General features: G+C 38.2%; 1 pseudogene; it reads right to left on the reverse strand.

Annotated features, from left to right (window-relative positions):
• Positions 1-52,350: 52,350 nt before the first annotated feature.
• Positions 52,351-52,447, reverse strand: LOC122098656 (annotated as a pseudogene).
• Between the last annotated feature and the right edge of the window lie 19,642 nt (positions 52,448-72,089).

Raw genomic sequence — 72,089 nt, forward strand, 5'->3', positions numbered from 1 at the left:
ATCAAACGACATGCCACATTAGAAATAGAATCAAATAACATAAAGGGCAAACACAACGTGTCTATGATATCAGAATGACAATGTAGGGTTACATTGCTATGATGTCATTGTAGTTTTAAATGTCAAAATGAGCTGATGTTGTCATAATGGCAACATGATTTCACAATTATGATGATGTCAGAAAGGATTTTTTTATGTTTCAATGGTATGTCTGATGTCAGTTGTCATTAGTTCCCCATGAGGATATAGATACAAAAAATGTTCTGTCATGTCACCGAGGCCATGTGTGTTTTCAAAGGCGGTAAGAGGTCATAATAGCTTTGGAATGGCACAATGTGATTCATAATATCACAATGGAAATGAGATGTCCCATTGGGTTTTTGATGAGGTCACAATGTTTTTGAGATTTCACAGTTTGTAATATCAAAATGATCTATCCAATTTCAATTACTCATAATTCAATATGAGGATACCAGGTGATAGAAGAAGCTTCATAGTATGAGGTCATACTATGTGAAAACCCAGTAGGACACTGATCTCACAATGACAATGTGATGTCTCAACATCATGTTACAATAATGTTTTGAAGTCCCAATTGGTGACGCGATACTGATGAGGAAGTCGCAATAGATTTTAGATGGCCCAAAGAGTTGGTGATGTCACAATGGCATGTGGGATCTCAACTGTCATTAACTCACCATGAGTATATGAGTTTGGGAAGGGATTCTGATGTCCCCAAAGTATATGTAGTCAAAAAGTTGAAGAACTAACAGGTCTGAGATGTCACAAAGTGACACAACGGTTATGATGTCCAGTGGTGTGATATCATGATGTTACACTTGATTTTAGATAACTCGTCATATATGACATATGAGGTCAAACAAATTTTCAACTCACAAAGGGCCTAAAATATCACAATGGCATGTCACAAAAGTTATGAAGGCAGCAAAGGTATTGTCACAGTGGGTTAGTGATATAACAAAGGCATTGTGCTGTGACAAAGAGATTTTGATGTAACAAAGGTAATGAGTTCACAATGGTTTTCTGATATCAACCCACATGGCACATTTGAAATAGAATGAAATCAAAGGATAGTCCTTCAAAATGGGTCTATGACATCAAAGTGACAATCTGATGTCAAAGCAGCAATGTTTGATAGGATATGTACTCATTACCTTACTCATGTAACTGTAATCCTTCTGTACACTATATTTACAATAGAAAACGTACAGAAGAAAAAAAAGAAAAAATGGTATGGTGTCATTGGGGTTTGGTGTTGTCACAATGAAATGATGGTGTCATGATGGCAATGTGATTTCACAGTTGTAATTATTGCACAAAGTATTTGTGATGATACAATGCTATGTGTGATCACAATTTTCATTAGTTCACTATGAGAATATGGGTACAGAAAGGGTCTGTGAGGCCAAAGAAGTCATGTGTTTTTTAAAGGTGCTAAGAGTTCACAATTGCTTTCTGATGTCACAATTTGATTGTGAAGGCACAACAACAATGTGATGTCACAATGAGTTTGTGATGTCACTATGAGTTTGTATTATGACAATAACATGTCCAATTTCAATTTCTACTAGTTCATAATGAGGATACAATTTCAAAGAAAGAATCTTAAGCTCCAAAGACTGAGTTTTTAGTCATAACTTCTGTGATATACTGCCATTAGGATATTTTAGGCCTTTAGTAAGCTTGTATTCTGTTTTCAATAATTCAGGTTTGACATATGATATCAGAAATTGACTCTGACATTTTAAATATTGTGACATCACATTGATAGACATCAAGACTATGGTGTCACATTGTGAACTCACAAATCTGTTAGGATTTCATCACATTTGTGTGATGACACACATTTGTGTGATGACACATATTTGTGTGATGACACACATTTGTGTGGAGACAACGCAGTCCCTTTGTGAACTCATATCTTCATTGTGAATTAATAACATTTGAGAATCGGCATGCCATTGTGACATTTCCAACCAATTGTGACAGCACAAACCTATTATAGTAGAAACACATTGTGATCTAATAGCCATTGTGGTAGCACAATCCCTTTGTGACCCCACATTTCCATAGTAATATCACTAATCCACTGTGAAACTCCAATCCATTCTTACCCAATCCAGGTATGAAATGTGATACCCGAATCCAGTGTGACATCTAGATCAGGGTGACATCACACTGATAGATGATATGAGCATTTTGTCACATTCTGACAACACACACCTGTTAGGACTTCATCACTTTTGAGACAACGCATGCCTTTGGAGACATCACAGTCCCTTTGTGAGCTCATATACTCATTGTGAGTTGACAATTGAGATCACATGTGTCATTGTGATGTCACCAACGCATTGTGATATCACACACCTCTTGTAAACTCATAACTAGTGTGGCATCACCAATTGTGGTATCAATACATTGCTAAGTCATCATATTGCAACCTCACATTGCCATAGTGATATCACTGTTCCATTGTGTTTTCAAAAACAAAGTATGTCTTCATCGCATTTTAGAAAATTCATGGCCTTTTATATTTGTCTTCTTCTGTGAACACTTATCCTCATTGTGAACTAGGAGCAACTGAAATTGGGTATGTGATTATGAGATGTGACTTCAAAAAACTTTAATTTCGTCACCAGTGTGATATCACAAACCCATTGTGAGCTTCCATAGATATTCGACATCACTATCACAGTGTGACATCCCAAACTTATTAGGACCTCTTAGCAACTTTGAAAAAACATGGCCTTTGTGACATCACAGTCCCTTTGTGTAACTATACCCTCATTATGAACTGACAATTGATATCAGACATGCCATTGTAACATCATGAACCGTTTGTGACAGCACCAGTGTGACATAACATTCTCATTATGACAGCATCAACTACTTTTGACATCACAAAACTACGACAAGATAGTATTATGAGATCACATTGTCATTGTGATGTTATAGACAGATTGTGAATGCCTGTTTTTAATCTTTTTGTTGTTGTAATTGGTCATGGGGCTTGAAATTTGGGCTTGGTTGCTGTCCCTGCTCTACAGCTCTAGGCGACCACACTATCACTTGAGCCACAGCACCACTTCTGGTTTTCTAGTAGTTTTTATTGGAAATAAGAATCTCATGGACTTTCCAGCCTTAGGTGGCTTTGAACTGCAATCCTCAGATCTCAGCCTCCTGAGTAGCTGGGATTACAGACATGAGCCACCGGTGCCAGGCTTTTTCATTCTATTTTAAATTTGACATGTGTGTTGATATCAGAAACATAATGTGACCTCATAACCATTGTAAGATCATAAATCAGCAGTGACACCAAATTGTCATTATGACACCATCAGCTCATTGTGACATCATCAAATGACAATGGCATCATAGCATGATAAATCACAGCACATTGTTACGTCATAGACATAACGGTGAAGGCCTATTCTGTGAATTCATTCTATTTCAGAAACCCATTTGACCATTTAACCATTGTGATATCACAATCCTTTGTGACATCACATTGCCATTGTGACATCATTAATCTGCTGTGCCATCACAAACCAGTCTTTATAAGTTTTATGACATGGTTCCATTGTCATATATTAGGCCCTTTGTGAGCTCGTAAGCTGTTTTCAATCTCATATTTCTGGTATGACATGTGATATCAGAAATCCCCTGTGAAATCATACTGCCAGATATCATGACCATTATGTCACATTGTGGCATCACAAACCTGTTAGAATGGCATCACATTTGTGAGAACACATGCCTTTGGAGACATTACAGTCCCTTTTTTTTATTTTTTTATTTTTTGGTTGGCCGTGGGGCTTGAACTCTGGGCTTGGGCGCTGTCCCTCAGCTCTTCAGCTCAAGGTGAGTGCTCTACCACTTGAGCTACAGCGCCACTTACAGTTTTCTGGTGTTTTTGTTTTTGTTTTTTTCTATTGGAGATAGGAGTCTCACGGTCTCTCCTGCCCAGGCTGGCTTTGAACTGCGATCCTCAGATCTCAGCCTCCTGAGTAGCTAGGATTACAGGCGTGAGCCACCAGCGCCCGGCTACAGTCCCTTTTTGAACTCATATATTCATTCCCAATTAATGACAATTGAGATCTGCCATGCCACTTCGACATCATCTCTGAGCTCATAAATTGTTTAACTCATAATACATCAGGTATTACATGTGATATCCGAAATCCACTGTGACATCACGACCACTGTGACATGACACTGCCAGATGTCATGAGCACTGAGTCACATTGTGATATCACAAACCTGTTAAGACTCATTACACTTGTGCCAAAATATGCCTTTGGATACATCATTATCCCTTGTGAACTTATATATTCATTGTCAATTAGAGACCTAGCATGAGATTGTGACATCAACATCCCAGTGTGAAATCACAAATCTATGTGACCTCATCACCTATAAGGCATTACCAACTATTTGTGACTTCAAAACAATACCATCTCATGTAATGGCAACATTATATTACCAATGGGATATCTCTGTCCCATCGCATTTCCACCAATCTATCATGTCCTCATAATATTTTACAAAATTCATGGCCTTTCTGACTTCTAGCTCCTTATGTGAACTCGTATCTTCATTGTGATCTAGTAATATCACCATTACATGGTAATATTACAAATTCACAGTGACATCACTATCCAAGTGTGATCTTATTCACATTGTGACATCACAAATCCATTGTGACATCATATTTCCACAGTGATATGACGATCACCTTGTGACATCCCAAACCTGTTGTGAATTCTTAACACCTTTGAAAAAGCACATGGTGTTTGTGACATCACAGTCCCTTTGGATAATTATATCTTCATTGTGAACAAAGGACAACTGATATCAGACATGCCATTGTACCATTCCAAATGCTTTGTGACATTATCTCCAGAGCTAGATCACATTGTTGTTAGGATAACATCAGCCCATTGTGACATCCCAAAATGACAATGACATCATAGCATTATGACATCACATTTTCATTGTGAGGTCATAGAGACAATGTGATTGCCTATTCTGTGATTTCATTCTATCTCAAATGTGGCATATAGGTTGATTTCAGAAACCCGTTGTGACCACATCACCATTGTGACATTACAATCCCTTTGTGACCTCATATTGACATTGTGATATAATTAATGCAATGTAACATCACAAACCTATCTTGTCCTCATAAATTTTGTAACAAGCGACTACCTTGACCTGGGCTGGATGTCCAGAGCTAAATGCAGCCTCAACCATGAACCCTCAGAACTCCAATGAGAAGCCCAGCCATTTGTTAACTGGTCTGCAAACAACCATCCCCCAAAATAATGATCTCCAAAACTCCACACTTCAAAGGTCAAGGCTTTTTCCTTTCTCTTCATCCTCCTCTCCAGACCTGTCCTACCTTTCAGGTCTTTTCATTTTTTCCTTCTACCATTCCCTTCTTCTCTTCAGGCTGTTCTACTCTTGACAGTCCTGACCTGACCTATTCAGGTGGCCAGCTGCCATCCTTCACCTCCTGCTCTCCCTCAATTTCCTCTCGTCCCAGGTCTTTACCTTCCTGCAGTCTCATCACTTCTTTCTTTCCAGGCCTTTCCCCTTTTTCTCTCCCCTTCTGTTGCTCTGAACATGCAGCCTATATATAGGCTGTACCCTTCCCCCACTGCAATATGTTTCCTGCATAACAGTTTTCAATCATCACTTCCCAAATGTTCATGCCCAATCACTTTTTGGCAGCTCACCAAGTGGGGCTTGACATCCTATCTCCTTCAGCAGCATGTCCTGCCCCCTCCAGTGGCATGCAATCCCCCTCTATTGTGGCCCAGACCAAGAGGCCATGATGACTATCTGTTCCCGTGGATTATAGGGGCACTGTTGGTTTTTACAGTGTCCTCATGGTGGTTTAGTAGCAATTGAAATTGGACAAATAATTGTGATATTACAAACTCGTGATATAACTAATCCATTATGACCTCATCACCAATGTGACACCACAAAACCATTGTGACATCACATTGCTGTTTTGACACCAGGATCACATTGTGACATCCCAAATCTATTATGACCTCTTATATCCTTTGAAAAAATATATAGCTTTGTGACATCACATTACCTTTGTGTACTCAAATCCCCACTGAGAAATATTGACAATTGAGAATCAGACATGACATTTTAACATCAAAAACAGTTTATGAGTTCATCACAATTGTGACATCACATTGTCATTTTGACAACATCTGCTCATTGTGAAATCATAAAACTAAAATGATATGATAGATTTATAACTTCACATTGTCCTTGTGACATCATAGACACATTATGAATGCCTTTTCTGTGATTTCGTTCTATTTAAAATATGGCCTGTAGGTTGATATCATAAACAAATCATGAACTCATTACCATTGTGACATTACAATCCCTTTGTATATCACGTTGCCACTGTGATATCACAATAACCCACATATCACAATATCACATAACCCACCATGACACCACAAATCTATCCTGTCATCCTAACTTTTGTGGCATGCTGAAATTCTAATATCTTAGGCCTTTTTGTCCTCATAATCTCTTGTCGACCTCATTAAATTTCACATATGCCATTTGATATCACAAATTCTCAGCGACATTATGACAATGGTGATATCACACTGCCAGATTCCATAACCATTGTGTCAAATTCTGACATCACAAACCTTTTAGGATTTCAATATATTTGTGACAACACATACTTTTGGAGAAACCAAAGTCCCTTTGTGAACTCATATACTCATTTAAGTTAAAGACAATTGAGGCCCATCATGTCATTGTGACATGCCCAACACACTGACATCACTAATCTTTTGTGACCTCATCACCAATGTAGCATCATCAACTAATTGTGACACCAAAACCATATTTTGACATGATGTAGTGAGTTTACTTTGCCATGGGCATATCACTGTCCCATTGTGTATTCACAAACCTAATATGACCTCATAACATTAAAAAATCATGTCCATTAAGACTTCAAGCTCCTTCTGTGAACATGTATGCACATTGTGAAATACTAGCAGTTGAAATTGGACATGTGTTTGAGATATTACAAAATCATTATGGCATCAAAGACCCGTTGTGACCTCATCACAACTGTTTATCATAAAGCTATCATGACCCCTTAGTACCTTTGAAAACACATATGGTACTTGTGACATCACAGTCCCTTTGTGTACCCATATCCTCATTGTGAACACCTGACAATTGAATTCATATATGCCATTGTAACATTACAAACCCTTTGTGACCCAATCACCAGTGTGACAACACATATTCATTATGACACCATTACCTCCTTGCAACATCACCAATTTACAATAACCTCATAGCATTATGGCATTAAATTGTCATTGTGATGTTATAGACACATTGCAAATGCCTATTCTCTTAGTTCATCCTATTTCAAATGTGGCATTTGGGTTGATATCAGAAAACCATTGTGATCTCAAATATATGGCATCACAATTACTTTGTGACATCACAATGCCATAGTCATATCACTTACACACTGTGACATCACAAACCTGCCCTGTTCTGTCGGGTCTTTGTCCCTCCCACGAAAGCTGGATAGGGTCCGAGGAAAGGTAAGTGTGGCCGCTCATCCATTCCCCAGCCTCCCTTAGCCCTAGAGACAATCAGATGCGGGGAGTTAAGTCAAGCAGGAACTCGTTTATTAACACAGAGCAAGCCCTTTTTAAAGCTAAAGACTGCGTGGGAGGAGAGGAAATGGAACCAACCATTCACTGTAAAGGTCACACCTTATCATGCACCTAAGCTTCCACAAGCTGTTTACACACTGAATGCAAAACAAATCAGGGTCTGCTCACTCCTCTTCCTCTCAGGACCATCTTTGCTGCCTGTGTGCCCCACAGATTCCTCCTTTTTGTTTTAATGGCAGATACACCTCCCAGTTAGTTATCCTTTTCCTCTCCTCTGTAAAGGTTATTTTAACAGGATTACATTGGTAAGAATAACATTGCCCAAGCAGGGGGTTTGAGGCAAGTCTGGGAGACAAGATTCGCCACACAATGATAGGGCCTTTGTGCTTGACACCAGAGCCCATCCCAGTTACCTCACATTCCCACCCAGCACAGTAATAAACATCAGCCCCACCACACTTAGAAATGTCCGAAACAGTTCTATTAATTTTGGGACATATGTAACATTCATTATCTCATCCTCTTCAGAAAATGGGAGCAGGCTGGGTATTTGGAATTCCACACATGCAGCATGGTGAATCCTCGTGGGCCCCCACACTCAAGCCGTTCTACTATAGTCCTGAAAAACAAGGAAAATTTAAAACAAACTCTGCAGGCATAGCAAAGCAATCCCGGGTACCTGGTGTCTTTCAAGTAAGCCAGTTCTTTTTATGTGCCTTCAAGAGATTACAGGGGTCAAGATGACCTGTGAGCTTTACTATTGGCTCCCAACACCCCGTCTTCGTTTAAAGAAGCAAACCCGCCTGCCTTAGGTTGGGTGGATCGCCTTGTCTGTTTTACCCTTCATCTGGATCTTCTTCAGAGCAAAGCTGAAGGCCCTGTCTTAGGTTGATCAGATTGGCACCCTCTCTTACCCATCTCTGGCTGTGGTTCCTCACGGGGGAAATTTATAACTGGCTGGCTAAACTCATAAGAGTTTTTCAGTGCACATATAATGCAAGGAAGGCATAGAAAAACCATCAGCAAAAGCATTCCCAGGCCAAGCAATGCCATTAGCAATCCTTTAACAGTTAGTGATGGGATATCAGTCTTTGCCACTTCAGAGTCCAGAGGTGAGGCTTGTAAAAGAAATATTAGAGCAAGTAGCATTAAAATAACTAGCTTCTACAGAAATATTAAATGTTCCATACATAATGACATAGGGTGGGGATCAAAATGAAGGTCAGGCCACCAGGTCAAATGGACACGTTCTCTTGTGGAGCTATGTCTGCATTGCCAGTACTGATCACTGCCCAGGTCACTCGTTGAGGTTGATGTGGATTCTGTAGCCATTGCCGGGCCTGGGAGGGCCAGAACAACCAACAGCTGGAGTATCGCCATCTGCAATTGTTAGAAAACACAAGAGCTTCTCAAGGGCTGATTGCCCTTGGGAATGGTTAGTTATCTTTCTTGCTTTCCCTCCTTTAAACATAAGCCTCTGACACCATAGCCATTTTTATTTCCTTGTTGGTTAGTTTACACTTGGGCTTCCTCCTTTATAGAGGAAATAGGTAAAACCTTAAGATTCCTGTCAGGGATCAGGATAGAGGCTGTCACTTCTATGGGAAAAACACATCCAAATCCCCTGCCCATGGTAACTAGCAGGTTAGGTCCTCTCCATTGTTTGTGTCAGGGGGTCCTTACACTTGACTTTTATTTGGGACTTAGGGTCCCCAGTGCTTCTGAAATCTGGATTCAGTTGCCCCTTTGGGAAAATTTAAAATGTTAACGGTAAACAAAGCTATCTGTAACTTTATATTGGGGTAACTCCCACTTTTTGTTTTTATAATTGCTCCTTAAGGCATTGGTGATTTCTTTCTATAATTTCTTGGCCTTGGGGATTATAGAGAAATCCTGTAGAATGATTAATGTGCCATTTGTCAAAAAACTCTGACATTGCTTTCCTAACAAAACAGGGTCCATTATGGGTTTTAACTTGTGCTGGTAGAGCCAAGGTGGCAAAACATGAAGAAAATGTGCTTGTAAAGTTTACTTTTTTCTCCTGTATGTGCTGTGGCCCAGCATGCTCCTGAGTAGGTATCTATAGAGACAAAGATATATTTAAACCTACCAAAGGCTAGGAAATGAGTAACTTCCGTTTGTCAGGTTTAAGGCCTCTGGGATTTACCGCTGGTGGTTGTAACAGGGGGTACTTTTAAGAAGGGCTGGCATGTTTTGCAGGTATGTACTATCCTTTTGAGGTCCTTTACAGGAATCTGAGGAAATCTGTGTTGAAGACCCCTCCAGTTAATGTGGGTTAAATCATGCAAACAGGTAGCCTCTTGTAATGCTAATACTTGTGGGCCAGTAGCTAACTGGTCTGCCCAATTATTGCCTAGGGATAAAAACCCAGGAAGTTTTGAATGCCCTCTCAAATGTTGAATATGAATAAGGGCTCCCCACCCTTCTAATAGACCCTTAAGGGTAACCATAAGAGGGGAAATAGTGTTTTATCCAGCTTAATATTAAAGGGTTTTTGAATGTCCTGAAGGGCCATAATTATGGCCAGCATTTCTTTATATTGTGCTGACCCTTGACAAGGTTGAAATCTTTGTTGGCTCGGGGTCTTTTTTTGCTCTTCAAAGACTGCATACACAGAGCCTGCTTTACCTCTGTCAGAAAACACATGGAGGGCACCAGGAATAGTCGGAGGAGAAAATAGAGAAGGCATTTTGAGGGGAAGTCGCCATAACATGACAGTCCATTTGGATGGCCCATAATGGCAGTCAATTTGGCCTAGGAACCCCTCCACGGAGAGAGCAAGATGAGCATTGGCTGGAGTGACCCACTCAACGTCTGCCATCTGAAAAGCAAAAACAATGGAGTGAGGGTCGAGGCCATAATGCCTTTGGGCTTGGGTCCTTCCCTTGACAATAGTATCTGCAAGTTGGCCTGCCTGAGAATACACCCAAGGTGTACCCTCCCAGGGAGGTGTGAACTCACTCTAATGGCTGCCCCCTTTGAGTTAAAAGTGCAAAAATCAATCTAACACCTGCAAACAAACAAAGGAAAGTAGGCTCAAATATATGATACCCCTTCAGGTAAACTTCATCTGGGGCTTTTTAGAACTGCAAAAATATTGCCCAATGGCTTTCTCAATTTTTAATAACTTCTTGGGGCATTCTGTCATTTAGTAGGGCAAATAAGGCACAAGACTATCTTTAGGGAGAAGAACACATAGCAAGAGGCAATTGATTTCCCCTAAAAGGCTCTGAGGTTAGGTTAAGGTTAGAGAGGCTGGAATGTCCAGCAAAGGCTTAAGGGAGCTGGTCTGAGTCAAGGTAAGGTGGGACACAAGCACCTTAAAGTAGGTAACTTTTGAATTTTATTGAGGGCTATGGAAAACCCCCTTTATAATATGGAGAGAACCTGGGCCAGAAGGCCCTCCAAGAGGCCTGGGTCTTGGTGCCCCAGAATTATATCATCCATGTAGGCATAGGCAAGGGAAGTATCTGAACCCAGCACAGGCCCTAAAAGTGTGGCCAAGTATTGTTGGCAAAAGGCCGGCTATTGGCCATTCTGTGTAGCAGCACCAGTCATTCAAACCTCTGATCAGAATGAGTTACGGGAAGATGGCGGAGGAAAAGCTGGAGGTTAAACAAGCTCTCGCGTAGAAAGCAGTCTTAGAGTTCCAGTAAACAGTCCTAAGCCAGAAAATCACACCAAGTGTGCAAACATAGGACACAGAGTTAGCCCAGAGAGGGAAAATCCAGGCAAGGAGACAGATCTGAGCTCTTGCCAGAAGCCACTGCTGTCGCCACGGCAGCAGTGGCACCAGTGGCCGAAACCTCCATACCTGAATCCCAGAGAGTCTGGGATGAAGAAGCCAGACGCAGCAGGCGAGCCGATTCTACTCAACACCAGCAAGAACTGACAATGAGCAGACTTCTTCATCCTGCAGTTCACAGACCACAGATGACCCAGGAACCAAGACTCGGTGTGAGTAGAAGACTAAAGTCCTCACTCCTCAGGGAGCAGAGGAGGGAAGGCCATCCCTCCCCCCCAGTACCGGAGATCTTCATCTTTGATACTGACAAAGCTCAGCGGAGCTGCTAGCTCCAACTCAGGCCTTGGAAGAAAACTAGAGTCATTGAGCATGTCACAAAAACCTAACTGACATGCCAGACTCAGCTCCATCCAGGGAAAAGTCACCCAGCTCGGACGCCAGTCCCAGGAGTGGCTTTCTTCACTGGGTAATCAGAGCCAGAGGATGCCCCTCTCTTTAGCACCCTTGACAATCAATTGAAATTCAGTAAACATAAACACTGAGAGTGGCTCCTGGCTGGGCTCTGTGAGTTTCTCACAAGCTAGCCCCCAGGAAAAGCTACTGTTTGCTGAAAGCCCTCAACTTACCCAGAATCTAGCCTCATCACAGCATCTCCAAACTTGAGGAAAAAGCCATCTCCCTCTTTTGTGATACTCAAAGCAGATCTCCCTCCCATTGAACTAACCTGGGAGGAGGATCCCAAAATCCTGGGTAAAGCAGAGCATTTTTTTGCCTGTTCAAACAAACTGACTTAAGGAAAGAACCAAGCCACAAGACCACAAGCAGACCAGAGACTCGAACAAGAGGCTGGTTAAGGACACAAGGGAGATAAAGGGTTTTTCCGACCCCTCTCAAAAAAATCAAAGAACTCTTTTTTCTTATTCTTTTATTTTTGTACCTTTTATAAAATTTTTTTTCTTTTCTAAAACTTTTTTAAATTTTTAATGTTTACTGTTTTTGAAAAAAAATTGTTTTCTAATAACATTTTTTTCTTCTTATAATTTTTATTTTAGGGGTCCATGTGTATGTGCATTTTTCTTTCCTTTTTTAAAAAATTCTTTTTGTTTTTTGTTTAGCTCTACTGAACTTCTGATCTTTTTTTCTTTCTTTCTTATCCTTTTCACCTTTTCTTCTCTTTTGTTCTTCTTTATGTGACTTAATTGCTGTTCTGCACATCCTCAGATAAAGCCGTACTTGACTATTAGACCCTACCCCACATTGTGTACACACTTAATCCACAAATTTATGACTCAATTCAAAACCTCTGAGACTTAAATTCCTTAATAGCGGTACTACCTCTTTCTACCTATTTAATATTTTAAGTATTTTTATTTTTAATTTTTTCATATCTCCTTTATATTCCTCCCCTTCTCTCATTATATTCACGTTCTTCTCTGAATAGCTTGTTTTCGACCCGCATAATACGTTTAATTTTACTTTTACTTTTCTATTTTTTCTGCTCTCTTTTTCTCCCTTTCTCTTTCTTCTTTTTTGCTTTCTCTCTACTTTCATCCTATCCAACCTGTTTCCTGCTTTGAGATTAGGACATAGTTAAGTTAACTCTCCCTGTGCCTTTCCACATCACTCTATTCCTATTTTTTTCTCACATCACTCACTAACACTAAGGAAAAACCCAGTTTTCAAAGCCCAAAGAAGGTGGATAATATGGCAGGAACTACCAAACACCTCTCAATTCTATCTCTCAACATTAACAGACTGAACTCTCTAATTAAGTGACATAGACTGTCTAGTTGGATTAAAAAACAAGATCCTTCTATCTGCTGCCTTCAGGAGTCACATCTTGCCCTTAAAAACAAATACATATTCAATATTAAGGGCTGGAACAAAAATCTACCAAGCAAACAGCCTCCATAAACAGGCAGGAGTTGCAATCCTAATATCAGATAAAAGAGACTTCAAATTCAAATTTGTGAGAAGAGATAAAGAAGGTCGGACATACTAATTAAGGGATCTCTCCTTCAGGAGGATATTACAATTGTAAATATCTATTCACCCAACAGCGGACCACCCAAATTTATCCAAGAAACAACACTTTCTCTCAAATCCCACATAAATCCAAAGACATTAATTGTAGGGGATTTTATCACACCACTCTCCCCACTAGATACACTAACTCAGCAAAAACTCAACAGAGAAACTGCAGATATAAATAACTGCATAGATCAACTAGATTTAACAGACATCTATCGAATATTTCACCAAGGAGCATCAGAATACAAGTTTTTCTCAGCAGCACATTGAACATTTTCTAAAACAGACCACATTTTAGGACACAAAGCAAACTTGTCCAAATTCAGAAACATTGAGGTTATACCTTGCATTCTCTCTGACCACAAGTGAATAAAATTAGAACTCAACACCAAAAGCCACCAAAGAAAGTCCGGTAACACATGGAGGTTGAACAACACTCTGCTGAATCAGGAGTGGGTCATGGAAGAGATTAGGAAGGAAATTCAAATGTTCATGCTATTCCACAAAAATGAACACACAAATAACCAGCTCCTCTGGGACACAGCAAAGGCAGTACTCAGAGGCAAGTTTATAGCTCTGAGCTCCTACATCAACCAATTGAACAGATCTGAAACCAACAATTTAATGAGACATCTGAACCTCCTTGAAAAAGAACAGCAAGATAAACCCCAATAGACTAGATAGAAAGAAATAATTAAAATTAAATCAGAATTAAATGAATTAGATTCCAAAAAAACTATCGAAACAATCACCAGAACAAAGAGTTTGTTCTTCGAAAAAATTACCAAAATTGAGAGACCCTTAGCAAATCTTAACAGAAAAAGAAGAGAACACACCGAAATAAATGAACTCAGAGATGAGAATGGAAACATCACCACGGAAACAGCCAGGATTCAGGGAATACTTCACAAAACTTTATGCTAATAAGTTTGAGAACTTGGCAAAAATGGACCTTTTCCTAGCAAATATTGACATGCCAAAACTAAACCAAGATAAGTTAAACCACCTTAACATGCCCATATCAAGCATTGAAATAGAAAAAGCAATAAGAGATCTCCTTGCTAAGAAAAGTCCAGGACCAGATGGTTTTAAAACAGAATTCTACAAGGTCTTCAAAGCAGAGCTCACACCAATACTCCTCCAACTCTTCAATGAAATTGAAAGAGAAAGTTCAGTACCGAACACATTCTATGAAGCCATCATAACCCTCATCCCAAAACCAGTCAGGGACTCATCAAAGAAAGAGAACTATAGACCTATTTCTTTGATGAACATTGGTGCAAAACTTCTCAACAAAATTTTGGCCAATCGACTTCAACAATTCATCCAAAATATCATACACCACGATCAAACAGGATTCATTTAAAGATGCAAAGCTGGTTCAATAGAGGCAAATCAATTAGCATAATTCATCACATCAACAGGAGGAAGAATAAGAACCACATGGTTATCTCAATAGATGCAGAAAAAGCATTCGACAAGATCCAACACCCCTTTATGATGAAGGTTTTGGAAAAATTAGGAATCCATGGAACATTCCTCAAAACAATAAAGGCTGTACATGACAAACCTACAGCCAGCATTATACTCAATGGTGAAAAACTAAAGCCATTTCCTCTTAACTCAGGAACAAGACAAGGATGTCCACTCTCTCCACTTCTCTTAAACCTATTATTACAATGCCTAGCTACAGCAATAAGACAAGATGCAGACATGAAGGGAATCCAAATAGGGAAAGAAGAAATAAAACTCTCCCTCTTTGCAGACGACATGATCTTGTATTTAAAGAATCCCATAGACTCCACTCCCAAATTACTCAAGCTGATTCAAAACTTTGGCAAAGTAGCAGGGTATAAAATTAACCCCCCAAAATCAATGGCTTTTCTGTATGCCAACAATGAGAAAAGTGTGCCTGAAATTAGGAAAGCAACTCCATTTGTAATAGCCCCACAAAAAATAAAATACCTAGGAATTAACTTAACCACAGAAGTGGAGGACGTGTATGATGAAAAATTTAAAATCTTGAAAAAGGAAATCAAAACAGAACTTAGAAAATGGCAAAACCTCCCATGCTCCTGGATGGGAAAGATTAACATCGTGAAAATGGCAATACTTCCCAAGTCTATCTACAAATTCAATGAGATACCTACCAAAATTCCAAAGTCATTCTTCAAGGAAAGAGAAGAGGCAATCCAAAAACTCATATGAAACAATAAAAGACCCCGAATAGCAAAAACGCTCCTCAAAGGAAAGAACGCTGCTGGAGGAATATCAATACCAAATGTCAAACTCTACTATAAAGCCATAGTAATCATAACAGCTTGATACTGGCACAAGAACAGACCTCAGGACCAATGGATTAGAATTGAAAACCTAGAAACGAACCTGTAGACCTATAACCATCTAATCTTAAGTAGGGGAGCTAAAACAATAGAATGGAAGGAAGACAGCCTCTTCCGTAAATGGCGCTGGCAAAATTGGTTAATTACTTGTGTAAAACTGAAGCTAGATCCTTATATATCAGCCTGTATCAGAATCAACTCCAAATGGATCAAAGACCTCGCAGTCAAAGCAGACACTCTGCAAACATTACAGGACTGAATGGGGATTGCATGAAGTTGCAGAGCTTCTGCATGGGAAAGGACATAGCTAGCAAGACCAATAGAAAGCTTATGGAGTAGTAGAAGGCATTCACTAGCCATACAAAAGACAAGGATCTCATATCTAAAGTATACTTGGAACTCAAAAAATTATATTCCCCAACAACAAATCCTCAAAGAAACCACTGCCCAATAAATAAGTGGGCCAAAGACTTAAAGAGAAACTTCTCTGATGAAGAAAGAAGGATGACCAATAGACTCATGAAGAAATGCTCAACCTCCCAACCCATAAAAGAAATACAAATCAAAACAACATTGAGATACCACCTCACTCCAGTTAGAATGGCAAAAATCAAGAACTCTAATAACAACAGATGCTGGAGGGGATGTGGACAGAAGGGAACCTTATTTCATTGTTGGTGGAAGTGTAAACTTGTTCAACCACTTTGGAAAATAGTATGGAGGTTCCTCAAAAGACACCACATAGAGCTCCCCTATGACCCAGCAATCCCACTTTTGGGCATTTACCCAAATGTTTACAAACCAGACCACACTGAAGCTACCAGTACCATTATGTTTATTGCAGCATTATTTACCATATCTAAGATCTGGAACCAACCCAGATGCCCCTCAGTAGATGAATGGATCAAGAAAATGTGGTATGTATACACAATGGAATTCTATGCCTCCATCAGAAAGAATGGCATTGCCCCATTTGTTAGGAAATGGAGAGACTTGGAAAAAATTATATTAAGTGAAGTAAGCCAAGCCCAAAGAAACATAGGTCCCATGGTTTCCGTTATTTGCAATATCTAGCATATGTATGAGTCAAGCAGAAAAGATCAGATAAGGTGATGTTAGGAAAATGAACCCTAAGATATGTATTTAAATGTTTTTTTTTCTTTCATGCATTTGTTTATAATGCATTTATAAGATTATTTCTTTGTTGCATTGTATGTCCCTCCCCCACAGTATAACCCCTGCTTTCACTGTATTTGATGTCGGTATAATTTGTGGAGGGGAAGGGGAAAAACAAGTCGTTTAAATAAGTACACAGGTGGACCCGTTGCAGCAATGAGAAGTACAAATTTTCATGTCGATAACGAAATTTACAACTTTGGTGGAGGTGCGGGGGAGGATTGAGTGCGGGGCAGGGGGCGGCTGGGAAGGGATGTGAAGGGTAAACAAAGGAGCAGGCTACAATTCTTGATAGGAAATGTACTCATTATCTTGCCCATGTAATTGTAACCCCTCTGTACAGTATGTTAACATTTAAAAAAAAAACCTCCAATCAGGCTGGGAAAAATTAAGAGAAAGGATGGAGAAAGCAAACTTCTCGCAGTCATCTGGATACAAGGGATAGAAAAAAAGTCTTTAATATCAATTACAACCAAGGTATATTCTGAAGGTACAGTGGGAGTCCAGGGCATGCCTCTTAGGGGCATTCCTACTAACTCCATCTTTTCATTTACCTTATTTAGATCTTGGAGTATACACCAAGCCCCCGAGGCTTTTTGAATAACAGGAATGGGTGTGTTACAAGGACTCATAGAAGGACATATGTGCCCAAGGTTTATCTGTTCCTTCACAAAAAAGTGGAGGGCTACAAGTTTAGGTTTGGTTAATGGCCACTTCTCCACCCAGATAGGGCTTCTGGGTTTCCACCTAATGGGAGGTACTCGAGGGCAGTGGCCTTTAGGATTGGGGATGCACCCAAGCGGATGCCCTCTATTCTTGTCTTTAATTATGAAAGTTAAAAGAATCCTTTTCTTTAACTCCCTCTAGAACCTGTTTAAACCTTTGTGCTTCTTCCCCATCCAGGATATCATCATAGGATGCTCGATGGTCTGTATTGACCATGGCATCCATGTCTTGCCCTAGTAAATTGGCAGTGAGGTTTTTGCCACTAGGGCATATCTTTCCCTGTTCTCCATCTGGGCTAGTCCATTTCATAAGGGCCACCGTTTCTTTGGACTGGGAGTTACCCCCTACCCCTAATATCAGTGGCCCGGGTCCAAGCTTCCAGTCTAATGGCACTTCATCCTCCCTGAGTATGCTTCGATTTTTCCCCGTGTCAATAGACAGTGAAACCTCTTCCTGTCTATGAAAATACTCATTTTAAGGTGGAGTCCTTCCTCCAGGGGCACGGTCCTATGGGCCTGGGTTGTCATGTTATGAGGCTTCCTGGTCCTCACAGCAGAGGGGGTTCCTCCTTGAGTTAACGGGGCTGGAGGACGTCCCTACCCTATTTTAAAGGCTTCCCATTTACATCAAATTTGGATCGCCAATCCTTTGTCCAATGGTACCCCTTCCTGAAACTGGGGCAAGGTATAGGGGGTAGTTTGGACCCCCGGGCCGTTTGGTGGGGGGGAGGGGGGGATTGTTGTGAATAGTCCCTCTTAAAGTGCCCCTCCTTCCCAAATTTAAAACAAGTCCCTCTCCCTGACAGTTTTTGTGGTCTTCGGCCTTTGGCTGCCAGCACCTGGGTAATAGCCTCAGTCATTGTAGATGTCTGAGCCTATAAAGCTAAAGGTTACGATTGGGACTGGTGCTGTTGTGTTCCCACATCTTGCGAGGTGACCACCCATCTTCTCATGGAACTCTCTCTCAATCTTGCACAGGCCATGCAGTGGTCTGTATTCACCCCTTCCCAAACCAGCAACTTTACAAACTGATATCGGAGGTTCCCTGCCAGCAGCTTGTGGCTAATATTCTGTTGGACTCGGTCTACAAACTCAGCTAGAGGCTCAGCAAGTTTTTGTCTCACTCCTGCTATGGGGGATTCAGTGGGCCAATCATCCAGTTTGTACCATACAGCAAATCCTGCCTGTCTCATCTGGTCATGGTAAGAGCCCGGTATTGAGGCATGTTGGATGCCAATGGAGTACCTTTCCCCTGTCCCTGTTAACATTGCATAAGTAATAGGTATCGCGGGTTGAGCCTGCCAGTTATTCTCCACCCGCACTCTGCATTCCTCCTTAAAGAAGGCACACCATTTAATAAACTGAGAACTGGTGAGGAGGGCTTTGGCCACATCCCACCAGATACATAGGTTATAAGCAATGTCATGTAATAGGGTCTGGGCCCAAGGAGAGTTTTGGCCAACCTCCGCCACCACCTTGTGGAGCTCTTTCAGATCCTTAGCTTCCCATGGATACCATTCCAAGTACCTATTAGCTCCTGGTGCCAGATTTACCGGATAAGCTTGGGGAAATGAATCCTGTGGCCTAGGGTCCGGGCTCCTGGGTGGCACTTCCCTTAAAGGTCAGGACTCCAACTAGGTTATTTCCCCAGCTCTCTGCCCCTCTATGGAAGGTTGTTAGGAGTCCAAGTCTTGCAGATTCCTCTTGCAGGTCCCATAGGGCACCTTACCTCCCCCCAATAAGGGGAATAGGGTGGGGGCCTAGGACTGTCAGGGTTAGCCGAGTCATAGGGGATAACATTCACCCTAGTTTTGACTTCTACTGTGCGAGTCTCCGTGCATTCTCGGTGGAACCCATTCCTTTTCCTTCTCACTTCCCAAGTCCTCCTTTACTCCCTCTAGGCCTAATGTTGCCTCCTTGTCCTTCTTCTGTGAAATAGCATTACCCATACTAAGGGTTTCACTTACCTTGAGAAAGCGCTTAGCTTCAGCCAGTATCTTTTCCTTTCGAGCCCCACGTTGGGAGCCAGATGTCAGGTCTTTGTCTGTCCCACGAAAGATGGACGGGGTCCAAGGAAAGGTACGTGTGGCCGCTCGCCTGTTCCCTACCCTCCCTTAGCCCAAGAGACAATCAGACACAGCGGGGATTCAAGTCAAGCAAGGCCTCATTTACTAACACAGAGCAAGCCCTTTTTGAAGCATAAGACTGCGTGGGAGGGGAGGAAATGGAACCAACCAATCACTGTAAAGGTCACACCTTATCATGCACCTAAGCTTCCACAAGCTGTTTACGCACTGAACTTATACAAATCAGTCTCTGCCCACTCAACTTCCTCTCAGGGTAATTTTTGATGCCTGTGTGCCCACACTGTCTTCATAAGTCCTGTGTCGTGCCCTTTATGAGCTCATAATCTGTTTTAAACCTTATAATATTTCAGTTATGATATGTGATGTCAGAAATCCACTGTGACATCATGACCATTGTGACATCATACTGACAGACATCATGAACACCGTGACATCATAATCCTCCTAGGACTTCAACACATTTTCAAACTACACATGCCTTTGCAGATACCACAGTCCATTCGTGAACTCGTATTCTCTGTGATTTCATGACAAATGAGATCCTTTATGCCATTTGGATATCACCAACCAATTGTGACATCATAGACTTACTGTGACCCCTTACTTGTATGGCATCACCAACTAATTGTGACATCAAAATTTTTGTGATGTCACAATGTGACACGATGATCATGACATCTGTCAGTGTGATGTCACAATGGTCATGATGTCAGTGGATTTCTGGTATTTCATGTCATACATGAAATATGAGGTTGAAAAATTATGAGGGCAAGAAGGTCTAAGATATCACAAAGTTAGCATGTCACAAAAGTTATGAGGACAGATGTTTGTGATATCACATTGTGGTAGAGATATCACAATGGCACTGTGATATCACAACGTGATTATGACGTCAAAATGGTTATGTAGGCACAAAAATGTGTTTCTGATATCAACTCTCATGCCACTTTTGAAATACAATGAAATCACAGAATAGGTATTCACAATGTGTTTATGATGTCACAATGAGAATTATTGTCATAATGCGATTATGTCATTGAGTTTGGTGATATCACAACGAGTTGATGCTCTCATAATGAAAATGTGATGTCACACTGTTGAGGATGTCACACTTTTTAATATCATAATGGCATGTCTGATCTCAATTGTCGGTTAACAACAAGGATATGGGTACACAAAGGGACTGTGCTGTTGAAAAGGGCATGGATTTTTCAAAGGAACTAAGAGGTCATAATAGATTTGAGATGTCACAATAGAATCATGATGTCACAATGACAATATTGTCACAATGGGTTTTTGATGTCGTGCTGCTGATGATGTCAAAGTGGGTTTGTGATGTCACAACGAGTTTGTAATTTCACAATCAAATTTCCAATTTCAATTGCTACTAGTTCACAAGGAGGATAATGTAATAATCAGCAGTGCCCCAATAACCTATAGGGTCCGATAATCAGCCAGGCACCATCTCCTGGCCAGCTGGAGAGGACAAAATATGACACCAAAGGAGGTGGGGCATTCTGTGGGAGGGGCTGGTGCATTAATCAACATGTGTTGAGCTGTGAAGAAGTGATTGGGCTGTGGGCAGTTTGGGATGTGACAGTTGAAAACTGTTAGGCAGTTGGAGTAGAGAAGGGGTGCAGACTTTATATAGGCTGCTTGTTCAGAGCAATAGAAGGAGAGAGAAAAAGGGAAAAGTCCTGGAAGGAAAGAAGTGGTGTGATAGCAGAAGGGGAAAGAACCTTGGAGGAGAGAAAGTTGAGGGGGGACAGGAGGTGAACGATGGCAACTGACGACCCAGGCAAAGCAGTTCAGACCTGTGATAAGTGGAGAGGCCTGAAGAGAAGAAGGAACTGGTAGAAGGGAAAAATGGAAAGACATCGAAGGATTTATAGTTCTGTAGCCAAGGAGAGACAAAGGGAAGGGGGAAAAAGGCTTGCCCTTTGATTTTTGGAGATTTGGATATCATAATTTTGGGGGGTGGTGGTTTGGAGAACATTTATTATATTAAATGTGTCTCGATGGATTCTCTTGAACTACAGAGTTCCTAATTTTCAGAAACCCCATCGAGATAATCAATTTGGATAGCATCAGGCCTTGGCCCCACGGAAAAATCCCCATACGTGAAAGTGTCAACCCTCAGCGTTAAGAGTCTACCTCGAGTGTTTGTCTCCAGAGGACCAACATTGACAAAAGTCATTTAGGTTCCTTTAGGGGTGCGTCTAGGAAAACTTGCCAGCCTGTTTTGGGGACCCCATCTGGAGGTCATTTGTGACTTCTGGGAACTCCTTGAGAGGTCATGTAGGGCTTCCTTGGGAAACCATCTGGAACCTCATCAAGAATACATCTGCGACTTCCTTGAGAAGCCATCTGAAACCTACCTTGGAGTTTGTCAGGGGCCTTCTCTAGGAGTCATGTTGGACTTTCTTCAGAGGTCATCTGGGGCTTCCTCAGGAGGCAACCTGAGACTTCTTCAAAAATAGTCTTTAGGACTTCCTTAAGAGAATCTAGGACCAACTCCTGAGGTCATCTGGAACTTCTTTGGGAGGTCAGCTTGGGTTACCTTGATGAGAAATGTATGACCGTCTTCAGACATCATCTGGGACTTCCTTGAGAAGCTATACAGGACCTTCTCTGGAGGTCATCTGTGGCTTTCTCAAGAGGGTTATCTGGACCCTCCTCTGGGGTTCATATATGGCCTCTTTGAGTGGCCATCTGGGAGCTATTCGAGAGGTAATCTCAGCCTCATTGAGAGGACATCTTTGACCTCCTTTGGAGGTCATCTGACACTTCCTTGGCGAGCCATATGAAACCTCTATGAGAGATTATCTAGGGCCTCCTTGGGAGATCATATGTGACATTTTCCAGGGGTCATCTGCGGCCTCCTCAAGAGGCAATCTGGGGCATTCTCTCTGTCATCTGGGACCTCCTGTAGAGGTCAACATTGAGAGGTATGGGACATGTATGTCAAGTGTCTGTGGCTATTGGTCGGTTTGTGTATGATGATAGTTCTATCTGTGTCCTGTATGCATCTCTGTTTACTCCTTTTCTCAGGATTGGAGAACAAGGCCATATCCAAGTTGCCATATCCAAAAAATATTCTCCCCCAGGGTTACAGAGCCCTTCAGAGGAAGATGCATTGATGTACTCTCTCCTATTCTTTGCCATCAGCACCTGTAATGTTAAGTCCTCCTATACCAAAAGTGGTTACTTTTGCCAGTCTGAGGTGGTACAATGTGGTATATTACCATTATTACCCTTGAGACAGGAACATGGAGGAGATGGGGGGCAGGCCCCCTTTTTAATATATATTCCCTTTACAACTAGTGACCTGTATAACTGGAAACAGCAAACTCTATCCTTTTCAGAAAAAAAAAAAAAAAACAGGGACCCATTATTTCATTAGCGACAATAATTTTCACACGCAAGCACATCCGGAATGAGCACCTGTTAGAGTTTCACCTGTTAGAAAAGGGAGTGAATCCTGCTCGGTGACTTGAAAGTAGTACTTGGACCAGACAGTAGCCCCACTATTGAACCAGACCATTTGCAGCAAGTCTTTCCACAGACTTACCCAAGCTGATACTAACAGTGACTGAGGTATGCAAGTGCTTACCTATTATTGCTAGGTTTGATTAGCAGGGATACCTCAGTGGCTATAAAACCAAGTCATCAAATAAGTTGAGTGAGATGGTACAGTTCCTCAGTGAGTACCCTAATGCTTTTCTGGAACTTCTCCCAGAAGACTGTAGGACATATAGGCCTATAGATCTTGAAGCCCTGGAGAATCAAAGAGCCCTAAATATGGCCTTTATTACCCAGTCAGCCCCAGGTATTAGAAGAAAGCTTCAAAAGATAGAAGGTTTTGAGAGAAAGGTGTATTCTAAGTTGGAAGTGGTTGCCCAGTAGGTGTTTGATAACAGAGATACCCTGGATAAAAAAGACTCTAAGAAAGGGGGTTAAGTTTTAATAGGAGCACCAGAATAGGGATCAAGAAACCCTTGGCAAAGACAGTAAAATTCATTTGCAAATGGCAGTAGGAAACCTCTAAGCCTAGATCAGTGTGCTTATTGAAAGCAAAATGGACATTAGGAAAAAGAATGTCCAAGGAGGAGAAAGATAGAAAATAACAGGATGTATAATCACATTAAACAACTGGAAAATGTGTTCATGTCTCTGGAGTAACATGCAAAGGAGCTTGGGGCTCTGAATTCCAACTGTGTTCAATTTAAAAAGCAGCCCTCTGAACTTAAGAAGAAATGTGGCAAAGAAAAATTCACAACTTCTGTCTCAAAACACAGGCTTATAAAAAACTGAATGTCCATTATGTGCCAGTCAAAAGCAACCAAGAGGTTAAAAGCACGTAGAAGAGCCCATTGGAAAAAACAGAAAGAATTATTTGACATGAAGAAAATATTTGAATATATAAACTTGTGACAGTCAAAAATGAGAAGAAGATCCTCAAAAGGAACCTAGAAAACACGCAGAATCAAATGAAATTCAAGTTCATTAGCCTGGATGAGTATGAGGCAAATTAGGGGATCACAGGCCAACAGAAGAACAAGACAGCAATACTGCCATCCTTCCTAACCACAAGTGAGGCCAAGAAGAGACCTGATTAAGAAATCGTGGACATGAAAACGGAGCTGGACCTGATATAAGAATGTATTAGGCTGAAGTACATGTCAGTTATAAGCTTTGAAAATTGTCACCAGAAATTCAAAGCAACAGAGAGAGAAGGAAAGAGTAGTTAGCAGAGAAGATGGTGAAGTACTGTGTCATAGAAGATGAGGACAAGAAAAGTAAACAGGAAAATATCAGGCTCAAGAAAGTGATTGTTACTCTTCAGAAAGAGTTAAAGGACCACATGCTCTGATAGGGAATGCTGGGGAAACGGCAAGAGCATTAGGAAGAAAAACAGAAGAGCTAAACAAACAGTTGAAAGATCTGTCACAAAAATACACTGAAGTGGAAAACTAGAAAGGGAAACTACTAGAGTAAAAGCCCCAAAAGACTGCTGAGATCTTCAACATAAATGTAATGCAGAAGCATCGTGTCCCAATGGAACAGGTGGAGGTGGGAAAAAATACCTCGCAATAGCACCTTTGTTAACTTAAGGGAGAAGCTGAAGAGCAAGCAAAGGTGTTGTGAGAAGGAGCAGCAGTTTGCCAGTCAACAGAACTCTCCTGTGACCCTGCCAAAACAGTTACAGGTTAAGGAGCACCTTGAGAAGGAGAGTGGGATCTGGAAAGCAAGTTTGAGAGAAAAGGAGGAGAATAAAATGGAAGAAGTCTCCAAGGTTCAGAGTACTGTACAGGAGATAAAGAAACTAGAGACCCTAAGATACAGGGAAACATCTGAGCTGATCAGGTAGCTTGGGAGATCACTCTAAAACCAGTGGCGTACTAGAGCTACTAGTCGTTAAAATTAAAGGAAGAAGCAAAAACAGTTGTAATAAGTGTGCAAATGTTGACACTGAACTTGTGAAAAATGCATACAGGCTCAAGCTTTCTGTCAGTTTACATGTAGATATTTGCACCCTGGAAAATTTCCCTAGGCCACTACCTAAAATTTTTCTGAAAACCAGTGGGGCTTTAGCCTGACAATACTTTGTACGGTGTGTAGGTAATTTCCAACAGGTAAATGCTGAAAAGCTGGAACCTATGGGAAAGAATTCATATGTGAGGAACCTCAGATGGTGAATTTGGGAAAGTGGACTTCACAGAGGTAAAGCTTGCAAAGTATGGGTATTGGTATCTATTAGTAATAGTGGACACTATTTTAGGCTGAGCTGAGGCATGTAATAATTCATTGATTTGGCTTACCCTTATTTGTGGGGTCCAAAGATGGCCCTGCATTCATGGCCCAAGTTCTCAATTATTAACTAACACTCTAGGAATAAATTGGAAGTTACAATCCATTTATAGAACTCAGAGGTTAAGGCATTAGAAAGAATGAATATGCCCTCAATGGAAACTGACTAAATTAAATACAGAGACTGTCCATGGCTAGGTGAGCCTGCTCCACTTGCTCTCCTTCGACCAAGATGCAGCCCTTATGTTAAAGGATTTAATCCCTTTGAAATATTTTAGGGTGGACCACCCCCTTTGGTTCCTAAATTTGGGAAGGCTATATAAACAGAAATGTCTAGCTACAATCTGCAGGCTTCACAACATATTCTTTTATGGACCTCTCCTTTGGTAACCAAGACCCACGGGCCACCTAAGAAAAACTCCACCTAAAGTGGAGGGGCCAAGATGGCCATGGAACAGCAGGGAAACATCACAGCTCTCCCCAATGAAATACAGAGTTTGGATTTCAATGCTCCATTTCTGCAAGTGACCCACAATAAAAGGCGATTACTCAGAGAGATACAGGAAGTGAAAAAAGAGAAGGGAAAAACCAACAAAGACAGTAAAGTGGGAAGACCCTTCCCCCACCCCTTGTTGGCGATGGGGCTCCTCGCTGAGCAGCTTAAGTGGTGGAGCTTTGTGCCAGGTTGCTTAAGTGGCCTGGCTCTGGACCCTCTGAGGACCACACACCCGCAAACATCCCAAGGCTCACAGGAGACTCCCCAGGTCCAGTGCCAACCCAGAGAATACAAACCGAAATCTCAGAAGAGCAGGCATGAAGATTCCCCTCACCCTCCCTGGCAGGGTGCCTCTGCCTGGCTGGTGCAAGGAGCCCAACCCTGTCAGGGGCACCAGCAGTTGTCAGCAGTGGCGAACAACCCTAGATTTGTAGTGTGGCACCTCTGTCCTGCTGGTGTAAACAGCCTAGCCTAATCTGGAGCAGCAGCAGCAGCTGGAAGTAGTGGCAAACCACCCAGACTCTGGGCACAATGCCTCTTGGCACTAGCCCACAGGAACAGCCAAGACCAGCCCTGGGCGGTAGTGATAACTGGGACGGGGACAGCTGCAGTGAACAACTTCAGACCCATGGCAGTTTGTGCCTCTCCATACTGGCCCACATAAGCAGCCCAGCTCAGCCTGAGGCAACAGCACTGGTTAACACCTGATTCCTGGTGGGGTGGAGGGCCTCTCCATAGCGGCTTGTATAAGCATCCCAGCCCAGCCCATGGTGGCAAAGGTGGTGAACAACCCCAGACATGACACAGGTGTGGTGCTGAACAACCTCAGAAAAGTCTCATGAAATTTCCTGCCTGGTCTGGCTTTGAACCTGAATACAGAGATCTGAGCCTCCTGAGTAGCTACAATTACAGGCATTTACACCAGCAGGGTCTAACTCTTGCCAACCCCTTCACTTTTTCTACAATACATCATTTCTTAGTTCATACAAGGAATTTAAGCAAACATAAGAGGATCGACATAACACCCTGTATCCTATCTGACCATAGTGGAATCAAACTGGTTCTCAATAACAAGGCATAACGTAGAAAAAACTTAAACACATGGAAATTAAACTGTACTAAGTTCAACAATACATGGGTCACAGAAGAAGTTAAAGAAGAAATTCAAAAGTTCCTACAATTCAGTGAAAATGAAGAAACATCAAAAAGAAACCTATGGGACCCAGCGAAAGCAGTCCTGAGGGGCAAATGTATTGCTCTCAGTGCACATATCAAGAACACAGAGACCAACTAAACAATCTTACGATACAACTAAAACTGCTAGAGAAACAAGAAAAAAATTGAACCTAAAGTTGCTAGACAGAAAGAGATAACCGAAATAAGAGTTGAAATTAATGAGATAGAGACTGAGAAAATTATAAATAAAATTAATAAAACAAAAAATGGTTTTTAAGAAAAAAATCAATAAAGGCTGACGGACCACTGACAAGAGAAACTAACAAAATAAGAGAGGAGACCCAAATCGATATTATCAGAGATACCACAGGAAAAATTACAATAAACATCCAAGACATCCAAACAATCATAAGGAAATAATTCTGGACTCTACTTACAAAGGAAGGAAAACCTAGCAGACATGGATGAATTTCTACAGAAATACAAATTGCTATCTCCTCTTTCCTTTTTGGACCTGCTTCTCCACCATGTATGGTGGGGGCAGCAGTTCGGTAAATAAACTTTTCCTGCCTTAATAGTGTGTGGTATTCTCTTCAAATGCTACCGAATGAAACCTACCTATTTAATATTCATTACATATGATGCTGTAACTCAGATGCAATTTTTGATTTGGAAATGTTATAATTTCTTAACCACTCCTTTTTCTGTGAACTAAACAGCCTTGAGACACCACCCGAGACTTTTCACCAATACCATTGCTGGCCTTCACATCCATGTCCACACCACTTCTCTTCTCTGGTGAGTGAAACTACTCTCTAGGGTTCTCTGTTGCTCAATCTCTGTTCAGATGTGGCACCATGCCAGAGAGTTCCTGTGGCCTTTAGTGGAAAGACTGGTCACCTCCGAACACGAGGTTGCTTGGTTATGGGGTCTTGGCCATTTCTTTCTAGAGTGCTCTAGGGGAAGTAGGGACATCGCTTCCGCCTGGTCAGCTCTCCATCACTCACCAAACTGACACGCCTACACATTTGACAGGGTGCTATGAATCATGCCTGAGCCACGAAACCCCTCTGAAATGGCTCCTGCGCTCCCTGGATAGCCAGAGCACTTAATTTTTTTATGCTTTTCTCAGAGTTAGACAATTATTCCCTATGCAATGGTAAATGGTCAGAAGTCTGTTCACTTTCTGGATCTCTTTGCTCTCTGCTAATCATGTCCAACTTTCTCTATCTCTACCTTTCTTTTCTACAACTATTTGTATTGTGCCATGAAGCGTGCGACATGGGCTGGGTCCAGGGGACCAATTCTACGTTCCCTCTAAAAGGCTAGCCAAAATAGGCTTGATTTTTTGTTCAGGCTTTCTTTGCATATTTTTTTAGAAATTTGCCATCTTGAGTTCGCCATCTTGGCCAAATGGTGGGTGAAGGATTTGGCCCCCTACTATCCTGACTCTTCCACCAAGCTTTCTTCTCCTTCCATCTATTCAAAAGTGCCTTGCTAACAAGTTGCTCTTTTCACAGACTCTGGTAACTGAGGCCCAACCATCTGATGTGCTTTGTTAGCAAAGATGTCCAAACACTGTTGATACCCCTTGCAAACAGGAAATAGCCAAAGAGAATTTTCACATTTTTTCATAAATATCAAAAGGCTGCAATGTAAGGTCTGAAGAGGAACACCTCCCTCCTTCTTGGCTAAGTTTTCGCCCAATATCTGTTACATAGGTAACTAGCAGACCTGGAAGCAAACACCTTCCCCTCCTGTTAGATGACATCCTGGGCCACCTCTGGTCACAAGCCTCCCATCATACCTTAGGAGGGTCCCAGAACCTGAGGTCACATCGAGATGCAGTGTGGCGTGGCCACACTTTTTCCCACCTGGCCACACTTCTTCCTTTTCCTAGCCTAGCTAAGTCCTGGCCCAGAGGTGGGTCACCCCCTTCCTTTTAATCCATGCTTCTCCACCATACATGGTATGGGCAGCATTTCAGTAAATAAACATTTTTTTTGCCTGAAATATAAGAAATACAAATTGCTCAAACATAACCAAGAAGAAAGAAATCAACTAAACATGTCAATTACCTACAATGAGATAGTAGAAGTAATCAGAAATCTTCCAACAAGAAAAGCCCAGGAACTGATGGATTCACTACAGAATTCTATAAGACCTCAAGCTCTTCAGAGAAATAGAAACAGAGGGAGTATTCCCAAACTCATTCTATGAAGCCAATATCACATTCATTCCCAAACCAGGCAAAGACCCAACAAAAAAAGAACTACACACCAATCAGTTTGATTAAGACAGATACAAAGCTCCTCAATAAAATTGCAGCCAACAGAATCCAGAAACATTTCAAAAAAATCATACATTATGACCAAGTGGGTTTCATTCCAGAGATGGAGAGATGGTTTAACATAGGTAAGTAAATAAATCTAATCCATCACATTAATAGATCCAAGGTCAAGAACCACATGATTATCTTCATTGATGCAGAAAAGGCTTTTGATAAAATTCATCACTCATTTATGTTAAACACTATGGAAAAAAATAGGAATAGGAGGAACATTTCATAAGATAATAAAAGCCTTACATGGCACATCAAAGGCCAATATTATACTTAATAGGGATAAACTACAACCAATTCCCCTGAAAACAGGAACAAGGCAAGGATGCCTACTCTATCCACGCTTCTTCAATATAGTTCTGGAATTCTTAGACAGAGCAATAAGGCAAGAAAAAGACATTAAAGGGATCCACATAGGAGAGGAAGAATATAAATTCTCTCTTTTTGCAGATGGCATTATTTTATAAATTACCAAGCCCTAAAGCTCCATCCCCAAACACTTAGAGCTTATAAACCAATTTGGCAAAGTAGCAGGATACGAAATTAACCTACAGAAATCAATCACCTTTCTGTATAGTAACAATGTACAAATAGAAAGGGAAATCAAAGAAACAACCCCATTCAAAATAACCTCAAAATAAAAAGTATCTAGGGATTAACCTCACTAAAGATATAGAGGGTCTGTTTCATGAAACCTATAAAAACCTAAAAAAAAGGAATCATAGAGATTACCAGGAAATGGGATGAAATGGGAAAAAATATTTACCAGCAATATAACAGACAAGCGTCTAATATCCATTATATTATAATATCCATTATATTATATATGGTGAAGTCAAGAAACTAACCCTTCACAAACCTAACAAACCAATCTTGAAATGGTCAAGGGAGCTAAAGAGAGACTTATCAGAAGAAGAGATAAAACCGGCAAAGAAATACATGAGGAAATGTTCATCATCCCTGGCTGTAAGGGAAATGCAAATAAAAACAACTCTGAGATAACACGTTACCCCCGTCAGAATGGCCCACATCCTAAATTCAGCCAATGACAAATGCTGGAAGGGATACAAAGAACGTAACATTACTACATTGCTAGTGGGAATGTATACTAATACCACCAATTTGGAAAGCAGTCTGGAAGTACCTACGAAAGCTAAATATCGACCTGTCCTATGAACTGGCCATACCACACTTCTGTTGGTAAAGAGAGATCCTACGTTTAAAAAAGGTGGGCTTGCTATTTTGTCCAGTGCTGGGGCTTCAAATTAGGCCCTAGACCAGGCCTGACATTCTAGTCTTCAAGGATAGTGAGCTTCCCCTTCACCCGCAGTGCAACAGAGCTACCCAGACCTGAGTTCAAATCCCAGCACTGACAAAAATTTCATCCTGGTGTCAGAAGACAGTTGTTGCACGTTTTCCTCTCCTGTGAAAGTCCTGAGTCTCAACCAAGAAGGGGAATTCATAGGCAACCCTATAACCATAGGAACAGGTTGCCATCCATTGCAGCAAAGTTATACCTGTTACCATATTTAGTAAAATACACAATACCTCCATGAAATAGAGACAAAATAAGGAGAAGTTCACTAAACACAAGATTCTGTTGACACATGTATGTCAATATAGATTGTATGTTTAAATTATTAATTTATGACTATAGTGAACGACCCTGGGGATCAATGTCAGATCCTGGGAATGGCCTAGATCCTTAGTTGCTCATAGGTTGGTGTGTTCACATTGACTTATTGGCCAATTGTTCCTACTATGCCCTGAGTCCAGGTTCCAACACTACCAACAAGTGGGTTGTGGAGTAAGAAGCCAAGTGTGAAACTTGTTTTCTCTTTCTCTGAATATCCTGGGTGATCCTGAGAATACTGGCATGATGGAGAACATTTCTACAAATCTAGATGCTCTGTGATAGGATGTCATCAATGTAATAAACGGAATGGGTATCATCATAGTATAATCAATGGTAAATAAATGAATAAAACAAAAAATTCAAGGAACAACCACACCAAACATGTATGGACTGAACATCTATAGGTAAGTATAAATCCTATCTTTACAATGTATATAAATAATATGTTTTCAAGGGATGGTGCTTGAATTCAGGACTAGGGAATAGGCCTGACTTTCTTATCTTCAAGTACAGTGATCTTCCCCTTCATCCACATTGCTGCAGATTTACCCAGATCCTGAGTTCAAATCCAAAGCCTGTTAGAATAAACATCACAAATTGCAATCCAGGGAGCTAAATTTTTTATTTTACTTTTCTCAGTACGGGCTTGAAATCAGGTTTTGGCAACTGCCTCAGCTTTGATCACCCTAGTCTGGGGTGCAGCCACTAGACCTACAGTTGCTTCTGGGATCTTAGACCTCCAGGTCTTGCAGGGAAAGAAATGCACAGAAAATATGTGGCCTTTTTATGTTTTTATCCTTTGCATGGTGACCCTCACGGGTCTGAATGACACTGTTGCAAAGTGTACTTCACCTTGCATTGCTGAAGGGAAGCCATAGGCCCACGTGCCACATAGGCCCTGATTTCGAATACCCCTCCTAACACCAACCAATGGCAGGGGATAACTAAGAAAATGGTTCCTATCCATAGGAAGAACAATGGAATGTTATCAATGTCAAGGTTCAATGAGTTGATCATGAATGATGCTCCTATAAATTTAGACAGCATTATTTCAGGAGGCTAATTGATTTTTTTTAATATTTATGAAGCATGAAAAGAATGTTATTACTTACAGGAACGCAATAATTTCAGGACACTGATTGATTTCATTAATAGTATAAGGATGAAAACAATAACATTAACTGCATGGACGCATGCTTAATACCCAGGAATTGGTAGGAATGTAGTCTATATAACTGAATAATGTATAGACATCTCTAACACTCTATAAAAATACATATTTATTAGCGTACTGCCATCTGCATGACAACCTGTTCTTATTTTGCTAACACCTGGGGCTTGATCTCAGGTCCAGGGAAGAGACTGTCAGATCAATTTACCCCAGGATGGCGTGCTGACATTCACCCATTCATGAATTGGGCCTTGTATGCTTGTAGGCCATGAGTTCAGATGCCAGCACTCAGCAAAAATGAATTGTGGAGTAAGAAGTTGATGGTAACACATGTTTTCCTTTTTGTGAAAGTCCTGGGTGTTAGGTATGAAGTGGAATACATATGCAGACCTCTATCTTATGTAATCAATGTTTTATGTGCCATAATAGTCAAAAAACGGTCTATACATGAATAAAACAAAAAAATATAATAACTGCACTGAATGCAATATGGAGTCAACATATGTATATAAATATAAATAATATATGTAAATTGTACATGAATAGGATGTTTTCTAGTGGTGGGGATCTATTTCAGGCCTAAGGAACAGACTTGAATTTCTTGACTTCAAGGAGGCCAGCTTCCCCTTCCCACACAGTGCAACAGAGTTACCAAGACCATAGGTTCCAATCCCAGTCCTGGCATAAAAATGGCACCTTTATATTATGTAATAGTATAGTAATTCTTAGGTATTTCATTATGCCTCCATTTTATGAATGTGATTGTTTAAATGCTTCATAAAGTATTAATTAACATTGATCATAATTGTTTATAATTTTATCCTAGAATCATTCAAGAACTGCTCTTTCAATCATGACATGCATCATATTCCATTGGTAAGCATAAGGACAGGAATAAGTTTCTTAGCATCTCCTTCCATTTGGAGGTGGCAGGACCAGGATTCTAACTGTGGGCTACAGCTCCCACCACTTAAACCCGAGGATAGGGAACTCACCAGTCTGTCCAAGAACATCCGTAAGACCCATGATTAGGCAGGAACCAGTGGCTCTCAACAGTCTTCCTTTATACTTACAAGGCTGTGATGGGAGGATCATGGTTGAAGTCACCCTACGCAAGAAAGTCCAACTTCAGGGCCAACAAAGCCAGAATCCCTGTGGCTCCAGTGTGGAAGGCCAGCTTTGAGCAAAAGCAGCTCACAGACTGTGCCCATATACTCAGTTCAAGGTCTGGGACTGGGAACAAACAGACATACACAACAATCTGTGCAGCCATCTGGCTAACACAGGTCACCCTCTTGTCTCCAACTGAATTGGACATTGTTCCCTGGGAAAAGGGCTAGAGGAGCTGCTATCTTCTTGACTCAGCCCATGCTGCTTGCATCACAGAATTCTGCCCACACCCCCATTCTTTCATGGTTCTTTCTGACCAATGAGATACAAGAATGGTGGCCACGCCCACATTCCATGCTGCCTGGTAGCACTGGGATTCCCTCTGTTAGTTTACACCACTACCAGCAGTTGAGGAAGGTAGAGATGGCTAAGTGGTGAGGAAGAGACTCAAGGCGACTGGAATATGGAAGGAAATTGAGATGCCTGCCCACGCCCGAGCCCCCTCCCCACCTTCCCAAGGTTCGGAATTTCAAACATCAGGCAATGGCACCCTGCCAGGCCGCATAAAGCCCCAACCTGGTCCCTGGACCTGGTTCTCTGCTCTGCGGCCATGTGTCTGCAATGCCACTGCCATCACTGCTCGCCCCACCTGGAGCAGCCTCAAGCAACTTCTCCCAGCAGCACATGTGAGTGGCTGCCACAAAACCACCCCTACCCTGGGTCAGACACCACTCTGGGGGCACCATGACCCCCTATTTGTGTCCTGTCCCTGGCTCTGAAGAACCACCTTTCTGTCTTGGGCATTTCTGAAACAGAGCCTCAATATATGCTGTAGCTGGGCTGGATCGAGGTCCTCCTATTTGTGACAGATATGCTCCAACAGACCTGGTACTCTGTAGTTGGGATGGTAGACATGTAACAACATGCACAGTTATCGATTTAGATGGATTATGCCAAACTTTTAGTCCACAGCAGCCGATTCTTTCTTTTTTTTTTAATTGTAAAAGTACTGTACAGAGGGGTTAAAATTACATGGGCAAGATAATGAGTACTTTACTTATCAAGCATTATAGCTTCCTCCTTTGTTTCCCCATCCCATCCCATCCTCCCCCCCCCCCCTGCCCCCTATCGGACTCTCCCCTTCCCCCTATCAAAGTTGTAAATTTCATTTTCTACATATGACTTCTACATCTCTTTGTTGCAATGGGTCCACCTGTACTCCCTATTTAAACAATTTGTTTTTTCCTTTCACCTCCATAAGTTATAACAACATCAAATACAGTGAAAGCAGGGATTATACCGTGGGGGAGGGATATAAAAAGCAACAAAGAAATAATCTTATAAATGTACTAGAAACAATCGTATGAAAGAAAAAAAATTTGAATACATGTCTTAGGGTTCATTTCCCTAACATCAACATATCTAACTTTTCTGACTTAGACATATACTAGTTATTGCAAATAAGGGATTCTGATTTAATTTTAATTATTTCTTACGGTCTACTGGATTGGGGATTATCTTGCTGCTCTTTTTCAAGGAGGCTCAGATGTCTCATTAAATGGTTGGTTTCAGATATCTCCCATTTCTTGATATAGGAATTTCAGAGCTATAAACTTGCCCCTTAGTAATTCCTTTGCTGTGTCCCAGAGGAGCTGGTAATTTGTGTGTTCATGAGTTTCCTTTCTAATCTCTTCCATGACCCACTCGTCATTCAGCAGTGTGTTGTTCAGCCTCCATGTATTACAGGATTTTCTCTGGTGGCTTTTGGTGTTGAGTTTAAATTTTATTCCCTTGTGATCTGAGAGAATGCAAGGTATAACTTCAGTGTTTCTGAATCTGGACAAGTTTGCTTTGTTTCCTAAAATGTGGTCTATTTTGGAAGATGTTCCATGTGCTGCTGAGAAAAATGTGTATTCTGATACTGCTGTGTGAAATATTCGGTAGATGTCTATGCAATCTAGTTGATCTATGCAGTTGTTTAGATCTTTGGTTTCTCTGTTGAGTTTTTGCCCAGTTGATCTATCTATTGGGGAAAGTGGTGTGTTAAATTCCCCACAATTAATGTCTTTGGATCTCTGTGGGATTTGAGGGAAAGTAGTGTTTCTTGGATAAATTTAGGTGCTCTGTTGTTTGCCGAATAGGTATTTAGAATTGTAATATCCTCCTGAAGGAGAGATCCCTTAAGTAGTATGTAGCGACCTTCTTTATCTCTTCTCACGAATTTTAATTTGAAGACTCTTTTATCTGATATTAGGATTGCAACTCCTGCCTGTTTTGGGGGGCCGTTTGCTTGGTAGATTTTGTTGCAGCCTTTCATATTCAAAATGTGTTTGTTTTTATGGGCAAGAAGTGACTCCTGATGGTAGCAGATAAAAGGATCTTGATTTTAATCCTACTAGTCTACGCCGCTTAATTGGAGAGTTAAGTTCGTTAATGTTGAGAGATAGGACTGAGAGGTATTTGGGAGTACCTGCCATTTTATCCACCTTCTTGGGGGCTGAGTCAACTGGGTTCTTCTTATGGTTCTTGGATTCTCAGTTTGGGTGCGATTTCTTGGCCTTTATTGTGGTCTTGTTGGTTTTCTATGTGTAGGACGTCTTTAAGACTGTTTTGAAGGGCTGGTTTGGTGGAGATATATTGTTTCAAATTTTCTTTGCTATGGACAGTTTTTATTTGACCTCCAGTTATGAAGGAGAGTTTAGCTGGGTACAGTATTCTTGGTTAATAGTTGTTAGTCTTTAGCGCATGACAAACACCATTCCAGGATCTTCTTGCTATAATAGGCTCTACTGAGAAATCTGTCATGATTATAATTGGTTTCTGTTTATAGGTGATTGTTCTTTTCTCCTTGACTTCTTTAAGGCTCCATTCCTTGGTCTGAATTGATCCTGTGCAGATTATAATGTGACAGTGGGATGTCCTGTTTTGGTCTGGTCTATTTGGGGTTCCATAAGCTTCTTGTATCTATATAGGCCTATCTTTTTCATGTTTGGGAAGTTCTCTGCTAGGATCCTGTTACACAAATTTCCTAGACAATTAACTTCTGTCTCTAGGTTCTCCTCTATACCAATTATCCTCATATTAGGCTTTCTGATGGTGTCTTCCATGTGTTGAAAAGATCTATCATATTTCTTGGATGTCTTGGATGGTTGTATGGTCTTTCTCTGTAATATCTAGGCTGTCTTGTATCCCGAAATTCGATCTTCTTCATGGTCTAACCTACTATCCAGACTTTCTACTTTGAATTTAATTTCTTTTTCTTCTAGTTGTTCAGCTTTGATAGCTTCAATTTCTTTGTTGGAGCATTGTTTTAGATCTTGTGTGAACTTCTTTACTTCTTAAATTTGGTTTTCAGTGTTTATTCTCAAATCAATTAGTTGATTGGTTATTCCCATTCCTTCTGGTGAGTTCCATTCAGGATTCCCTTTGTGGTCTCTCTGACTTCTTTCAGTTCTCTGTTTATGGATTCCATGAATTCCTTTAGTGATCTTTCTGCATTCTCTTCCCGCTCTCTCAACTCCTGTATCACCCTTTGATTAGCTTCTTCACATTCACACAGTTCCTGTAGTTCTCTTTGACTGATCTCGGCCTGCTCAAGACATTCCTTTATTTCTCTTTGAATGTTCTCAAGCTGCTCATGCAATTACTGTATCAATCTTTGAGTAGCTTCCTCACGTTCATGATATTCTTGTATTAACCTTTGTTTTGCCTCCTCTCCCTATCACACTCATTCAGAATCCTTTGCAGGTTTTCAATCTTTTCACTTACCATATTTACCAGTAGTGTTTGAAGAGCTTTTTGGCAACTCTCCTCTGGATTATTGATTATCTTTTCTGACCCCTGATTATCATGAGTGTGAGTTGAGATACCCAGACTTGCCATTTTTCTTGTGTTTTTCCAGGTTGTTCTGCCCACTTGGATGAAAGTAATGCCAGTTTTGTGCTAGCACACTATTTTAAGGCAAGCATCAACCAAAGTCTGTAGTTGCAAAGTCAAAATTCTGCAGATACAATCTACTTCAACAGATATGCCTATTCAACATCAAACAACTATGTATTAATGTGCTACGAACTGCAAAGAAGAATTTGGCAAACAGAAATTATTAAATTTAGGGAGAGATATGAGTAAAAATAGGCATATAGGGATGTGGAAAGGCAGTGGGAGAGTTAACTTAACTAAGTTCTAATCTCAAAGCGGGAAATAGTTTGGATAGAACGATAGTAGAGAGAGAGAAAATAAGAATTAAGAGAAAGAAAAAAGACAAGAAAAAAATAGAAAACAAAAATTAAAATTTAAGAGCAACACTTAAGAATTATGCAAAGATGAGGAAGTGGCGATATAGCTCAAGTGGTAGAGTGCTCGCCTTGAACTGAAGAGCTGAGTGACAGCACTCAGGTCCAGAGTTCAAGCCCCCAAACCGACAAAAATGTATGCAAAGATGAAAACATAATATTCAGAGAAGAACGTGGATAGAATAAGAGAAGGGGAGGGATAGAAAAGAGATGTGAAAAACTTAAAAATAAAAATGCTTAAAATATTATATAGGTATAAAGAGGTAGTACTGCTATTAATGAATTTAACTCTAAGAGGTTTTAAATTGAGTAATAAATTTCTGGATTAAGTGTGTACAAAATGTGGCTAAGGTCTAATAATCGACTATTGGCATATCTGAGGATGAGCAGAACAGCAATTAAGTCACGCAAAGAAGAATGAAAAAGAAGAAAAAGTGAAAAGATTGAGAAGGAAAGAAAAAAAGGACAAATGGTCAGTGGAGCTAAACAAAAAAAAATTTTTAAGAAAAAAAGAGGAAAAAAAAAGTACACAAACATATAACCCTAAAATAAAAATTATGAGAGGAAGAAAAAATTTAATAGCAAACAAAAAATAAATTAAAGTTAAAAGTTAAAAAAAAAATTAGAAAAAAATTTTTTATAAAAGGTACAATTTATTTTGCGGGGGGGATGGGAAGATCTTGTATCTCCCTTGTGTGCTTAACCTGTCTCTTGTTGGAGTCTCTGGTCTGCATGTGGTGTTTGATTTTCCTGTGGCTTGAATGGTTTCTTAAGTCAGTTTGAGCAGGCAGCAAAATCACAGCAGATGATTCTTGACCTCAGGTGAAGCTCTGGGTAGGGTCGCAACCATCAGACCTCATTCTCCTCACAGTACAGTTATGAGGAAACAAGGGATTTATACAGAGGGATCTCTGGAGCATGGCTAGGCACAGAGGGAGCAAACTTCAGATAAGGTTCTCGGCAATTCTGTGAGCAAATGACAGGAAGATAGCCAGAAAGCGCTCAGGTGGGGCCTGTTATGAATTGTGCAACAAATGTGGGATTATGAAACAAAACATGGCTCTCTTTCATCATTACCCTATCCCCGTGAGGAAGAGGATCCTTCACTGTGTTTAGTTTTGCAGCTGGTGAAACCAAGGCACAGAGGATCCAGGTGACCTACTTATGACTTCAACTTCACAGGAAGCTCTGCTTGACTTTACTCCCATGCTCCCTAGGACAATGGGTGCTATTCAGTCCACTTCTTGTGGTAGGAAGTCCACTTCTTGTCAGTCGTGGAGATAGAACTCTAGGCATGGTTGCTGTTCCCGAGAGCCTCAGCAAAAGGATAGTGCTCTACCACTTGAGCCCACAGCATTACTTCTGATTTTCTGGTGGTTATTTGGAGATAAGAGTCTCACAGACATTCCTTCCTGGGCTGATTATGAACCATCATCCTCATATCTGTGTCCTGTGTAATTAGGATTAGAATTCTGAGCCACTGGCACCAGACTTAATTGTAATTCTGAATTTTTCTCTCTCTCTTTCACAAAAACTGGTTGACTGGGTGCTGGAGGAGGTGGCAAAGCATCCCCATGTGGCTGGAACCCAAGGTGGCCCTCTCATTCTCAAGGTGGGCTGTGGGTCAGGAGCTGTCTTGCTCAGCTCGTTGAAAAAGTTCCATGAGATAAGCCCCTCTGTTCCCTGGCTAGACCATGACAGTTATTCATTGTCCATCCAGTCTTACTAGCCTTATTGTATTGTATTGTTATCTACATCATTTTCTAGCACCTGGCCAAAATTATGATACATAGTCATGGAATGAAAATGTAATGCCATCTTAAGAAAGTTATTTAGGGCTCTGGGAATGTGGCTTCATGGTAAGGTGATTGCCTAGCATCCATGAAATCCTGGGTTCAATTACTTAGTAACACATTAAAAAAAACAAAACACTGAAAGTGGTGCTGTGCCTCAAGTGGTAGAGAGCTAGCATTGAGCAAGAAAAAAAAGCTCAGGAAAATTCCCTACTCCTGAGTTTAAGCCCCTCGACTGGCAAAAAGAACAACAACAACAAAAAAATAAAACATTTAGTTAGTAAATGCAAACTAAAGATCCCATACTTGGAATATATAATTGCTCCTTCCATACTGACACCTGACAACAGTCCCTAATTCATGTACGTTACTTATATGAGGATACTTTGTTGAAAAAGTTTTGTTCATTAAGTCACAGCAATTAATGCCAGGAATGTGCTTAGATGTCAGGTGAAGTTTAATTCTAGAAATTCAGCGATTCCAGGATTTGTGTTGTCACTGCTAATCACAAAGAGAATGGTAGGCTAAGTGTGATTTTGAAATCTTTTTGGTCAGTAATGGCACCAAAAAGGCAGAGGCTAATTAATAGTTATGACAGATAATAAGAAATAACTCCAGATAGAGGGAATAAATTATAGTAATTAAGGTATACCAGAAACTGTTCTAGAGAACCATTTTTGGTTACTGTAGAACTAGTTGTCACCTAGGCTTTTCCTCATTGCCTTTAGCATTCTAAATCTCTTAGGCTAGCTCTTAATCTCTGTGTGATAAATGTATCTCCTTCTATGTTATTCTTTCATACCTTATCTCCTTTGCTTTCTAAAAATCTCATTCTTTCTATATTTCTCTATAAACATTTCCTGATACTAAGTATACCTATACAGATGGCAGAGGATGCTAATGTAAGGGTCTCATACCTCATCAGTCATTAATGTAACAAAATGGAAAAGGAGGACATATTTATTGCTACTTCAATTTTTCTGAAATGCTGCAATATCATCATTTGGTTAAAATTTCCATTCTTTGTCTACACAGTGTCATTCTGTGCACATAAATGCAAATATGAGCCAGGTGCTGGTGGATTACACCTGTAATACTAGCTACTCAGGCAGTTGAGACCAGAGGATTGTGGTTCAAAGCCAGACTGGTCAGGAAAATCCATGAGACCCTAACCTTCAATTAACCATCAGAAAGCCGGAGGTGGTGATGTAGCTAAGCACCCAGGATCAGAGTTCAAGCCCCACAACCAAAAAAAAGTTGAAATATGACTTTAAGTTTCCCCAAAAGGAACGACAAGATCAATAATCTTCCCAAGCAAAAAACAAAATTCCAAAATGATTCAGTGTACCTACTTTTGCTGAGTTATGTTATGGATTCTTTGCTGGACATATTCTCTAAAAACAAAGCGTTTAACTAGGGATACCCGTGGACCCATTGCAACAATGAGATGTACAGGTTGTTATGTCGAAAACGAACTTTATAACTTTGGTGGGGTGGAGATCGGGTGTGGAGAAGGGGGCTATATGGGAAGGGATGGGAAGGGGAAAAAAAGAGGAGGCAACAATGATTGATAAGAAATGTACTCGTTATCTTGCCCATGTAATTGTAACTTCTCTGTATGGTATGCTCACAATAAAAAAGAAAGAAAAAATTATCAAATATTAGCTTTACAATAAACTTCATGTAATATTTCTGGTTTGAAAAGAGAAGTCTATACAGTCTATACAGTCTATACTTGGCTTTCTTACTATCTTAGTTTAAAGCCAATCCAGGCAGGAGAGTCTGTCAAACTCTTATCTGTAATTACACAGCAAAAAAAAACAGAAGTGGAGTTTTGGTTCAAGCAGTAGAGTACTAGCTTTGGGGGTAGGTGAGCAGGAAAGAAAACTGTTCAGGGACAGGGAACAGTCTCTGGGTTCAAGCCCCAGAACCAACACAAGCTAAACAAAAAAGCAAACAAAAAGCAGATATTTCATTGGGACCCTCCTTAAAGGAGTACTGGTCTGAGAAGTAGCTCCTTTTGATGATCATATGCACTGGATGCATTTTTGGAATCCTTATTGCTCTGGAGAACTCAGGACCAAAATAAGGAATTGATAACTGACTCCTGCAACAAAAGAATAATCTCAAGGGTGAAATATCCAACCATAAAACACTTTAAAACATCCATGTCTTTGTTTCTTTGCAGTAGAATTCTTTTTTTGGATCTAGTCGTGGGCCTGAACTCTGGGCCTGGGCGCTTTACCTCAGCTTTTCAACTCAAGGCTAGCACTCTACAACTTGAGCCTCAGCACCACTTCTGGATTATTTTTGCTTATGTGGTGCTGAGGAATCTAACCCAGGGCCTCAGGCATGCAAGGCAAGTGCTCTACCTCAGAGCCACCTTCCCAGCCCCTGCAGTAGAACATATTTAAAACAACGTTATTTCCTTTTGTTCTATGCTGGCCATCTAATGGCACATTATATCTTTTTGTAATACTCTCAACTAGAAGTTTACAGAAAAATTATATATGGGTAAAAGCACACTAGAAAAAGTCAGGGACAGAGTTTCCTTCAAGACTTCAGATTGTCTCCTTTTACAGTAAAAAGGAAAGCACAAGTTAATTTGAACTTTGTCAATCCTATATGTTCAATTCCTCTCCTGGGATCAGTTTCCACATCCAGTAACAGTTACTTCAAGGAACAATCTATGGTGCTGCTTGAAGTATAATGAATGTTTTCTGGCTTCACTGAAATAACACAAGGACACCTTTGGACCTGAGGTAACACATGTTTCAGAGACAACTTAGTGAAGAGAAAATATGAAATTTTTATTTCTTATAAATACATTATGCATGAGTATATTGAATTCAAACTTTGTAAATTCTCTGTAAATTAAGGCTAATTTTAAAGTGGAAGAAGTTTCTCAGACCATTTTTTTTTTGAGTGTATGTGCTGCGCATTATTTTCCAAATGTACATGAATTTGTTAACTCATGTTAACTATAGCAATAATAAGAGAAGAGAAATTCTGGTTAAGTATAAGGGTTCAAAACACTATTGAAGACTCTACAAATAGGACCACGTTGAAACAATAAAGCCAAGTCCAATATGTAGATTTATGAGAGTGCTAGAGAAAAAGTATGACTCCTACGTGGAACATGAAGTATGAGGACACTCCCTTTCTAAATCACGCTTGTTAATGATACAACTTTGTAGAAAGTAGAATGGAACAATAATTCTGTTTCCAATGCAAGTCAGATATAAGAGCATGGACTTAATTGGAAAAAAATATTCCATCTTGAGAGAGCAGTGATTATACTAGCCATGAACTGGTGAATAAGATCACATTTTTTTCTTTCCTTTGCATATATATATATATTTGGTGGTGGTCCTGGCACTTGAACTCTGGGCCTGGGCACTGTCCCTCTGCTATTCCGCTCAAGGCTAATTCTCTACCACTTGAGCCACAGTGCCGCTTCCAGTTTTCTTGCAGTAAATTGGAGAAAAGAGTCTCCAGGCTGGCTTTGAACCCAATCCTCAGTTCTCACCATCTTAGGATCACATTTCTAACAGTGTGCACTCAGCATATGTAATGTGTATGTTCATCTATCTTTATATGAATTCTTGAGTTAAAAATCTGGGCTATAGCTTAGACTTTATACTCACAAAAATGTTTGTAGTTTAAAAGTTGATTCTACTGGATAAATGAAACCTAAGAATGTAAAGGAGTCTGGGAATTTCAGTTTGCATCCAGCCAGGGCAGAACAGTTTTTGAGACACTATCTATTATTAACCAGCCAAAACCTGGATTGGAAGAATGGTTCAGGTGATGGAATAACAGTCATGAGCAAGAATGATGAATAAGAGTTTGAGGCTTTTGCACACATACATATAAACATACACATACACACAGAGGCACTTATATGTGCACACACATATACAAAAATGAAGCAACTCTCAGAATATGGAGAAAAGTTAGAAAACAATAGAAAATATGTCCTGAGTAGGACTAGAATCAAGTGATAATTTTTAATGTTAGAAAGTCCTAAAGTGAACTTTCTTCAAAAGAGTTTGAGAATATTACGTATGTAGGGACCAGAGATAGTAAGAGAGTCAAGTAATCAATATTAAAGGGATTGGATCCATGGAGGAATGAATCAGAGACCCCGCAGGTGCATTTGAAAATGTTCATACCCTGTGTCAATTGTTAGAACATCTTTGAAAATAGTACATGAACAGTCTGAGAAGTCTAGTGGATAATATCACTGGAGAAGTTCAGAATTGCTAGGCTGTATCAAGATTAAATAAACCAAGAAGGAGCTGGGGAGGTGGCTCAGTGGTAGAGCATTTGCCTTGCATGCATGAAGCCCTGGGTTCAATTCCTCAGCACCACATAAGCAAAAAGAAAAAAGCCAGAATTGGCTCCGTGGCTCAAGTGGTAGAGTGCTAGCCTTGAGCTGAAGAGCTGAGGGACAGCACCCAGGCCCAGAGTCCGGCCCCATTAATGGACCCAAAAAATGAATAAACAAACAAATAAATAAATAAACCAAGAAACTATGGTGGGGCAATAGGACTCAGACTGACAGGAGATTAGAGACTGGAATTACTACTGATACCTTCCCTGGACCAGGTAGTATAATGTTGTCTTAATAAAACAAACTAAACAAGAAAGGAATACACAGTTGGAAGTTTGGGTTAATTTCTTCATTATGTTTTGAGAAGCCAATTTTTCTATTGAAATGCAACTGGTATATACTACTCAGTTTTGTTTTAAATGCTCTCTTCATTACAGAACATTCCTAGATGCAAAATGGTTCATGATTCCCACCAAAATTTGAAATAGTAAGTAATTATCATTCTGTTAGATTCCAATGATAAGATGAAGGATTACAAAAGCTTAAGCCTGGAGGAATAGCAATGTTCATCTAATGTAGGTCTTTATAGATCTTGCTAAATTAGAGTTTAGATTTCAAATAAATATTTTGGTTTTGTTTGTAATATCATATTCTACAGGATACTACAAAATTCTCTTTAAGTAGAGGGTTTAATTGACAAATTTACAAATATTTCTTGCATTCTATTTGCCTAGCATATTGTTTCAATAGAGCTATAATTAGAACTCAGTTAATAGATAATACCATCACTTCATATATAAAATGATAATGTGAATAATATAGACCGAGATGCCAACAAATTGATTATATTAATATATAAATTTAGAAAAAGCAATTTTTTGAGGCTTTAATATAACATGGTATGAAGAGAATAATTGTGTGACATCTTCTTTCTTCTATCTGTATGTAACACAGGAAGCAATTTCCTTAATTATGTGCTTCTGTATACTATGAGAAAAATGCTAGGTTTGGGGCTTGTTTTTATTTTTGTTTTTGTTTTATTGCTTTGTCATAGGGCTTGAACTCTGGACCTGGACACTGTCTCTGAGCCTGTTAAGCTCAAGGCTTGTGCCCTACCACTTCAAGCACAGTACCACTTGTGTCTGGCTTTTGCTGGGAAATTTATTGGAGATAAGAATCTAGGGAACCTTCCTGCCCGGGTGTGCTTTGAACTGTAATCTTCCGATCTTAGCATCATGAATATCTATGATAGTTAAAAAAGTATAAATATAAATAATTTTTGCAAGAATACCAGTGGAGGAAAAATGATGCAACCCAGTTTATTGTGGTGTTCTTTCCAGAACATGGAGGGCATCACAATAACAGAGGTGTAGTATTTTTTCCCAATAGAGATAAGTTATTTGTGATGTGAATTAAGGGAATTTTGAGGTGCACCTTACAAGTTGGAAACTTGGTCTAGGATGACTTCATGGCGTAAATTTTGGGATTGATGGTCATAGAAATAATGGCTTAATCTGATAAACTATTGCTTTCTCTTGAAGAATTAATTATAACCGATGCTTTATAGTTTTATCCTAACCAGAATATGGCTATTTTTCTGTTCACTTCGCATTCTCTAACACCTCATTGGAAAATGCATCTATTGAAGAATTACATAAAATGCAAACAGGTACTATTTTGAATCTCTCAGGTATGGAATCTTCAGAATATGAAAGTGAGTAGTTACTAGTCATAGGAATTTAAAAGTTATAGGTCTCTATAGAATTAAACAGTTTTCGGTTTTAGTATGAGAATGTACTAATTTATTCTTTTTTGAAAATATTGGCAAGTATGTTGTGAAAAAGTGTCTAGTTGGATAACATTCAAGTAGATGGCCCTCTGAAAAAGAAGGGGTAATTAATTCAAATTAGATGCCAAATAGTACTGATTTTTTAACGTTACTACATACAGAATAATATTTACTATAGCAATACAGTGAAATTTTATTTCATGCAGCTGATTTTTTAAATTTAATTTTAATGTGAAAGTGATGTGTAGTGGTTTAGCAATTGTAAGGCAGTGAATACATAACTTTTCAAACTTGCTATCCCCTCTCTCATTTTTCTCACAGTTTTCCTTCACCCCAAAACCCCTCACAAGTTGTAATGTACATTTCCAACATATTGTCTTGTGAGTATTGCTATTGCATTGGTTTCCCCTTTGTCCTTTGTCTCGCCATTTTGTTGTTCCTCTTCCCTTCCCTAATTAAGGTAAATGTATACACAATACACAGGGTACCAAAATCAAACACAGTCGGAGATAAACCATAGGGGAAAAACCCAAGGAAAATAGAAACCACATAGTACAATAAAAACAACAACTGCAAATAAATATCTCTTTCCTTATCTTGGAGTTCATTTTGCTCAGCATCAGCTTATATGTTCATATATATGCATAACAAAGCCACTGGAAAATAATAGTTTCATGGATACTATATCATGAAAACAACATGTTAACTGTTTTTGATGGTAAAGGTGGAATTAGGATGGGTAAATTCGCGATTCTGATAAAGGAATTTCAAAAGAGTTTTAAAATTATGACAGGTAAAATTTATTTGTTCAACTTTTTAACTTAGCCTATTAAGAAAATTTAAAATTGCTTGGGAAAATAGGCTTTCATGCAAAGAAATCCATGGCGACTTAGCTGAGAGTGAGCAATATGGGTAAGATGGCTCATTTTCACAGTAAACAAACAAACCTCACAAACCTTGCTGTAAATCCTGTAGGTTCCCATGAGAATTATCCTTACCCAGGAAATATACTCTTATTGTGTGAAACAATTCAAAGTTTTTTTTTAAAAAAATAAGACATCAAAATTTATGAATTGACCTTTAATTACTAAACAGTAATTCTCTTAAAAAATAATTTGGGTCAAAATATTTAGGGAGAATGTGCCCTTCACAATGAAAGAACGTATTGAATTTACACTTTTCTGTTTTAATACTTTCCACAATATCTTTGCACGAGAAGCACTGAAACACAGAAAAATATCTAGTTGGATACTTCAAACCAATGACTTCACATTTCTACTTAGCTCAAAAATATAATATCCTTATTAACATGAGATAGTGAAGACTTCTCTTATTACATAAGCCAAAAAGTTTGGGGATCAGAAAAGAATTGAGCAAACTGAAAAGGTAAGAAAACACGTTATTAGAAGCCCTAGCTAAGCATATTGGTTTCACCAGTGGAGGGGGCCAAAACTTTTTGATATAGATTGTCTTAATGTTTTTGTTACCTAAAGTGATTTTACAGAGCCTATTTGGCTCAGTATAATGCAGAACAAATTGAATGAAGACATGAAAATAAATTCCACCTCCAAATAAAAGAGTTTTCAAAGAGAAACCATGAAGATGTAGCAGTGGAGGACGCCTTATAGTCCTTCTGCTTCACTAGACTTGAAGCCAAGAAGCTGTAATAAATTGGAAATCAGGCAAGAGCTAAGAGTAGGACATAGAAGTAGGACATAGAAGTATTGTCCTTTGTAACAGACAATGTCATCCAAGGAATCGGTGATTTAACTCTATTCTTCTCCATACATCTTGTTGAGCAAATACAAGACCAAGAGAAAAAATATCTATTGAAATAATTTTGCAAAGAATAACTTCACTGGTCCTGATACGGTATCTAAGGAGAATCTTAAGAGGGAAGATAAAAGTGGAGTATTCTTAGGTTTCCTCTAAGCATCTTGTTAGCAAAATATATCTTTGAGGTTAGAAGTGATTGAACCAAAAAGTGGTAAAGTACTTATTTTTGTGGGCACTTTAGACACAAGAAGATTTCAAGGTAAAAGAAAAAAGAAAAAATTATAGCTAAATATTTGTGATTATAGGTTCTTGGACTGGTTTTTGGAGACAAAGTTTTGCATTAGTGTTGGTACTCATTAACATTGTTGTTGGGTTTCCGTGGCAACCAAATGAAAAGGGGAAGTTTAATCGACTCGCTTGGACAAGTAAACAGCATGATAGAAAATAATGGCAAATAATATTTAATGAATTATTTTGAACAATTCCTTTGTGAGAACAAAGAAGGAAAGATATACTTCAAAATCACTTGATGTTATTTAAAGTATGAAAATGGAGGAGTGAAGAGATTGAGAGAAAACATAGAGGACTGTTTACTCTCCAGTGGAGTAATAGGTTCTTGATCTTATTTCTTCCATTCTGTCTTCACAAGCTATCAAGTGTGCCTCAGGACTGGAGTATCCAGTTGAGATAAAGAGCACTCGCAGAAGAAAATATTTGCAGTAGATATAGGTGATTTATTACCTTAGACAATCTATTTAAATCTGTTCAAAATTCTCCCCTACCCCAAACTGCCCTCTTTGAACAGCTTTGTTTGCTTTTCCAAAGACTGCCTTTCATTAACTGCTTAAAATTTTGAGAGGTCATATTCATACTCTCTAGAGATTGCTGTTTGGTTGTGATTTTTGAGTGTTTTTGTTTGTTGTGTTTTTTTAACTGAATTTCAAAAGATTGTGCAAGTGTGTTACAATTAATATGTCCATCTAATTGTATAATGCACCTGGATCAGAGTCATTCCTTCTATCAGTCTCAACCAACTCTTTCTCCAAGATTTAGTTCAGATTTTCCACTTCCTTTATTACATATGTACATTGAGTATTCTAGCTGTACTTGCCCCTTGTTCCATTTTTCATTCATTCTATTTTTTACTATTGTTCCTCTCTGGTTTCAATTTCCTGATAGTCATTCTGTTAAACTGTCTGTTAATACTTTGAAAGGTTTATATACATTCCATGAGTTTCTTTTTTAAATTTTTTTATTGTGAAAATACTGTACAGAGGAGTTACAATTACATGGGCAAGATAATGAGTACATTTCTTATCAAGCATTGAAGCTTCCACCTTTGTTTCAATCCCACATATACTTGAAGATATGTCAGCTTATATTTCCACAATTCATTCATCTGCAATAACAATTTGCAAGACTGGAGATGTGAAGCACTTAGACATGATTTTATTCTCGTTCATTTGGAAGATTAATCTTTAGTCAACAAGAAAGTTTAAAAATGGCTTAGAATTTATTCCTAACTACCAGTTTTTATAAATGCCTTTGTACAATTGTGTGTGATTATTTTATTTTACGTAGGATAATTTTTTCTACTACCTATAAGTTTTGGAAAAAGAAGAAAACTAAAATTTACTACTTAGAGGAATATGATAGAAATAGAAGACAGATTTTATGTTTGTCACATCTCTAACCAGTACCCATATTCAAGACTTAAAGTCCTATTTCTTACTATGTAAGAAAGATAGGGAAAACATAAAACAACATATGATAAGGCAACTATTAGTGACTTTTTAAAATGTACCTTCTTATGTGATGAAATTTACTTTATTAGCTAATATTTGAGTTGAAATATGGGAGGCTGATCTATATAACACATTTCTGGAAGGCACCTACTGAACAACACAAATGGTGGGGGGTACTGTTTCTACACTTTAATGAATGGTTGAACTTGTTTGGTATTAGTGCTGGGTACGTAAATCAACTCTATTGTAACTTGCTCCCTACACTTGAAAACCTTGTAATGTCACTATCATCTACTTGTCAAGTGTTATTTTAGCAAATGTGATCTTAAATAGTTTATTTGAAAATGAATATACTTTCAGGAGATTAAATGTAGGTTATCATTGGTTTGAGAATGACAACATTTTTATACTACAGAATCTAGTTTTACTGAAGTACTAGTGTTTTGAAGCACTGAAGATCTTCTTAGTTAATGTTTTTCTAAATTATATTTGACCTCTAGATCAAGTTTTCCTAGCATTCGTAGACCAATTATGGATCTATCATTCCACAAACTATTTTTTTGGCTGCACTGAAATCTTTCATTAATCATTAGGAGAGGGGTATTAAAAATAATCTTGTTCATTTGTTATTTTGTTCACTCATATGGGCTGGTCATCTGTAAATTGAAAGTTTGAATTACAGTACTTTCTCTCAGATTTTGTGATCTCATCTTTCATCTTAAGTTGCCTTGCATTTCACAATTGATTACTGCTAATTCTTGAAAGGAATTGGGGCCCTGAAATGTTACAGGAAATGAGAAATTGAGATGAGTCTTCAATTATTTTCTGCTGGCATGTTTCATGGGCCTATGTGAGAAGTCTTGCCCTTGTTATTTGATTGTGCAGATAACTGGGACCTAGTATCCTAGGACCGTGTGTCCTGCAGAAGAATAATAGCTTTTAGACATCATATCAGCAAAATTTGGGTATAATCAGTAATAAATTCTTCAGAAATATGGATTAAAACACTTTGGGACCAGCGAGTTAAAACAATTAACACAGCATCAGAGTAAAATCCCTTATAGATTAGCAGAAAAAAATACTGTTATTTTACCATGTGAATTCAGAAGACCACGAACACTTAGAAGGTATCACAAGTTTATAGCGAAGATATTGCATTGATACTTTTTATATTCTAATATATATTCTAAACCTAATTATTTATATTCCAATCCATTTATGGGAATAAATGTCAATATATTTGTCAAATTATCAATTCTAGTAAGATTCACTGTGTGAAATTTAAAATCAGCACATATAAATATAAAATACATAAGTATATATAATGTAAAAACTGTTTTGCATTGTTGTGTTGTGGTTAGGGAATCAAAGGCAACTCTGTTTTAAAGTATTATTCCATTATCTCTACCTCAGTTTTTGGTAGAGTTAGACTTAAAGCTTTACCATTTGTAGATTTACAGCCTAGAGGCAAGAGGAAACACTGTGACTAAAACATTACCAATTTAAGGCCTAATATCCAGGAGAAACATATGGACTGCTCCAGGAGCTATGGAAATATTTGGTGATAGAATGTCAGTAGTGTAAGTTCCTGCCTAGTTGGATGACAGACAGGCCAGGACAGTAGGTAGTCATGCATATGAACAATTTTTTCACCTTCTTGGCTTTAGCTACTTTTGAAATAATAAGTATAATAAACAATTATATTTTGATAAAATACCTTCCATTCTGAACAATTCTGTCTAAACGGTTCATCTCTCTATGATCCCTTGTAACTAAGATAAGCTTTGTTTCAGTAATACAATCTATGCTATCAGTGTAAGATATTGTGGTTTGTCTGTTCCTACATGGAAGAAGGGTAAAGGTTCAGGTAGACATTTGTCCCAGCAAGACCTCATTTGGGAAATTTTAAGCTGCAGAAGTTTAGAAGTAGCTCTTAAGCAAGGCTTACTTTGAATCCATTAGCTCCACAAAGCTAACTCCGTTGATAAATAAGTACTTGAAAAGCCATCACTTTTGGAATTAGCTGTAAAGGCTTCAAAGTATGATCAAATTTAAAATGAGAACGACAAAATAGTCATTGACAAAAACTTGTAAATGTGAGGCCAGAGTGGCTTTTTTCTTACTTCATCATGATGCAGATACCAATGCCCAAACTAAAGGCCTCTTGATCCCCTTGCATATTTCTGCTAGGAATAGAAATAGCAAAGATACCTTGTATCTACTTCTGTTGAATCACTATATCAAAGCAGATCTGAAGAACAACTTGGAAGAAACTGCATTTGATATTGCCAAAAGGATAAGTATGTATCACTACATCTTTGAAGTTGTGGAAGGCTGTACAAATTGTTCTCCTAAGTCGTAATAGTTTGATTAAGTTTCTTAAATTTCAAAAATGCCAGTCCATCCTTTGTGTCCCTACAAATTTTTTTTCACAATACAAAGCAACAGCAATATCTTACTTTAAAAATGCATGGATTCCATGGTATTCTTCAAAGTGAATTGCCTGACTTTCATGTCAAAATGTATTCAAGAGTTGTTTGTATACATCTATAATGATTTCTGCAGAGTTTGTGATTTTTTTTTTAATCAGAAATAATTTTAACTTATCTGTTGAAATGAATAGTATAGACACAAAAGATGTTCCTGGTGCTTTTCTGAAAAAAGTATATCTATGTTTGTATAATGTCCAAAATCTATTTCATTCGCTCCTAGATATAATAATTTGAATTCGACATTGTTATATAATGTATATGTTCATTAATAAATGTGTCCTTTCAGATTGCATTCCACATAGAAGAAGTTTAATATTCCTTTTTTTCCTGGGTCCTAATATTATTTTATTTCTTTGGGATAAAATGACAATGTTATCTAATTTCAAGTTTTGTAAAGGTTATGCTATGTAAGGCCTTTCTAAGGTGAAGATTTAATAAAACGATGACAAACTAACCTTTAATTCTATGAATTACATGTATTGTTACACTTGTATTTTTGTAATCAACTTTTTAATAACTGTTTTTCATTTCTTGCATCAGTAGAATGAAAAATAAGTAATACTTCACAAATTTTCCTATCATCCTTGTGCAAGTGCCATGTTAATATCTGTATTGTAATTTGGGTAGACCTGCTTCGGAAGCATGTAGAATCCTCTAAATTTAAGTAATTAATGTAATGATGCAATCTTATACAGGCATATATCCATGGATGCCTATTTGTAAGAAGGAACCCTTATTGTTCCTAAAAATGCTATTGATCTTATTTCTCTAAAATTCTGTGTATAGTGGAAAAAAACTGACATCGTTTGGTCGATTCCTCACATTTACAAGTTTTTGTCAATGACTATTTTGTCGTTCTCATTTTAAATTTGATCATACTTTGAAGCCTTTACAGCTAATTCCAAAAGTGATGGCTTTTCAAGTACTTATTTATCAACGGAGTTAGCTTTGTGGAGCTAATGGATTCAAAGTAAGCCTTGCTTAAGAGCTACTTCTAAACTTCTGCAGCTTAAAATTTCCCAAATGAGGTCTTGCTGGGACAAATGTCTACCTGAACCTTTACCCTTCTTCCATGTAGGAACAGACAAACCACAATATCTTACACTGATAGCATAGATTGTATTACTGAAACAAAGCTTATCTTAGTTACAAGGGATCATAGAGAGATGAACCGTTTAGACAGAATTGTTCAGAATGGAAGGTATTTTATCAAAATATAATTGTTTATTATACTTATTATTTCAAAAGTAGCTAAAGCCAAGAAGGTGAAAAAATTGTTCATATGCATGACTACCTACTGTCCTGGCCTGTCTGTCATCCAACTAGGCAGGAACTTACACTACTGACATTCTATCACCAAATATTTCCATAGCTCCTGGAGCAGTCCATATGTTTCTCCTGGATATTAGGCCTTAAATTGGTAATGTTTTAGTCACAGTGTTTCCTCTTGCCTCTAGGCTGTAAATCTACAAATGGTAAAGCTTTAAGTCTAACTCTACCAAAAACTGAGGTAGAGATAATGGAATAATACTTTAAAACAGAGTTGCCTTTGATTCCCTAACCACAACACAACAATGCAAAACAGTTTTTACATTATATATACTTATGTATTTTATATTTATATGTGCTGATTTTAAATTTCACACAGTGAATCTTACTAGAATTGATAATTTGACAAATATATTGACATTTATTCCCATAAATGGATTGGAATATAAATAATTAGGTTTAGAATATATATTAGAATATAAAAAGTATCAATGCAATATCTTCGCTATAAACTTGTGATACCTTCTAAGTGTTCGTGGTCTTCTGAATTCACATGGTAAAATAACAGTATTTTTTTCTGCTAATCTATAAGGGATTTTACTCTGATGCTGTGTTAATTGTTTTAACTCGCTGGTCCCAAAGTGTTTTAATCCATATTTCTGAAGAATTTATTACTGATTATACCCAAATTTTGCTGATATGATGTCTAAAAGCTATTATTCTTCTGCAGGACACACGGTCCTAGGATACTAGGTCCCAGTTATCTGCACAATCAAATAACAAGGGCAAGACTTCTCACATAGGCCCATGAAACATGCCAGCAGAAAATAATTGAAGACTCATCTCAATTTCTCATTTCCTGTAACATTTCAGGGCCCCAATTCCTTTCAAGAATTAGCAGTAATCAATTGTGAAATGCAAGGCAACTTAAGATGAAAGATGAGATCACAAAATCTGAGAGAAAGTACTGTAATTCAAACTTTCAATTTACAGATGACCAGCCCATATGAGTGAACAAAATAACAAATGAACAAGATTATTTTTAATACCCCTCTCCTAATGATTAATGAAAGATTTCAGTGCAGCCAAAAAAATAGTTTGTGGAATGATAGATCCATAATTGGTCTACGAATGCTAGGAAAACTTGATCTAGAGGTCAAATATAATTTAGAAAAACATTAACTAAGAAGATCTTCAGTGCTTCAAAACACTAGTACTTCAGTAAAACTAGATTCTGTAGTATAAAAATGTTGTCATTCTCAAACCAATGATAACCTACATTTAATCTCCTGAAAGTATATTCATTTTCAAATAAACTATTTAAGATCACATTTGCTAAAATAACACTTGTCAAGTGGTAGAGCGCTTGCCTTGATTTGAAGAGATCAAAGACAATGCCCAGGCCCAGAGTTCAGGCCCCAAAACTAATTTTTAAAAAAAGAATCTAAATACTTGGTAACTTTACTAACAGATCTGACTGAAATCAGTTGAATCACACTTTTCCTGTACAATGAAGGAATAGGTACAGGCTAGGAAAGCAGCTAGAGAAGGCAGGCAGATTGTAGAAGATTGTATCTGTGACAAAACTTTTTGGAAAATGGAATCCAGGATTACTTACTGGTGATTCACTTGCACTTGAAGCATGATTCTGAAATATTGCTTGCTGATTCTGAACTATTGCTTTGATCATTATAATCTCCAAGAAGAAAAAGTGAAATTTAATTGATAGCAAATGACTACTAATACATTTTGACTTCTCATTAAGCATCTTCAATCATCAAAATCACCTGAAGACAATAGACAGGCTTATTTTTAGATGAAAACAAGTGTCTTTAAAAAAAAACAAGAATTTAGATAGTCATACAAAGAACTTCTATTTTACTACTGCATTATACATTTTTTCTAATGTTGCATACCAACCTTAGAAAGCTACTAGAAAGCTCTTAAAGCCCATATGTTTAATAGTGAGTTATCTTACACTATAACATGATATTTCCTAAATCATTTACATAAAAGGCATTGTTTCCTATTTTCTCATTCCCAGAATAAGCTGCACATGAAGACACCACTGGTCCTCATTTTCAGTCTGTACCTTTGAATACTGAGGAAAATCGTTCCTCTGCTCTCTATCAATTCCCTACTCTCCAGTTAGTATAATTTAGAATAGTAAAAATGGAAAAAGAGAAAATAAATCATGCTGAAAAAACATATGCAGAAAATTCACCAGATTTTTCTGACCAGTTCAACCAATGTGAACTATTGGAGAAATACATTGATATCTCATTCCCACTGGCACTCAAAGTCTCTGGTTAGGTAATTCTGACGAAGACAAGGAACAAGAGAAAAAAGTAAGGAATGGTATCAATTGCAAGAAAAAAATGGAGTAGGATCCAAGCAAATTTCTTCTTTGGGATGCCGAAATTTATCGGCTTACTATGATTCAGAGACTACTTTCCAAAAAGGCCACCCAGATGAATACTAGGGATGAGGATGAGTATACCCCTCTTCATCGGGAAGCCTAGAGTGGACACTTAGACATTGTCCATGAGTTGGTAGCTCAAGGCAGATATTCATGCAATAGCTCTAAATGGTTGGACACGCCTGCACAGTGCTATTGCATGAATATCTGCCTTGAGCTACCAACTCATGGACAATGTCTAAGTGTCCACTCTAGGCTTCCCGATGAAGAGGGGTATACTCATCCTCATCCCTAGTATTCATCTGGGTGGCCTTTTTGGAAAGTAGTCTCTGAATCATAGTAAGCCGATAAATTTCGGCATCCCAAAGAAGAAATTTGCTTGGATCCTACTCCATTTTTTTCTTGCAATTGATACCATTCCTTACTTTTTTCTCTTGTTCCTTGTCTTCGTCAGAATTACCTAACCAGAGACTTTGAGTGCCAGTGGGAATGAGATATCAATGTATTTCTCCAATAGTTCACATTGGTTGAACTGGTCAGAAAAATCTGGTGAATTTTCTGCATATGTTTTTTCAGCATGATTTATTTTCTCTTTTTCCATTTTTACTATTCTAAATTATACTAACTGGAGAGTAGGGAATTGATAGAGAGCAGAGGAACGATTTTCCTCAGTATTCAAAGGTACAGACTGAAAATGAGGACCAGTGGTGTCTTCATGTGCAGCTTATTCTGGGAATGAGAAAATAGGAAACAATGCCTTTTATGTAAATGATTTAGGAAATATCATGTTATAGTGTAAGATAACTCACTATTAAACATATGGGCTTTAAGAGCTTTCTAGTAGCTTTCTAAGGTTGGTATGCAACATTAGAAAAAATGTATAATGCAGTAGTAAAATAGAAGTTCTTTGTATGACTATCTAAATTCTTGTTTTTTTTTAAAGACACTTGTTTTCATCTAAAAATAAGCCTGTCTATTGTCTTCAGGTGATTTTGATGATTGAAGATGCTTAATGAGAAGTCAAAATGTATTAGTAGTCCTTTGCTATCAATTAAATTTCACTTTTTCTTCTTGGAGATTATAATGATCTAAGCAATAGTTCAGAATCAGCAAGCAATATTTCAGAATCATGCTTCAAGTGCAAGTGAATCACCAGTAAGTAATCCTGGATTCCATTTTCCAAAAAGTTTTGTCACAGATACAATCTTCTACAATCTGCTTGCCTTCTCTAGCTGCTTTCCTAGCCTGTACCTATTCCTTCATTGTACAGGAAAAGTGTGATTCAACTGATTTCAGTCAGATCTGTTAGTAAAGTTACCAAGTATTTAGATTCTTTTTTTTAAAAATTAGTTTTGGGGCCTGAACTCTGGGCCTGGGCATTGTCTTTGATCTCTTCAAATCAAGGCAAGCGCTCTACCACTTGAGCCACAGCACCACTTCTGGATTTTTCTGTTTCTGTGGTGCTATTTTGGGAAATGGCAGAGCAGAAAGTGAAATGATGCAACCAAAAACATAAAAGCAAAATAAATTAGGATAATTATGGAGCAACCATATTGTCTATAAGAACCATGAGAGAGAGAGAGGAAAAGAGATGTGCAATGACCTAGCTAGCCTCAAAATCCATGCTTCGAATCAATTTACAGAGCAAACATTTTTTTTTTACTTTTTAAAAGAGATGGAAATAGAATTTATGTATTTACTTGAAATTAGTAAATACATTTTTAGTCGCCTATATAAAGAGACATAGCTTTGACCAAATTACAGACAAGAATCTTAATCCTTGGGCTGGGAATGTGCCTCAGTGTTAGAGTGTTTGCCTTGCAGCTTACTACAGTGTGGAGACTACTTTCCAAAAAGGCCACTCATATGAATACTAGGGATGAGGATGAGTATACCCCCCTTCATCGGGAAGCCTAGAGTGGACACCTAGACATTGTCCATGAGTTGGTATCTCAAGACAGATATTCATGCAATAACTGTGAATGGCTAGACACCCCTGCACAATGCATATATGTGGAACATATTGCAACAGCACACACACACACACACACACACACACACACACACACACACACACACACATACACACACATCATCATATTTCTTCTTAAGTATTTTTTGTGTATAGTATTAAGAAGAAATTTACATTACTAACTTGAATTTCTGACAGGACAATATCATCATTGTACATCTTGCTTCTATGCACTCAGTTTTAAATTACTAAAAGTAATTTACATTACATAAGTATTGGAAAAGTAGGAGCCACACGGGTGGCTCAGGTCTTTAATCCTCCTAATCAGAAAGATGAAATCTGATGATTGTACTTTGAAACCAGACCAAGAGAAAAAAAAGTTCATTAGATTATGATTTGAAAGTAACCACAAAAGCTTGAAATGGAGCTTAGTATAAGCAGTAAAATGCTAGCCTTGAGAAAACTAAAACAAAAAAAATAACAAATTCTGGGACAGAGCCAGGCCCTGAGTTCAAGCTCTAATATTAGCATCAAACTAATGAATGAATAAATGAGTGAATGAACTAAAAATAAATTAAGTGGTTACATGTGGAGAGACAGGTAAAATGTAAGAACAGTGGTGACTGGATTATGTATTATTTTGTAATAAGGCAAATTATCATTTTTCCTAATCACTAATATTTTATTTGAACTATTTTGTACAATAAACCCTGAATTTGGCATGCATGTATATGTGTGTGTACATGTGCTCATATGGGTGTGTATGTGTATATGTGTGTGTGTGTGTGTGTGTGTGTGTGTGTGTGAGCGGTTGCAGTGTTGCTTGCCAATGTGGACAGAGTGAGGCTGAAAAGAGCTGTGTTGCAATGTTGTTATTTATCAGTGTTACGTCCTGTCATTTAAATGGAACCGCCCTTCTGTACATTTTATTTGTCAAATAATAGCATATCATAATCAAAGCATTTACACCATTAAGTTAGATAAAAGAGATCACTTTCAGCTCTTAGTATATGTTAGGCAAGAAGATACACATATAATTAGGTAGTAAGTTATTGCTGTAAGATAACTGTTAGTACAAAATATGTATTTGACCTCTTAAATTGGATATACTTTTAAGATTTTGACCAACTCGACCAAACAGGTATTACTCTCTTGTTATTCCTGTGAAAATCAAGGTGGAAAAACTCTTTCGGGATTTCTGTTGAAAATAATTTTCTTTGTAAGATCGTATCTATTCATACTAAGATAATAAACCCATATTTTTTTAGGTTTGATTATCCCATCATATTGATTGAAAATCAGCATTGTGGATATGTTTGTTAGATATACATTGCAAAAACAAACAAAAAGCATGTGTCACCTCAAGATTGTGGATGCATTTGAAGTTGTATTTTATGTACCAAGGTTTTTTCATTAATAGGTTTTATTTGTGGGAGTAACTATCAAAACTTTAACAAATAAGGCTTTTTGAATATCTTTTCCAATATAAATAACATCCCAGAACAAGTCTTGCAATTTCTGAAAACCCTTTGAATTTTAGTGTTATTCCAGTTCATTGAGTATACAGCTAAAGACATTTCTGGAATAAACATTGTTAAAATCTGAAAATGTAAGTGGGAATACATGCTTTTTTCTGTATCATTTCATGAAAAGTCAGTTTTTATGAAACTAAAAGATATAGAATAAAAGAATGGAAGTGAATTGGGTGAGCTAATTATTAGTGTAACTTTGTTTTCTATTAGCACAGTCTTTGAATGTACATGATGAAGTTAAATTATGTGCTTTGTGACACTATGCTTCAGTTATTTTTATAATCTTTGTAGTTATAAGAGTGAATTTATAATATAAATAAAGGTCTTTGAAAATGATAAGGATTAATCTTATGTTTTGTTTTCTACACCCAAGAAAATGAGTTATTTTCAAGTGTTAACAGTTTACAATTGAATCTTCAGTATCATAAGAAATTTTGAACAAATGTAGTAGTATTGATGTCTTTTTTTTGGGGGGTGGGAGTCTGGTAGTGGGGCCTCAACTATGGGCGTGGGCGCTTTCCCTCAGCTCTTCAGCTCAAGACTAGTGCTCTTCCAATTGAGCCACAGCGCCACTTGCGGCTTTTTTCTTTTTGCTTATCTGGTCCTGAGGAATCAAACCCAGGGCTTCATGCATGCAAGGCAAGCACTCTACCACTACCCCACCTTCCAAGCTCTTTATGTCTTTTTAAAATAATTGTATTCACAAGTTGGAGAGGCTTTAATTCATGCTTAGGTCTTCTTGTCTATGATTTTTTATCCTCTCATTCCTAACATTAATGATAGGTCAGACTGCATTTTTGGGTACATGAAAGGGAAAATATTTATCTAGGGTCAAAGGTGATTTTTATATCAATCTTGCTTTAATAGCTTTTTAAAGTAGTACCTTTCTTTCAAAATGTTGAGTGTAAAAAGCAATCAAAATACGTCTAATGGTAAACAACTTAGTTGAGCTACAATGTGGAAATGATTGTTCCATAAGACCTGCAGTTTGTTTCCATCAGGAATTGGGGAGGTGATTCTTTCAGTAAGACAGTGTTAAACAGAGATAGGGTCCCCAGGCAGTGCAGTGTTGAGTGAAGGGATAGAATATGATTTCTGCTATTTTGATCTAGAAATCAAGAATGTTACACTTTAGCACTTCCTTTAACCAGGGAGGTATGCATTGATTTTGAACTTTGTGTTTTCATATTACAGTTCCCTATTTTCTAACAAAGAGAAAGTGAAATATTATGAGTGTATACAATAATTCTAGGAATTTTACCTAGAATTTGTAGACTAAGTGCTGGTATTTTAGTCATAAAATTGAATGAGGTTAATTGATAGAGTCGGAGATGGACCTCAGGCTAACACTTACCATGTGTGCAATGTTGTACTAGTAATTACAACTCTGAAGACTTCAACATCATCATCTGAGAATTATAAATGCAAGTAGTTCCACTTTATGGAATTATTGTGAGGATTAAATTAGATATCATAGCTAAAGTAGTTGGAAAAACAATCAATCAGCATTTGGAAATTTCTACCTGTTATTTTATCATGTGGTGAATTCTAACATTTTTACTGTGATTTTTATTGTGTCTCTTTATGATGTGCAATGTGATGTATTGGTGTTCATTGCATTGATCATTTTTCTGTCACTATGAGGAAAACAACTGCAAAGAAAATTTCTGAGGAGGAAACTATTATATTGACTGATGGTTTAAGAGAACACAGTTTAAGATCAGATGTCTCCATTGTTTTTAATTATATTTTTATTATCTTAACTAATTGTACAAGGGAATTTCCATTAAATAAATCATGTTTCTAAGTATAATGGATCTTTATATAACTTTTCCTTACCCTTCTAAACCTCACCACACTTTATTTTTTTCTAGTTTCATACTATCTGCATTGAATATTATGTCTTCACTTTCTTCCTCCATAACTCTCTTTATTCCTTCCCTTTGACTTCCCCTCACATCTTTCAAGTGATAGTTTCCTAGTATTCATTTTGTTGGATTAACAGTTCAATTTTATAAAAATTACATCTTTTAAATACTCCTCTACAAATAGTATGATTTGGTTAATATTGTTGTGTAAACTTGTATAAAGTTCATCGTTTGAAGCTATCCTGGGCAGGAAAGTCCATGAACCTCTTATCTCCAAACAACCAACAGAAAATAAGAATTGGAACTGTGGCTCAAAGTATTAGAGTGACAGCGTTGAGAGAAAAAGCTCAAGGACATCACCCAGGCTCTTAGTTCAAGAACTACAATCTACCAAAAAGAAATCTATTTAATTTACACCTGTGTAAGTAGAGTATTTCCATCACCCAAATGCACATTCATGCTCATTTGCAAGGTAATTCTGTTTTGTCTGAAGTACCACTAAACATTATCACTAAAGTAGCTTTGGAACATGGGTTCATTCTATCTCTTTCATGGATTTTTCTAGACTCAAATACTCAAGTGTTACAATTGTTCTAATTATTTAAAATCATAGTTTTTTCTTTAATACTCCTAATATTAGAGTTTGAATTGAGTGTTTTGTGCCCCTTCAATGGGTATTCTTATCACTTTGTCATGCCCCCAGCCCTAAGTTATCCTGATTATTTTTCAGCTAGAAACTGGCCTCCGACTTATGTATGAACTTAGCCTCAGTCCACTTGATGGTATTCTTCCTGGAATTTAGAATAACAGGTGCGTGGCATTGTGTAGAGAACTTTCTGTTCAGTCTGGGTTTTAGCCACTGTCCTCACAACAGTGCACACCCATATAGTCACGAATTTCATAAGCTTGTCATAGCTTATTATTTTTAAATCTTTCATTTCCTCCAGGTTCTTGAGTACTGAATTAATTTGTGTTTTCTTGGGTTGTTTTGTTTCATTTGAATCTATGTGTTGAGTTGTTCCTCACTTTTCCTTCTGTTTCTTTCCTTCAAGTTCTTACCTAAAGTGCTGAGAAACCAATTCTTCTTTCTCAAGATAGTCAGGGTGAACATTATTTATTCCAAAGCAATTTCAGTATCTATGAATGGTATACACATGCTAAGCGCTGAAAAGGGTGTTTTATTTTCACGGCAGTCTTTGGCATTCACAGACAGATCATGAAATATATGAAGAAAATAAAACTACAGATGAATGCCAGGAGGAGAATAAGCTATTATTAATTGTTTGACAGAGGTTTCTCCTCTAGTGAAAGAAATACATTGCTTGATGCAGGATTTCACATAATCATACTGCTAGGAGGAATCTAAACAATCATCTAATACTGTAGACTTGAGAGTGATGAATTGACTTCCTGAATAATTTACTTTTGGGTCAAATAAAAGCAGGCTTCTAAAAAGAGAGTAGATTTTAGAGAAACATGATGAATTTTATGTAAATAGGTCCTTAGCTGATTTTGTTAATTTGTGAACTAATACAGTGAAATAAAATACAGTAAGGTAAAAAAAATAAAGAACTTCACATTGAAAAAGTCATTTGTGTTTGTGTATGTGTGCATGCATGTGTGAGTATGCACACGCACATGTGCATGTGCTCATGCATGCATTCATCATTCTTGAGGCTTGATAGTGCCTGGGAACTATTCCTCAGCTTCTGTGCCCAAGGATAGTGGTCTACCACTTCAGCCACTGCTACAATTCTGTTTGTTTTTTTTGTTTTTGAGATAATCGCTTGTACTGTCATGATTGAACAGTGGTCTTCATATCTTAGACTCCAGAGTAGCTAGCTAAGGTTATTCAGCCTCTAAGTAGCTAGTTAAAATTCTGCCTATCCTCTATGATTCACTGCTCTTTTATTCTTTTCCTGAGGTATTCACAAGCCTAAGTCATATATATGTCTAGTTGCTTTAAAAATATTCTTACTGCACCAGGGGATCCCATGTGTACTCTTAACTACTTAGGAGGCTTGAGAACAGAACCCAAGCCAAAACTTTAGTAGACTTACTTCTCAATCTATAGCTGGGTGAATTGGATCATTTCCACCATCCTGCACTATCTAGAGACTAAGATTGGAAGGACTGCAGATCCAGGCCAGTCAAGGTAGCAAACTAGACAAGTTGGTGTGCAACTCCGATGCCATTGATGATGGGAAGGCTAAAAGGACAGATCAGGGGCATGTTCTTGTGGAAAGGGAACCCCTATCCTAAAATTAAGCACTGATATGATGCCGGCCTGCAAGAACAATATACCCAAGTTGAAATTCCCACATTTTCCCACAATCAAAATAAGTATGTACATTAACATCCAAAAACTTAATACAATCTGTTCTTTGCTCTAATATCAGCTTTATCTGATTATCATATGATGTGACAGAATAGTTTCTTCATTAAACTTATGATAATTAAAAAATACCTAGAAATTTCTTTCTCACTTAATAAGTCCAAATGAATGGCAAATTGCCTCATTTCTTACATATTTGACTACCACTATAAATTCGTCTTATGATTAATAGTAATATATTCTGATTTATTAGTTTATTTGTAACAGTTTTTAAACTTTTTGCTTTACTGCTGAAGTTGAAGTATTTAAATAGTATCATCAAAGTATATTCCTTGGGTATTTAGGGCAGTTTTTTACAAAGTTTTTAACCAATGGCTTTTAAGAATTCTTAATTGGTATATTATTTGGTTTATTTTTAATTTCAATTTAATTTTATTATTATGGTAATGTACACAGGAGTTACAGTTACATAAATGAACCAATGAGTACATTTCTTAGGGAAGGAACACTGTTATATCTTCCATCGATATTTTTGTACACTCAAAACAAGAACTACTGATGTTTTTGCTGTTGCTGTTGATCAATGGGTACTTTTGCTTTCTTTGTTCAAGCATTTTCATTATAAAATTGATATACAGAACGTTACACTTAATTAAGTCAACTAAAGTTACACTTCATTTTCTTTTCTTTTTTGTGGGGGGGGGGGGGTGTCCGGTTTTAGGGCCTGAACTCTGGGCTTGGGCCATGTCCCTCAAGGCTAGTGCTCTACCACTTGAGCCACAGCACCACTTCTGGCTTTTTCTTTTTGCTTATGTGGTGCTGAGGAATGGAACCCAAGGCTTCATGCATGCAAGGCAAGAACTCTACCACTGAGCTACTTTCCCAGCCCCTACTTCATTTTATTTTCTAAATTTCAAATTTTGAGCTTAAATATTTCCTTTTGTTTCTTTGGGATAATTCTTTTTTCAGAGTTGTAGGATCAGTTAATTTAATTTTGCATGATTTTTACACATGTCAATTATTCAGACACATATATTTTGCTTTTAAAATATTTAACATGTGGCTTTTTAAAAATTATTTTCTTAATTTTTATATGGTTAGTGAATTTAAATACATTTATTTTCTTATAGTTATAAAAATATTTGTCCAGGAAACAAATACTGTATTTTCAAAAAACACATACTTTATTAAGAAAGGCTTCATTACCTGATCACTTTTGGGAAATATTTGTACTTGAATTTTAAAAAAGTTTGAGCTCGGCATGGTGATTTGTTGCATCCATTTTCTAGCTATGGTGGGAAATGTAAATAGGATTTGTAATTCGGGAGAGACTGGGAAAGTATGAGACCTTATTATAGAACTATTCAGAGTGAAATGATTATAGATATAGCCATCCAAGACACACATTAGAGGATGTATGCTGGACAAATTCCTGTAACAGAATTTTATATCTATTTTAATATCTGTTCTAAAATTTATAGCATTTCTATTTGAAGAAATGTAAGTTTGTGAAAATTAGGCTTTGAAAACCTATGAAGGTACAATTCACTTCCAAAGCACTAAAATTATACAATAAAAGGGGATCATATATTGCAAGTGAATTACATGTCAGCAAAAAAAAAAAAAACAAAACTATTGTTAAAAATTCTTCACACAAAATGCAGAATACCTAAAGAGACGTTTTTGGTGTTGGCTAAAAGCTCTGTCAACTACAGTGTTTTAAACAAAGATGTGATTTCTGTTTATTTTGAGGGTTTTTTGTCTCTTATTTTGAGTTTATACAGAGATAACTCAATCAAAAGTGTATGTGATAACTAGAATACCTAGGAATTATGCATCATTTATAAGTAATTGATAACCTTTTATGGAAGAAACTTTTAACAAATGACAGAAGACACAAATCTATGCAAATGCATTTTAGGAAAGCCATTGGAGCATTAAAGTAGGAAAAAGCCAAGTAAATATTTTGTATGTATTCTATTGGTCTCTTTTTAACTTGAAAGTTATAGATTATGTCTTTTGATATTCTATTAGGTCAATGATCTTCTGTCACTTGTTTTTTCTCTTCCCCTTCTTTTGCCCTTCCACTTACATAATTATTCTTTAAAGAGACATATTTGACCTTGCATTTCTAAATTCTTCAAAATTATCTGAACTACTTCATACTTCTGGCAGCCTCCTATATCTTTCTCAAGGGAAATATTTTTGTCACTACCATTTTTATCCTCTATGATATTGGATATCTGTCTGCCTAATTCAGTGCAAGATATACATTAGACTCATCCAGATATCTCAACACTCTTACCACCATAACATCCTATCTTACTTAGAAATCATGCTTTTAGAATGTCTGGGGAAGTGGCATCTCTCATTTTTGATTGACGTTAAGTGATACTTACAAGCAGTCATGTTTTAAAACAATATGCCACTCAGTAGAAGAATGAATTGACAAAATGTGGTTTATGTATTTTCGGTGGAATCTTATGCTTCCAATTCATACAGAAATGGAAAGACTTGGAAAAATCAAACTAACTAAAATAATCAAGACACAAAGAAAGAGATTGCATGGTTTCCTCATTTGTAATAAGTAGAAAATATCTAGGATACTCCTAGAAGTTGAGCAGAATTTCTCAATAACTACGTATGTATGACCATATAAGATGATGATGAGCAAAATAAATTCTTGTAAATGAAAACAGTTTTTCTGGAGGAGTTCCGGGAAGATGGCAGAGGAGAAGCTGGAGTCTAAACAAGCTCTCACATAGAAAGCAGTTTTAGAGTTCCAGTGAACAGTCCTAAGCCAGAGAATCACACGAAGTGTGCCATCACAGGACAGAGAGTCAGGCCAGAGAGGGAAAATCCAGGCAAGGAGACACATCTGAGCTCTTGCCAGCAGCTGCCGCTGTGGTGGCAGCGGTGGCTGTGGCGATCATAGGTGCCATACCTGAGCCACAGAGAGTCCCGGACTAAGAAGCCAGACACAGCGGGCGAGGGGATTCTACTCAACACCAGCAAGAACTGACAAGAAGCGGACACCTTCATCCTGCAGTTCGCAGACCAGAGATGACCCAGGAACCAAGACTCGGTGTGAGCAGAAGCCCAACGTCCTCGCTCTTTCTCAGGGAGCAGAGGAGGGAAGGCCACCCCTCTCCCCGCCACCTCAGTACCGGAGATCTCAATTTGGATACTGACAAAGCACGGAGGAGCTGCTAGCTCCAACTCAGGCCTTGGAATAAAACGAGTCATTTAGCATGTCACAAGAACTTAACCACGGCGTGACCTGCAAGACTCAGCTCAACCCAGGGAAATGTCACCAAGCTCGGGTGCCAGACCTAGGAGTGGCTTTCTTCACTGGGTAATCAGAGCCAGAGGCTGCCCCTCCCTCTAGCAGCCTCAACAATCAATTGAAATTCAGTAAACAGAAACCCTGAGAATGGCTCCAGGCTGGGCTCTGTGAGTTTTTCACAAACTAGCCCCCGGGAAAAGCTACTGTTTTTTGAAAGGCCTCAACTCTACCCAGAACCTAACCTCATCACTGCATCCCCCTCTTTTGTGATACTCAAAGCAGATCTGCCTCCCATTGAACTAGCCTGGGAGGAAGATCACAAAATCCTGGGTAAAGCAGAGCATTTTTCTGCCTGTTTGAACAAACTAACTTAAGAAACTAACCAAGCCACAGGACCACAAGCAGACCAGAGACTCCAACAAGAGGCTGTTTATGGACACAAGAGAGATACAGGATTTTTCCCACCCCTCCCAAAAAAATCAAAGAACTTTTCTTCTTCTTCATGTTCTTCTTGTTCTTCTTCTTGTTCTTCTTCTTGTTCTTCTTGTTCTTGTTCTTGTTCTTGTTCTTGTTCTTGTTGTTGTTGTTGTTGTTGTTGTTGTTGTTGTTGTTGTTGTTCTTCTTCTTCTTCTTCTTCTTCTTCTTCTTCTTCTTCTTCTTCTTCTTCTTCTTCTTCTTCTTCTTCTTCTTGTTCTTCTTGTTCTTCTTCTTGTTCTTCTTCTTGTTCTTCTTGTTCTTGTTCTTCTTCTTCTTCTTCTTCTTTTAGGTACCTTATATAAAAAATTGTTTTTCTTTTCTAAAACTTTTTTTAATCTTTAATTTTTGCCTTTGTTGAAAAAAAATTGTTTTCCAGTAAATTTTTTTTCCTCTTATAATTTTTATTTTAGGGATACGTTAGTGTGCGTTTTTCTTTCTTTTTTTGTTATCTTTCTCTTTTTTCTTTTTTAATTATCTTTTTGTTTTTGTTTAGCTCTACTGAACTCCTAATCTTTTTTCTTCCTTTTTATCCTTTTCACCTTTTCCTCTCTTTTGTTCTTCTCTATGTGACTTAACTCTTGTCCTGCACATGCTCAGATAAACCCTTAGTTGACTATTAGAACCTATCCCCCATTGTGTACACACTTACTCCACAAATTTATTACACATTCAAAACCTCTGAGACTTAAATTCCTTAATAGCAGTACTACCTCTTTATACCTATATAATATTTTAAGCATTTTTATTTTTAAGTTTTTCCCATCTCCTTTATATCCCTCCCCTTCTCTCAATATATTCAGGTTCTTCTGTAACTAGATTGTTATCACATCTACAAGATATTATTAATTTTTACTTTTCTATTTTTTCTGGTCTATTTTCATTTCCCTTTCCCTTTCTTCTTTTTTTCTCTCTCTCTCTACTTTCATCCTACCCAACCTATTTCCTGCATTGAGATTAGGACTTCTTTAACTATCCCTGTGCCTCCCCACATCAATCTATTCCTATTTTTTACCCACATCTCTCCCTAACCCAAATAATTTCTGGTCTTCCAAATTCTTCTTTGCGGTTCGTAGCCCATTAACATATATTTGTTTGATGTTGAATACATGTATGTGTTGAACTAGATGGTATCTGTAGACCACTGACTGTGCAAATTTAGACTCTGGTTGATGCTTGCCGTAAGATAGTGTTCTAGAACAAAACTGTTGCTATTTTCATCTCAAAAGGGGAGAGTAAGCCAGAAAAACACAAGAAAAAGAAGAGAACCCACCCAAATAAATAAACTCAGAGATGAAAATGGAAATATCACCACGGAAAGAACCAAGACTCAGGACATTATAAGGGAATACTTCTCAAAATTTTATGCTAATAAGTTTGAGAACTTGACAGAAATGGACCTTTTCCTAGCAAATATTGACATGACAAAAGTAAACCAAGATGAGTTAAACCATCTTCACAGGCCCATATCAAGCACTGAAATAGAAACAGCAATAAGAGACCTCATAGCTAAGAAAAGTCCAGGACTAGATGGTTTTAGAGCAGAATTTTACAAGGCCTTCAATGCAGAGCTCACACTAATACACCTCCTACTCTTCAATGAAATTGAAAGAGAAAGTTCACTACCGAACACATTCTATGAAGACATCATCACCGTCATCACAAAACCACACAGAGACTCATCAAAGAAAGAGAACTATAGACCCAGTTCTTTGATGAACATTGATGCAAAACTTTTCAATAAAATTTTGGCCAATCAACTTCAACAATTCATCCAAAAAATCATACACCACGATCAAATAGGATTCATTTCAGGGATGCAAAGCTGGTTCAATATACACTAATCAATTAATATAATTCATCACACCAACAGGTGCAAGAACCACATGGTTATCTCAATAGATGCAGAAAAAACATTTGACAAGATACAACACCCCTTTACGATGAAGGTTTTGGAAAAATTAAGAATCCATGGAGCATTCCTCAATACAATAAAGCCTGTATATGACAAACCTACCGCCAGCATTATACTTAATGGTGAAAAACTAAAGTCATTTCCTCTTAACTCAGGAACAAGACAAGGATGTCAAATCTCTCCACTTCTCTTCAATCTAGTATTAGAATGCCTAGCTACAGCAATAAGAAAAGATGTAGACATAAAGTGGAACCAAATAGGGAAAGGAAAAATAAAACTCTCCCTCTTTGCAGACGATATGATCTTGTATTTAAAGAATCCCATAGACTCCACTGCCAAATTACTCAAGCTGATTCAAAACTTTGGCAAATAGCAGGGTATAAAATTAACCCGCCAATATCAATCCCTTTTCTATATGCCCACACTTAGAAAAGTGTGGCTGAAATAAGGAAATCAAATCCATTTGTAATAGCCCCACAAAATATAAAATACCTAGGAATTAACCAAAGAACTGAAGGACCTTTGTGATGAAAACTTTAAAATCTTGAAAAAGCAAATCAAAACAGAACTTAGAAAATGGCAAAACCTCCCATGTTCCTGGATTGGAAAGAATAACATCGTGAAAATGGCAATACTTCCCAAGGCTATCTACAAATTCAACTCCATACCTATCAAAATTCCAACCTCATTCTTCAAGGAAATAGAAGAGGCAATCCAAAAATTCATATGGAACAATAAAAGACCCCGAATAACAAAAACGCTCCTCAACAGAAAGAACACTGCTGGAGGAATATCAATACCAAATTTCAAACTCTACTATAAAGCCATAGTAATCATATCAGCTTGGTATTGGCATAAGAAAAGACCTCAGGACCAATGGAATAGAATTGAAAACCCAGAAATGAATCTACAGACCTTTAACTATCTAATCTTCTATAAGGGAGCAAAAAAAAAAAAAAATAGAATAGAAGAAATACAGCATCCTTAGTAAATGGTGCTGGCAAAATTGGTTAACTACTTGTAGAAAACTAAAGCTTGATCCTTATATATCACCCTGTACCAAAATCAACTCTAAATGGATCAAAGACCTCGAAGTCAAAGCAGACACTCTGAAAACATTACAAGATGGAATAGGAGAAACCCTGGGTCTCCTTGGCTCAGGCCGAAATTTTCTGAATAGAGACCCGGAAACACAACAAATCGAAGACAGTTGGACAAATGGGATTGCCTGAAGTTGCAGAGCTTCTGCATGGCAAACGACCTAGCTAGCAAGATCAATAGAAAGCCCACGGATTGGGAAGATCTTCACTAGCCATACAATGAACAAGGGTCTCATATCTCAAATGTACTTGGAACTCAAAAAAATAAATCCCAACAACAAATCCTCATAGAAGCAACTGCCCAATAAATAAGTGGCCTAAAGACTTAAAAAGAAACTTTTCTGAAGAAGAAAGAAGGATGGCCAATAGACACATGAAGAAATGTTCAACATCACTAGCCATAAAAGAAATGCAAATCAAAACAACATTGAGATATCACCTCACTCCAGTTAGAACGGCAAAAATCAAGAACTCTAACAACAACATATGCTGGATGGGATGTGGACAGAAAGGAACCTTACTTCATTGCTGGTGGGAGTGTAAACTTGTTCAACCACTTTGGAAAGCAGTATGGAGGTTCCTCAAAAGACTTCACATAGAACTGCCCTATGACCCAGCAATCCCACTTTTGGGCATTTACCCAAATGTTTACAAACAAGACCACACTAAAGCTACCAGCACAACTATGTTTATTGCAGCATTATTTACCATAGCAAAGATATGGAACCCACACAGATGCCCCTCAGTAGATGAATGGATCAAGAAAATGTGGTATATACCAAATTTCAAACTCTACTATAAAGCCATAGTAATCAAAACAGCTTGGTATTGGCATAAGAACAGACCTCAGGACCAATGGAATAGAATTGAAAACCCAGAAATGAACCTACAGACCTATAGCCATCTAATCTTCGATAAGGGAGCTAAAACAATAGAATGGAAGACAGACAGCCTCTTCAGTAAATGGTGCTGGCAAAACTGGATAACTACATGTAGAAAACTAAAGCTAGATCCTTATATATCACCCTGCACCAGAATCAACTCCAAATGGATCAAAGACCTTGAACTCAAAGCAGACACTCTGAAAACATTACAGGATGGAATAGGAGAAACCCTGGGTCTCCTTGGCTCAGGCCGAAATTTTCTGAATAGAGACCCGGAAACACAACAAATCAAAGAAAGGTTGGACAAATGGGATTGTATAAGGTTGCAGAGCTTCTGCAGGGCAAATGACATAGCTAGCAAGATCAATAGAAAGCCCACGGACTGGGAGAAGATCTTTACTAGCCATACAACGGACAAGGGTCTCATATCTAAAATATACTTGGAACTCAAAAAATTAAACCACCCAACAACAAATCCTCAAAGAAACAACTGCCCAATAAGTAAGTGGGCGAAAGACTTAAAGAGAAGCTTCTCTGAAGAAGAAAGAAGGATGGCCAATAGACACATGAAGAAATGTTCAACATCCCTAGCCATAAAAGAAATGCAAATCAAAACAACATTGAGATATCACCTCACTCCAGTTAGAACGGCAAAAATCAAGAACTCTAACAACAACAGATGCTGGAGGGGATGTGGACAGAAAGGAACCTTACTTCATTGTTGGTGGGAATGTAAACTTGTTCAACCACTTTGGAAAGCAGTATGGAGGTTCCTCAAAAGACTTCACATAGAGCTCCCCTATGACCCAGCAATCCCACTTTTGGGCATTTACCCTAATGTTTACAAACAAGACCACACTAAAGCTACCAGCACAACTATGTTTATTGCAGCATTATTTACCATAGCTAAGATATGGAACCAACCCAGATGCCCCTCAGTAGATGAATGGATCAAGAAAATGTGGTATATATACACAATGGAATTCTATGCCTCTATCAGAAAGAATGACATTGCCCCATTTGTTAGGAAATGGAAAAACTTGGAAAAAATTATATTAAGTGAAGTAAGCCAGGCCCAAAGAAACGTAGGTCCCATGGTTTCCCTTATTTGTAATATCTAGTATATGTATGAGTCAAGCGGAAAAGGTCAGATAATGTGATGTCAGGAAAATGAACCCTTAGATGTGTATTTTAATGTTTTTTTCTTTCATGCATGTGTTTCTAACACATTT

Source organism: Dipodomys spectabilis, unplaced genomic scaffold, assembly GCF_019054845.1.
Source record: "Dipodomys spectabilis isolate Male_0828 unplaced genomic scaffold, ASM1905484v1 ptg000483l, whole genome shotgun sequence".
In the NCBI taxonomy this organism is placed as follows: Eukaryota; Metazoa; Chordata; class Mammalia; order Rodentia; family Heteromyidae; genus Dipodomys; species Dipodomys spectabilis.